At 39.5% G+C, this 72089-nt stretch overlaps 1 long non-coding RNA gene and 1 other non-coding gene across 2 annotated transcripts; both read right to left on the bottom strand.

The window, feature by feature from the left end:
• Positions 1–8205: 8205 nt before the first annotated feature.
• LOC122688144 lies at positions 8206–8312 on the bottom strand. Its single transcript, XR_006339362.1, has one exon. It is a non-coding gene; the product is annotated as a U6 spliceosomal RNA (small nuclear RNA).
• Positions 8313–25413: 17101 nt separating this feature from the next.
• Positions 25414–46134, bottom strand: LOC122687875. The gene is made up of 3 exons (XR_006339249.1): positions 45892–46134; positions 31475–31478; positions 25414–25429 (listed from the first exon to the last, which is right to left on the bottom strand). It is a non-coding gene; the product is annotated as an uncharacterized LOC122687875 (long non-coding RNA).
• Positions 46135–72089: the final 25955 nt, after the last annotated feature.

Genomic DNA, 72089 nt, shown 5'->3' with positions numbered 1-72089 from the left:
GGGAAAGTAGATTTACGGAGGCTTCTGCATCAGATGTGCAAGTCTCCTACATTATCTTCAGGGTTATTTAATACCAAATCAAATACCTAAAGAAGGCCCACTTTTAAAGGTTGACAGTGTAGGTGTAGGTTACACTCTTGATGTTTGGGCAAAGTCTTAGATTCATATACTCTCTTTGGTAAGAACAAACCACAAAACTCATGATAAGATTTACTGTCTTATAAAGTAAAAATGTAGGAAATTTGGTTCACTCATGAGAACTCATGAGAAATGAAAGAAGGATATTGTAAACAAATCAATGCCTTTGACAAGAGAGATGCTGCAAGATTATAATTAGCTGTGTAGAAAATATTTCTTTCTTTTATTCAAGTTAGAGCTCACTTCATTATTTTCCATGGCATGTGTTAGGAAAACAAACAAACAAACTGTAATTCAGGGAAGTTGGTAGTTGACATTCTAACATTGTCACCTACTCTTTGTGCAATGCATATAAACCAGAATTAAAACATTGAATCTAACATTTTCTTACACTATAGGGCCTTATATGTTCTTTGTTCCTCATTTAAGTGCTATTTCTAGCATTTATAAATTCATGTGCAGTTTAATAAGCCTAGCTTCATTCTCACTTTTAACTCTCTATTTTTGTCTTTCCTTTTAACATGTACTCTCACTTAGGAAATAAAAGAGAAAAAGAAAAAACTAGAGGATGTGAACCATTATGCCTAAATACTGAAGTGCCTAAAACTTAGCTCATATTTCTAATTATTCCTTAAATTCTTTGACTCTTCTGTATCTCTCTCAGGTCTTGGTGTTAGTTCTTTTCCCACACCAGTCACTCAGAGGGTATCCCTTTGGTCTCCCCCTACATTATTGCTACCTGAAAACCTCAGTGACTGATTTAATAGAAATTTCATAATAATATTTATCTCAAAGATAAATTCAGAGTCTCATTCTGAGATAGAAAAATGACCCTTAAGAAGGCAAAGTGACTTACTAATTTATAAAGAAAATTAAGAGGAGAATGGATATTAGAATTCTACTGTTCTGTACCTTTCTACCATTCAGGAAAAAAAAACAAACTTAAAATCCTGACATCCTCCTCTCTGCTCACTTACCATCACCAACTTTATGATATATCTAAATTTGAGTACTTATACCTAATGTTTAGTTTAGAAGGCATTTGAAAATAAGTTTTGTATTTGGAATAAAGTGCAAATATTGGTAGAGCCTTCCCTTAGTTAAAAGGATATATGTATACCTATGGCTGATTCATATTGAGGTTTGACAGAAAATCGAAAAATTCTATAAATCAATTATCCTTCAATAAAAATAAATTAATAAAAAATTGAAAAAGAAAAAAATGCTAAATTTTAAAAATAAAGTGTAGTTGGGCTACTTCAAAAAAAAAAATCAACCAGTAGAAACCATTAATACACTTTCCTCACATGGGAAATTGTTTAATATCTTTTGCCATTATATTTCCAGGATCTGGCACACTGCATTGTGCAGTAGGTACTTATTAAATATCTGTTGAATAAATTAAATAATTATTTATATCAGCTCGAGTTCCCCGGAAATAGACTCTGAGTTAGAAGGACTGATGCTGAAGCTCCATACTTTGACCGCCTGATGTGAAGAGCTGACTCACTGGAAAAGACCCTGATGCTGGGAAAGATTGAAGGCGGAAGGAGAAGGAGATGATAGAGGATGAGATGATTAGATGGCATCTTTGACTTAATGGACACGAGTTTGAGTAAACTCCAGGGGATAATGCAGGACAGGGAAGCCAGGTGTGCCGCAGTCCATGGGGTTGCAAAGAGTCAGACATGACTTAGCGACTGAACAGCGGCAACAAACAGTGAGCGAAAGGTCTATTGGGGAATATTCTTCGAAGAAACATCTGGAAGGTTGAGATGAAGGCAGGAGTGTGAGGAGAGCCCTGGTTGGCCATGGGGGAAGTTACTGAAGGCAGTTTCCGGGGAGAGGGAGCTGCGAGCCAGCAGCAGCTAGTACTCTCGGTGTCTGCGAGTGTGAGTCAGCCAGCCCTGGACAGAGAATCTGGGAGCGATACCACAGCACAAGTTCTTTCTTGTTATCACCAAACTCCACTTTTTATTTGAATTATAGTTAATTTGCAATATTGTGTTAGCTTCAAGTGTACAACAAAGTGATTCAATTATGCATAAACATATGTATATATATATTCATTTTCAGATTCCTTTCCATTAAAAGTTATTACAAGATATTGAGTAGAGCTCCCTGTACTATGCAATAAATCCTTTTTGTTTACCTATTTTGTATGTGGTGTGTGTATCTGTTAATCCCAAAGTCCTAATTTACCTCTGCGCTCCAGACCCACTATCCACTTTGGTAACCATGTTTATTTTTCTATTTCTGTGAATCTACTTTGCACAGTGTGCATTCTTATTTAACTTTGTTTCTTCCACACTTGGGAACTTTTTACTAGAGTAAACACAGAACAAACTACACCCCTTACATCTGTTCCCTTCTTGTTCAGTCACTCAGTCCTGTCCAAGTCTTTGCGATCCATGGACTGCAGGATGCCAGGCTTCGCTGTTCTTCACCACTCACAGAATCTGCTCAAACTCACGCCCATTGAGTCAATGATGCCATCCAACCATCTCATCCTCTGTCACCCACTTCTCCTCCTGCCCTCAATCTTTCCCAGCTGCAGTGTCTTTTCCCATGAGTTGGCTCTTTACATCAGATAACCAAAGTTGTGGAGCTTCAGCTTCAGCATCAGTCCTTTCAATGAATATTCAGGATTGATTTCCATTAGGATTGACTTATTTGATCTCCATGAGGTCCAAGCAACTCTCAAAAGTCTTCTCCAACACCACAATTTGAAAGCATCAGCTCTTCAGCACGCAACCTTCTTTACGGTCCAACTCTCACATCCATACATGGCTACTGGAAAACCATAGCTTTGACTATATGGACCTTTGCCTGCAAAGTCTCTGCTTTTTAATATGCTGTCCAGATTGGTCATAGCTTTCTTTGCAAGGGGCAAGTGTCTTTTAATTTCATGGCTGCAGTCACCATCTGCACTGATTTTAGAGCACAAGAAAATAAAGTCGGTCACTGTTTCCTCATCTATTTGGCATGAAGTGATGGGACCAGTGATAGAATTCCAGCTGAGGCATTTCAAATCCTAAAAGATGATGCTGTGAAAATGCTGCACTCAATATGCCAGCAAATTTAGAAAACTCAGCAGTGGCCACAGGACTGGAAAAGGTCAGTTTTCAGTCCAATCCCAAAGAAAGGCAATGCCAAAGGATGCTCAAACTACTGCACAATTGCAGTCACCTCACACGTTAGTAAGGTAATGCTCAAAATTCTCCAAGCCAGGCTTCAGCAATATGTGAACCATGAACTTCTAGATGTTCAAGCTGGTTTTAGAAAAAGCAGAGGAACCAACATCTGCTGGATCATCAAAAATGCAAGAGAGTTCTAGAAAAACGTCTATTTCTGCTTTATTGCCTATGACAAAGTCTTTGACTGTGTGGATCACAGTAAACTGTGGAAAATTCTGAAACAGATGGGAATATCTGACCACCTGACCTGCCTCTTGAGAAATCTGTATGCAAATCAGGAAGCAACAGTTTGAATTGAACATAGAACAACAGACGGGTTCCAAATAGGAAAAGGAGTCTGTCAAAGCTGTATATTGTCACCCTGCTTATGTAACTTATATGCAGAGTACTTCATGAGAAACTCTGGGATGGATGAAGCACAAGCTAGAATCAAGAATCCCGGGAGAAATATCAATAACCTCAGATATGCAGATGACACCACCCTTATGGCAGAAAGTGAAGAAGAACTAAAGAGCTTCTTGATGAGAGTGAAAGAAGAGAGTGAAAAAGTTGGCTTAAAGCTCAACATTCAGAAAACTAAGATCATGGCATCTGGTCCTATCACTTCATGGCATATAGATGGGAAAACAGTAGAAACAGTGGCAGACTTTATTTTGGGGGGCTTCAAAATCACTGCAGATGGTGACTGCAGCCATGAAATTAAAAGATGCTTACTCCTTGGAAGAAAAGTTATGATCAACCTAGACAGCATATTAAAAAGCAGAGACATTACTTTGCCAACAAAGGTCTGTCTAGTCAAGGCTATGGTTTTTCCAGTGGTCATGTATGGATGTGAAAGTTGGACTATAAAGAAAGCTGAGTGCCAAAGAATTGATGCTTTTGAACTGTGGTGTTGGAGAAGACTCTTGAGAGTCCCTTGCACTGCAAGGAGACCCAACCAGTCCATCCTAAAGGAGATCAATCCTGGGTGTTCATTGGAAGGACTGATGCTGAAGCTGAAACTCCAGTACTTTGGCCTCCTGACGCAAAGAGCTGACTCATTGGAAAAGACCCTGATGCAGGGAAAGATTGAAGGAGGGAGGAGAAGGGGACGGCAGAGGATGAGATGGTTGGATGGCATCACCAACTCAATGGACATGAGTTTGAGTAAGCTTCGGGAGTTGGTGATGGACAGGGAGGCCTGTTGTGATGCAGTTTATGCAGTCGCAAGGAGTCAGATGCAGCTGAGTGACAACTGAACTAAACTGAACTGATGGGACCAGATACGATGATCTTGAATATTCAATTTTAAGCCACCCTTTTCACTCTCCTTTTTCATCTTCAAGAGGCTCTTTAGTTCTTCTTCACTTTCTGTCATTAGGGTGGTACCATCTGCATGTCTGAGTTTGTTGATATTTCTCCCAGCATTCTTGATTCCAGCTTGTGATTCATCCAGCCTGGCATTTCACCTGATGAATTCTAAATAGAATTTAAGTAAGCAGGGTGACAATATACATCCTTGATTGGTTTGATCTCCTTGCAGTCCAAGGGACTCTCAAGAATCTTCTCCAACACCATAGTTAAAAATCATCAATTCTTGGGCACTCAGCCTTCTTCATGGTCCGATTTCATATCCATACATGACTACTGGAAAAACCATACTTTTGACTATACTGTTGTTTTAATCCTAAATAACCACCCCTATTCACTTAAGAGTGCTAATGTTTCCAAAGCAGAAATGATTCTTCTTTGCTAGAACACACGGGGTTTGGAGCAGAGTACAGAATAGTAAGTTCTTCCAGACATACCTTCCAGAATGCACAGCAACAGGGATGAGAGTACAGGATTCTTCTCCAGGTTGACTCATTGAGTTGTCAACAACTTTATTTGCAATCCCCCACTTATTTATATGTGAAGATATGTATTAAATGCTACATCAAAGCATTGACGTGGACCAGTGTTGGGTACAGTGTGTACTGTGGACATAGTGCCTGCATTATTGCCTCAGCCACAGTCAACTTCTGTTGTTTAAAGGCACCTCTGCAGATCCTGGCTTCAGATTTGAGCTTCTGCTGCTATGCCTTTAGCAGAGGACTCTGACCTTTTAGTGTTAGCTGCACAGTTGTGTTCAACTCCTTGAGACCCCATGGATCCTTTACTGTACTGTAGCCTGGCAGGCTACAGGAAAGGAGCCACCAGCAATGCAGGAGACCTGGGTTCAATTCCTGGATCAAGAAGATCCCCTGGAGAATGGAATGGCAACCCACTAAAATATTCTTGCTTGGAGAATTCCATAGACAGAGGAGCCTGGCAGGCTACAGTCCATGGGGTCACAAAGAGTCAGACATGACTGAGCAGCTAACACTTTCAGTATATACTTCATATAAAACTCTAATAACCCCTCCCCAAAATGTCTGGATGACTCAGAGGTAAAAAATTCACCTGCCAATGCAGGAAACATTTGTTCACTCCCTGAGTCATGAATATACCCCTGGAGAAGGTAGTGGCAGCCCACTCCAGTATTCTTGTTCGGGAAATCCCGTGGACAAAGGAGCCTGGTTGGCTACAGTCCATGGGGTCACAAAGGTCAGACTTGACTGAGCATGCTCAAACCCTCCATGTCTGAGGCAGTACTCTTGTATCATATGTATTGTTATTTCCAAAATGAAAGGCAGACATGCTCACATCACATTGGATAAACAAAGGCAGATATCCTCAGAGTAAACCAGACCCAGGCAACTGATAATGAAATGATTTCTGTTTTCAGAATGTTTTGGATTTTATAATTTTGAACAGGAAATTTTGGCTGAACTTATGTGGATTTCCACTGTCTGGGAGAAAGATGACTTTTACTTCTACCAGACCTTTGTCGTAAGCCAGGGTTCAATATGTTCTCAACCCGGGAACTGTGGACCTTTTGGCCTGAAGTGCCTTTGTTGTTGGGGTCTGTCCTTTGCATCTTGAGATACTGAGCAGCATCTCTTGTCCCCACCCACTAAATGTCAGTTGCACACCTGCCTTGTGACTAATGAGAATACCTCTAGACACTCTCAGTCTCCCTGTGGGAGGAGGGGAGGAAAAACTGCCCCTGGTGGCAAACAAGACATAAAAACATGTTTAATTTTAAAATTCCTTCTGTTCCTTTTTTTGAAAATGGTTTTCTATTACTTGGAATTTTTGTGTTCCTTTTCTGATATGAAAAGTCATACCCTCAAATTGAAATGTCTCATTTTACTTTTTTTTTGAATGAAGAAATACATGCTCTGTGTTACATATGATGTTTTGTAATTTGTGTTCCATGAGCATTTCAATAGAGTTAAAATGTCAGTGTGACAGACAACAAATGAATTAAATGGAGTGGAAAAAACTCAAAGGCTAGCTTCCTGTGGGAATGCAAACCATGTTCCCTACATACTGGATTGCGTATTATTACTATTATGCATTAACTCATTTAATCCTGAATATGTGTGATAACCTCATGTTTTAGTTGCTATTACTTATCTCATTTTGCACATGGAGTCATGTCTGAGGAAATTTAAACATGTTTTTCAGTGTTACACACAGTTTTTTTTTTTAATTTCTATGTTTTAAATCAGAGTATCATTGATGGCAATGCCCTTGTATTAATTGATTAAGTGTACAGCTTATTTTTACACACGGGTATAGCCTTTTATGGACTTCCCTGATGACTCAGACAGTAAAGAATCTGCCTGCAATGCGGGAGATCTGGGTTTGATCCCTGGGTCAGGAAGATACCCCAAAGAAGGATATGGCAACCCACTCCAGTATTCATGAACCCACTCTTGTCCGTGGAGAATCCCCATGGACAGAGGAGACTGTGGACTATAATCCATGGGTTCACAAAGAGTTGGACACGACTGAGCGACTAAGCACAGCGCATAGACTTTTATAGGGCTTCCGAGGCAGTGCGTGTATGCTAAGTTGCTTCAGGCCTGTCTGACTACTTTCAGCCCTGTAGACTGCAGCCCCCTCCCAGGCTCCTCTGTCCATGTGGTACTGGTGTAAAGAACCCACCTGCCGGTGCAGACATAGGTTGGGAAGATCTCTTGGAGGAGGGCATGGCAACCTACTTGCTGGAGAATCCCATGGCAGAGGAGCCTGTGGGCTACAGTCCATGGGTTAGCGAAGAGTCAGACATGACTGAAGCTACTTAGCAGGCATGTATGCATAGACTTTTATCACCACCAGTCAGATCGTGTACGGGGCAATTCCACCCCCAGGAAAGTTCCCTCATACATCCATCTTCTCAGTACAAACTCCCTGTGGGCGTTGTGGGGCATCACCCTTACTTCTCTTACCCTTTGTCAGTTCTTCCTGTCCTTGGGCTATATACAAATAAAAACACATGGTGTCCCCTCTACATCTTACTTATTTGCCTCGTTGGTACACCTACCTGGTATACCCATGTTGTTCTGTGCGTTAGTATTGTATATTACTCTGCTATCCATTGTATGATGTCTCTGGATCTGCCATTCTACCACTGATGGTAGTTTGGATTATTTCCAGTTTGGCGCTATTACGAAGTTAATTAAGCATTCTTGTACTTTGCTCTTCTTGTATTTTCATGGATGTAATCAGTTTGCTGTGTATCACATAGCCAGGAGTGAAATGACTGGTCTGTAGGTTATGCTAAGGTTTCGTTTTTTAGTAGACGTTACCCACATTTTTCCAAGTGCTTCTAACTGCTCATCTCACATCAGAAATGTCTGAGAGTTACCACTGCTCTACATTCTTGATTCTTCCAGCCTTATAAACTTCAGTGCTTATGGTAGGATTCATGGGTATCTCACTGTTATTTTTAATTTCCATTTGCCTGATGAAAAATGATGTTTAACAGTGAGTGGATATTTTTCTCTTTTTTTTTTTTTTTTTAAATATGGAACGCTTCACGAATTTGCGTGTCATCCTTGCGCAGGGGCCATGCTAATCTTCTCTGTATCGTTCCAATTTTAGCATATGCGCTGCCGAAGCGAGCACTGAATGGATATTTTTATATTCTCCTTCGTAAAGCATTTTGCCCAATTTTAATTAGTTTCTCTTTTTATAATCAATTTGAAATCATTCTATATTTTGATAGATGTGAATCTATTAAATAAATATATTACAGATAAATTATCCCATCTGAGGTCTGACTTTTCCTAACTATATGACATTTTTATGAGTGAAAGTTTTTATTTTTAAAGTCAAATTACCCAATTTTTCTTTTATGCAAAGTGCCTTCTGAATTCCATTTAATAAATCTGTCTTAATCATAAGGTGATTCTCTTAGGTTTTCTTCTAGAAGCTTTAAAACACTAGCTCTGACTTTTACATACATGATTCCATCTCAAGGTAAATTTTGTTAATTTGCTAAATAATTATGCAAGTGATTCAATACCATTAATTGAGAAGACTCTGCTTTCTTAACTAAAGTGAGGTTACACCTTCTTGAAATCATGTTAACTTACATGAGTGAATCTCTTTCTAGACTCTCTTCTTTTCCCTGGTCTATTTGTCAATAGCAAATGCTCTCTCATTCTGGGTCTTTACAGAAAGCCTCATTATCTTATCATATTTGATAGTATGTTTGCTAGAGTAAGACCTCTAGCTTCCAACTTAAGGATTTCCCTGGCTACCCTATATGAAGTTTACAATAAGAAAATTAATTTACTCAAACAATTGTGATTTGAATGACATTGCACTGAGTCTGTCAGTATGTTTGGAAGAATTGATGGATATCAGGTTTTCTGATTTATAAAGAGTACATGATGATATCCACTGGTTTAGGTGTTCCTTAATCTCTCTCAAGTACACTTTGAAAATTATAGAGTAGGAGTTTTACACATGCTGATTTATTTCTACGTTTGATTTTTTTCTCTTCCAGTTTTATTAAGGTATCATTGGATGTACAGCACTGCATAAATTTAAGGTGTACAACATACAGTGACATACATATACTCTTTTCTGTTTACTTATGCTAGTGGTTTATTAAATTCATTAATATTTTCATTTAGAAGAAAAAGCTATATGTATTGAGTTTTGCTGCTAGTCTATGTTTGTTTTCTCTTTTCTTTTTTCTTCCTTTATTTGGATTATTTTTTATCTATCTAGTTTCTGTGTATTCAATTTGCTGTTATTTTTCTCTCTCCTTAGCTGGAAGACAAGATTCCATATTTTAAGCACTTACAAGTTTCCTTTACTAGCATACGCATTTTACCCATTGCATTTTCTTCTTCTTTTTTTTTTTTTTTTTATTTTTTTATTTTTTATTTTATTTTTTTGCATTTTCTTCTAAGCTATTATTTGGTTCTGTGTCATCTACTCATTTATCATATGGTTGAATCATAATCAACTCTGATTTTCTACTTAACTTCTTATTCTTGATTTTAATTCTATGGAGTTTCAAAAAATTATGGATCGATTTAAATCATTTAAATATATGGGCCTTAGCTCTGTTGTCATATACCTAGTCTATTCTGGTAAATATGTTACTTGAAATATTAAAAGAATTTGTATGCTGCAGTTGCTGGTTATGGACTTTCATACACAACAATTCAAGTTAGCTAATCTTTATGTTTAAATCTTCTGTATTATAAATGATTTTTTTTGTCTACTCTTCTATCATTGACTGAGAAATACATGTTAAAAATTCCAAATATGATCCTGGGATTGTATATTTCCTCTTTAATTTCTTTCAGTTTTCTATATATTGAAGTTATGTTATCAGGAGTTTATATTTATAATTTACATATATATATATATATATATATACATGTATATATTTATTTGAGCCATTTATCATTATAAAAATTTTTATTGTCTACGTTAATGCTTTTTACATTATATATTTTTTCTGTCTGATACTAGTAGGTCTGGGCTTCTCTGGTACTCAGCTGCTAAAGAATCTGCCTGCAATGCAGGAGGCCCTGGTTAGATTTCTGGATAGGGAAGATCCCCTGGAGAAGGGGTAAACTACTCACAACAGTATTCTTGGGCTTTCCTGGTAGCTGAGATGGTTAAGAATCCACCTGCAATGCAGGAGACCTGGGTCCTATCCCAGGGTCAGGAAGATGCCCTGAAGGAAGGTATGGCAACCCACTCCAGTACTCTTGCCTGGAGGATCACCCTGGACCGAGGAGCCTGCAGGCTATGGGGTCACAAGAAGTCAGACATGACTGACCAACTAAGCACAGTTCAGTTCAGTTCAGTCGCTCAGTCATGTCCAACTCTTTGTGACCCCATGAACCACAGCACACCAGGCCTCCTTGTTCATCATCAACTCCCAGAGCCCACCAAAACCGATGTACATTGAGTCGGTAATGCCATCCAACTATCTCATCCTCTGTCTTTCCCTTCTCCTCCTGCCCCCCGTCTTTCCCAGCATCAGGGTCTTTTCAAATGAATCAGCTCTTCGCATCCGGTGGCCAAAGTATTGGAGTTTCAGCTTCATCAGTCCTTCTATTGAACACCCAGGACTGATCTCCTTCAGGATGGACTGGTTGGATCTCCTTGCAGTCCAAGGGACTCTCAAGAGTCTTCTCCAACACCACAGCTCAAAAGCATCAATTCTTCTGCACTCAGCTTTCTTCACAGTCCAACTCTCACATCCATACATGATGACTGGAAAAATCATAGCCTTGACTAGGTGAACCTTTGTTGACAAAGTAATGTCTCTGCTTTTTAATATGCTGTCTAGGTTAGTCATAACTTTCCTTCCAAGGAGTAAGTGTCTTTTAATTTCATGGTTGCAATAGGCATCTGCAGTAATTTTGGACCCCCCAAAAATAAAGTCAGACACTGTTTCCACTGTTTCCCCATCTATTTGCCATGAAGTGATGGGCCCAGATGCCATGATCTTAGTTTTCTGAATGTTGAGCTTTAAGCCAACTTTTTCACTCTCTTCTTTCACTCTCATCAAGAAGCTCTTTAGTTCTTCTTCACTTTCTGCCATAAGGGTGGTGTCATCTGCATATCTGAGGTTATTGATATTTCTCCCAGCAATCTTGATTCCAGCTTGTGCTTCCTCCATCCCAGCGTTTCTCATGATGTACTCTGCATCTAAGTTAAATAAGCAGGTGACAATATACAGCCTTGATGTACTCCTTTTCCTATTTGGAACCAGTCTGTTGTTCCATGTCCAGTTCTAACTGTTGCTTCCTGACCTGCATACAGATTTCTCAAGAGGCAGGTCAGGTCAGGTATTCCCATCTCTTTCAGAATTTTCCACAGTTTATTGTGATCCACATAGTCAAAGGCTTTGGCATAGTCAATCAAGCAGAAATAAATGTTTTTCTAGAACTTTCTTGCTTTTTTGATGATCCAGCAGATATTGGCAATTTGATCTCTGTTTCCTCTGCCTTTTCTAAAACCAGCTTGAACGTCTGGAAGTTCATGGTTCATGTATTGCTGAAGCCTGGCTTGGAGAATTTTGAGCATTACTTTACTAGCATGTGAGATGAGTGCAATTGTGCAGTAGTTTGAGCATTCTTTGGCATTGCCTTTCTTTGGGATTGGAATGAAAACTGACCTTTTTCAGTCCTGTGGCCACTGCTGAGTTTTCCAAATTTGCTGGCATATTGAGTGCAACACTTTCACAGCATCATCTTTCAGGATTTGAAACAGCTCAACTGGAATTCTATCACCTCCACTAGCTTTGTCCTTAGTGATGCTTCCTAAGGCCCACTTGACTTAACATTCCAGGATGTCTGTCTCTAGGTGAGTGATCACACCATCGTGATTATCTGTGTTGTGAAGATCTTTTTTGTACAGTTCTTTTGTGTATTCTTGCCATCTCTTCTTAATATCTTCTGCTTCTCTTAGGTCCCTACCATTTCTGTCCTTTATTGAGCCCATCTTTGCATGAAATGTTCCCTTGGTATCTCTAATTTTCTTGAAATGATCTCTAGCCTTTCCCAACTAAGCACAACACAGCACTAATAGGTCCACATCACATATCTCGATCTGGTTAGACATTGCAAGGACACACTCTTTCCTATTTAAAATTTAAAAATAAATAAATAAATAAATAAAATAAAAATTTTTATCTTTATATTTAAATTATACCTAATGAATATTATACAATTGGATTTTGTTGATTATATAGACTGATGATCTTTTTAATAGTTTTGCTGATGTATAATTCACATATATTAAACTACACATACTTAAGCTATGCAGTTGGTAAATTTTACCATAATTTATGGTAGTGGATATGCAGATATAACACCTCAGGTATGCAGATGGCACCACTCTTATGGCAGAAAGTGAAGAGAAACTCAAGAACCCCTTGATAAAGGTGAAAGAGGAGAGTGAAAAGTCTGGCTTAAAATTCAACATTCAAAAAACTAAGATCATGGCATCTGGTCCCATCACTTCATGGCAAATAGATGGGAGAAAACAGAAACAGTGACAGACTTTATTTTCTTGGGGTCCACATTACTGCAGATGGTGACTGCAGCCATGAAATAAAAAGATGCTTGCTCTTTGGAAGTAAAGCTATGACAAACCTAGACAGTGTACTAAAAAGCAGAGGCATTACTTTGCCAACAAGGTCTGTCTAGTGAAAGCTATTATTTTTCCAGTAGTCATGTATGGATTGTGAGAGTTGGACCATAAAGAAGGCTGAGTGTGAAGAATTGATGATTTTGAACTGTGGTGATGTGAAACTCTCATGAGTCTCTTGTGCTGCCAGGAGATCAAACGGGTCAATCCTAAAGGAACTCAATCCTGGATATTCATGGAAAGACTGATGTTGAAGATGAAACTCCAATACTTTGGGCACCTGATGAGAAGAGCTGACTCATTAGAAAAGACCGTGACGCTTGCAAAGATTGAAGGCAGGAGGAGAAGGGGACGAGAGAGGACAGATGGTTGGATGGCATCACTGACTCAATGGACATGAGTTTAAGCAAGGTCCAGAGGATGGTGAAGGACAAGGAAGCCTGGTGTGCTGTAGTCCATGGGGTCTCAAAGAGTCAGACATGACTGAGCGACTGAACAAAATAGTAGTGGTAAATAGACTAATAGCAATCTTTATTGACTTATTTCTCCTTTCATCTCCTTATTTTTGATTAGTGAAATATTGATTATTATTACTAATGTTATTATTATTATAAAATCCTTTTTTTCCAGTTGTGGTTGCTCCACATAACTGAATAAGCCCCACTCCTCAAATTTTATTTGGATATCGGGACCAATAATGTCACTTGTATGCCAAGACATTTATTATTTGCACATTAAAGCTTTTCTTGAGAGAACACAGTGAGCTCTTAACCTGGTCTGAAATGGCTTGAGAAAGCAGGGGCAAGGGGCTGGCTGGGGCTTTGATGGTGGTCAGAAGGTGGGGCTGAGATGAGGGTTTCCACGTGGGGGCTGGGGCTTGCGTCCTTGAGTGTCCTGCCAGTGGCAAAGGAAGAACCGCCAGGGATTTCCTATTAGCTCTAGAGATCTGGGTGGGTGGCAAGAAGCAGAAATATGAGGGTGACACTTGAAAGTTATCATCAAACAGTAAAAACAGAGTCATATACTTTATTACAGCAGTATTATCTTTTCAGTCGAACATACGTTGACAATGTTAGAATTTTTTTTTTTTTTTGGTGTGCTGCATTGTCATTTAACTTTTCTCTTTTCTGTAATAACACAAGAATCTCTTGAAAATGATTCTGATGTTCAGAGCAAAACACTTATGCCCAGGATAGGATCTTTCTGGGGTCTTAAGTGAAAACCTGTGGTCTCCACTATGGGAATCCATCCTGCTCACAGCTGAACTCCAGCATCGCCCCTTTGCCGTGCAGCTGCTGAAGTCTCTACTCGACTCTCTGTTCACGCCTAGCTTGAGGGTCAGCCACTTTTCACCTCTTTTAGGGTTCCTTCTTTGCAACTCTCTTCCTTACCTTGGAAATCACCCTAATGTGAACTGCAATGGATATGATACTCATTTTTACGCCCTGGGATGGGTCCTGTCCAGTTGGTTTTCTAAAGCCAGCTGTTTTATATAAGTTGTCGAGTTTTTGTAGTTGTTTACTGTGAGAAGTTAACTGTGGCTAGATTATGAAGTCAGGATTTTAAATTAAAATGTGGCTGAGTCCTGATCCAACATGATACCACAAAAAATTTGAAGTTAATTGTCCACATTGGATTCAATACATCCGAAATCTAAACTCACTTTCCAAAATTGAGGAAAGTGAAATGGTGGAGGTAAATCAAATGCTTCTTCTCTTCTCATGAAAAGCTACAGAAGGAGGGGAGCGGTTTCAGTGAGGCCTCATTTCATGCCTCTCTGAGGATACTCCTGGATTTCTCTTGGCAAGCATTTCCTCTGCATCTTTTGCTGGTTGGATGTAGTCACTGACTCAGGTGGACTAAATCCTGACAAAGACTACATCCTTACAAGGACTGTGAGAAGAATATACTTTTAGTATTTCCATTTTGCAGATGAAGAATCTAAGCCTCAGTTTATCTGAGGTCTCAAATAAGCAGTAAATAGGGCTAAATGTGCAATCAGGGTGTCAGGTTCTAAAACTCTTACCTTCCTCCTGAATAACTATCGTTTTAAGATTCTTCTCATATTATTGACCAAAACAAAACAAAACAAAAAATCCCTAAATTTAGGGGCATATTCCAAATCCGCTGATATTTTAAAGACAGTCTGTAAGTAAATGAAGTAAATGAGGTTGCTGTTTTAATGTCAGGATCCCCGTTTTCATGACTTATGCCCAGTCAAGTTGTTAGTCGTTATCACCATGTTATTCAAGGTTGAATTAATTTTTAAATTCGGGCTGTATAGTTTTCAAAAAAAAAAAAAATCATTTGTTTAAATCAAGATAATTTTAACACTTGATTTGAACCAGATCTAGCCCATGGTTCTCCCTAATATGTTTCCTGTTTTTAATCTTTTCTAGTTAAAGTAGATAATACTACAATGAAAATTATTTTGAGAAAGGAATAGAAGATTAGGTTAGAGTGGATATGATGTTTTATTTTTTAACATGATAGATTACTGTCAAGACCCTTCAATAAAACTAAATACACATCATAACTCCCTCTGTCTTTCTCATTTTTCATTTCTTTATTCTAAGAGTCTAAATCAATGAGAAGAATAGGATGACTGAAAGCTAAAGAAATTCATATCCTAGAAATCCAGTAAGATCTTCCTTCCACAGACTTCTCAGGGTGAATTTTAATGAATTTTTTGTCACTAACATAAGGAGAATGGAACTGTCACTGAGACACACATTTCTCAAAGATATTTTATGTTTAATTCATCCATGAATTAAAACCAGCATTCGATTAATTTATCAGCCCTTTATTGGACACCTGGAGAGTGAATCTTTGGTTCTCTAAACTGAATCATGGGTAAAGTTAGTTACAGAGTTTTTATTCATTTAACTGTGGTACAGCACCGTGTTGAATAGAATATAAATAAATAGGAAGTTCTGGGCTCATTTCCAACTGAATCTTTGGCAACAGTGGCCGGTCACCATGAGCACCCATCTCCTCTGTTCCCAGGAAACCTACTTCCACCAAAGGCTGATACATCTATATCGCCATTTTTGAAATTGTAGTTCCTCACAAATTTCCAAAGAGGAGGGGAGATTAGACCAACACACACTGACAGACACAATCATGGTATTGTGCTTGTGGATGTGATATATCTGAGGTTATTTTTCCCACAGTTTCACATGGGCAGTGATACCGACATATCATGCATGCTCTATTGAACCCACTTTTGAATCACACTGCATGGAATCAAGGGGTAAATGAGCCTTGGCTGTGGCAGGAAGTGGTAAATAATCCAGTCCCCCAAATGTTTCACGAGGCGCTCCACTGGGATTTGCCTTACAAATCAGTGCATGAGCAAGTCGTGTCAGAAGCCCAGGCAGACGTGAATGACAGAGAAAGCCCTTGCTTGGGAATGCCTTTCAGAAAACTCTCACACTGGCCTGCTACAGAGCTGTATTTATCAGTCAGCAGGGGAGAGAATTTACATGGGAAGCGAGACAGATGACAGTGGCCAGAACAATGGCCAGCCGTTGTGCAGCATAGTCTTCAGGCAGGCTTTCCAAATCTTGGCCGTGGATGTGGTTGGCAACAAGTGCTACTTGGTCTGCTGTTACCAAAGTCTGATTGATACTCCTAAGCTAATGGCCATTTCTTCAAATCATGGGTAAATTAATGCTAATCAGGCACTGAAATTTGGCTGAAAATATTCTTCTAATCCAGTATCAGAAGCCACTGCTAGATTGAAATGCTTGCTTTCTATATCTTTTTAAGGTATGTCCCGCCCACAGGATTTCTTTATTCATCTGGTTTCAGCTCCTAACATGTAAAGAGCTTGGACACTGTCAGTCACATCGTTAGAACAGGAATACCAAGCAAACTGAAAGTAGATGACCTTCCTGAACATATCAGAGAACCGTAGGTGCAGGTAAACCGCCATTCTGCTGACATCTGCTCTCCTGGAGCAAGAGTGTTGGGATCCAGGAACTATATGAACACAGAAAGAGGCTGAGTGTGGGAGAAACTCCTGGGGCCATGTTCTCAGGAGGTGGTTCATACTGTTGTAGATTTTACCTCTGGGCACTATACTGCGTTTTCAGGACTAAAAGCCATGAGAAATCTCCAACTGGCTCTGGAAGGAGGAGAGAAACAGTTACAATTGTGAAACACACCAACTGTGTTCTCCATAAAAGACTCTGTCTTTAAGGAACGAGACTTAATGGAGCATTATCCCAGCTGGAGGGAGGGCATTGATTCAGACCCACTCACCTCAAGCTTTCTTCATTCTCTGCAGAAGGCTGAGGGAAAAGGTAGGACACTTGTGAAGTGGAGAAACACTCACAAAATTCAGAGCTCACAGGCACCTACCCATTAAAAGACTTGTCTAATCCTAAGATTATAGAACCCTTCTCCTCCACCCATTTCACCAACCTCCAATAGAGACCCAGTGTAAGATGGTGGGTTAGAGATGAAAGAGATGTAAAACAGAGATTCTCTAAGAAAGAGGAGACCCCAAGGTCAACAGTGTGGATGAAAGGAAGTTGAAGGAAGTTGGTTGATGTCTTTGGTATCCACAGCCATAGCAAGTGTTGAACAAATATCATAAAGGCATAAAACCACATGCTGTTGGTCTGTTCACTTGAGTTCCTATCACCTGATGCATCATGTGCAGGTTTCCACAGTGAATCACAAGGCATAATAAAGTAACAGAAAAAAGAAACAAACAAAGAGGCAAAGCAGCATCAGAAGCAGACTCAGACTACACACGTGTTGGGAATATAAGACCAGATATTTAAATAACTGTGATTCATATGTTATGGGATTTAATAGGGAAGCAGGTAGACTACATGAAAGAACAGATGCATTTAAGTAAGTGGAGAAATTAACACTTTATTAAAGAATCACTACTAATGCTGAAGAAGCTGAAATTGAATGGTTCTATGATGATATTACAAGACCTTATAGAACTAATACCACCCCCCCAAAAAAAAAATCCTTTTCATCATAGAGGATTGTAATGCAAAAGTAGGAATTCATGAGATAGTTGAAGTAATAGGCAAGCTTAGCCTTTCAGTACAAAATGAAACAGAGCAAAGGTTAACAGAGTTTTGCCAAGAGAACACACTGGTCATAGTAAACATCCTCTTCCAACAACACATGAAATGACTCTACACGTGGACATCACCAGCTGGTCAATACAAAATCAGATTGAGTCTATGATTTGAAGGTGAAAATGGAGAAGCTATACAGTTAACAAAAACAAGACCTGTAGCTGACTCTGGCTCAGATCATGAGCTCCTTATTGCAAAATTCAAGCTTAAACTGAAGCAAGTAGTGAGAACCACATGCCATTCAGGTATGAGCTAGAACAAATCCCTTATGATTATATAGTAGAGGCAACAAATAGACTCAAGGGATTAGATCTGGCAGACAGAGTGTCTGAAGAACTATGAACAAAGGTTCATAGCACTGTACAGGAGGTGATAACCAAAATCATCTGAAGGAAAAATAAATGCAAGAAAGCAAATTGTTTTCTAAGGAGGCCTTCCAAATAGCTGAGAAAAGAAGAGAAGTGAAAGGCAAAGGAGACAGGGAAATATATACACAACTGAATGCAGAGTTCCAGAGAATACCTAGGAGAGATAAGAAAGGCTTCCTAAGTGAACAAGGCAAAGAAACAGAGGAAAACAAGAGAATGGGAAAGAGTAGAGATCTATTCAAGAAAATATCTCTTGGATATCCAAAATGTCACTTGGAGATACCATGAGAACATTTCATACAAAATGGGTACAATAAAGGATAGAAATAGTATGGACCTAAGAGAAGCAGAAGGGATTAAGAAGAGGTGTCAAGAATACAGAGAGGACCTATACAAAAAACGTCTTAATGACCTGGATAACCATGATGGTGTGGTCACTAACCTAGAGCCAGACATCCTGGAGTGTATAGTCAAGTGGGTCTTAGGAAGCATTACTACAGACAAAGCTAGTGCAGGTGATGGAATTCCAGTTGAGTTATTTAAAATCCTCAAATATGATACTGTTAAAGTGTTGCATTCAATCTGCCAGCAAATTTGGAAAACTCAGCAGTGGCCACAGGACTGGAAATGGTCAGTTTTCATTACAATGCAAAAGAAAGGAAATTCCAAAGAATGTTCAATTACAGTTGATTACAGTTGTGCTCATCTCAGGTGCTAGCAAGGTAATGGTCAAAATCCTTCAAACTAGGCTTCAACAGTATGTCAACCAAGACGCTCCAGGTTTACAAGCTGGATTTAGAAAGGGCAGAGGAACCAGAGATCAAATTGCCAATATCCACTGGATCATAGAAAAAGCAATAGCATTCCAGAGAAACATCTACTTCTACTTCATGGACTATGCTAAAGCCTTTGACTGTGTGGATCACAATAATCTGTTGAAAATTCCCTAAGAAATGGGAATACCAGACCACCTTTCCTGTCTCCTGAGAAACCTGTTTGCAGGTCAGGAAGCAAGAAAACAGGACATGGAAAAACAGAGTGGTTCAAAATTGGGGAAAGAGTGTTCTTGCCTGGGAAATCCCATGGATGGAGGAGCCTGGTGGGCTATAGTCTGTGGGGCCAAAAAGAGTTAGACACAACTGAGCATGCACACAGAGCTTTAAGCATGAAATTTAAATCAAGGGACAGAATTGTAAACTCAGCTCTCCATTTGCCTAATTAACTCTGTGAGTTTGGAGAAGCAACTTAAATTCTTTCCGTCTTGGTTTCTTAATCTACAAATAGAGATAATAACAACTTAATAACGATTATTAAGTTGTCTTAATGATTACATAAGTCAACATACATAATGCTCACGACCATACTTTACACACACTCAAGGATTAATTTTCATTATTGATGCTTTTAGGGACACAGCTGTATAGTTCAGAAAGTGTTCCCCCAGAAGTAATTGTGGGATATCAAACTGTCTAATTCACATAGTTTTTAAACTGCCAAAATAGTATGGCTATCTTGGTTCAATCCTTCACTTTGAAATTCTGTATTATAATCAGAAAAACTTAATTTGATACAACAAGTACCAAAGATTGCATTTGAAGACTGTATGGAATAGTGGTTATGAGTTCTACTGAATTCTGCACAGAGACTCAGGACTTCATTTAGAGTTAAAAGAAACTTGAAAATGGGTAGACTGGCTGTGTTTTTTTTTTTTTTCCCTCTCTCATTGAATGTTGAAAAGTTGACCTCAGGTTATTGGAAGGATCTTCTTTGCTGACCTGGAACTCTCCTGTCAGTCAAGAATAAAAGAACATTTGCCTTCACCTCTAATCTCTATATTATGTTACTTTAGAATCATGTGGAGTGCTTCAGAATTCCAAAATGGGTCTAAAATTGAATTTTGTCCATTTACATAAGCTTTTATTTAGAGAATGTAATTTTTCACACAATCAAGCCAAATTAATTATTTTCTTTGTGACATAGCAATTTTTAGGGGAGAAAATCATGAGCTTGGCTGATTTAGTAGGTTTTGCCATAGTCGTAAAGAAAGATAGAGACTACTTATTCAAATGTGAGTAATTTGTATGTAGGCAGGATATCACCACCTTGGTTAAGGTCTAAACGTGCAGTTTCATAATAACACATCAGTGTATAACTACTAGAGGAAAGAGATGATTTTTGTATCTCTCACATTACCTAGCAGTGTCATTTAAGTAGGTGGGAAATAAATTCCTATTTGGTGAATGAATTGGTGCCTAGTCAAAACAGTAGTTTTTGATGAAACTGTGGTCTTTTCTTTCTTTTTTTTTTTTTTTCATTTATTTCTATTAGTTGGAGGCTAACTACTTTACAATATTGTAGTGGTTTTTGTCATACATTGACTTGAATTAGCCATGGATTTACATGTATTCCCCATCCCGATCCCCCCTCCCACCTCCCTCTCCACCCGCTCCCTCTGGGTCTTCCCAGTGCACCAGGCCCAAGGGTGGGATGTTTCAAGAGAACAGCATTGAAACTGTGGTCTTTTCTTTCAGTAACCTTGGAGAAATTTTCTAACTTAACTTCTACCCTTCACCTTTAGCCACCAGCCCAGGGACTCAACTGTATTTTCCACTAGTATTTTCCTTCTTTTTAAATTTTATTTATCATATTAATTTAAAATTAATTATAATATTAACTTTAAAATATTTAGCTCAAATTTAGAAAACTTTCATTTCATCAATGTAGTAATTATTTTTGCCCCCAGATTCTGATAATGTACTGCATTTGGGGGTTTTATATTAGCCTTATATTTTATTTAATACTTTCATATTAGCCTTATATTTTATTTAGCCTTATATTTACTAAATAGATTAAAAACATTTTTACAAAAACTGTTTATTGAAACTCTGCTTTCTATGGAGAATACTGAATTCTTTTCTGAAGGTAGCTGGTACAACACAGTTTGTTGTGAACTTTATTTAGGGATTTAGGGCTGTTAAAAGAGTTCAAATGAATTAACTTTATTCAAGTATGTTTTGAGTTACCTTTAAATACGACAATGTATTTTGAAATGTATTGCTCAGAAGAAAATTCATTTAACTTAATTTTTGATGATTCAATAAAAGCATTCCTTGTTCTGTGGCGACCAAAATGGGAAGGGAATCCAAAAAAGAGGGGTTTTATGTAAATATTTACAAAGATTCACTTTGCTGTCCAGCAGAAACTAATACAACATTATAAAGGGACTATACTCCAATAAACATTAATAAAATAAATAAATCAATGCATTCTTCTGAAAACTCAGTCCCCAGCCTGCTCCCAACCTAGAGCAGGGCTTTGGGTTTCTCATTCTGACAACATGTAAACAACAGATTATTTTGTTTAATTCACTTTATAATTGTGATATAATCTATATACTCTGTATAGACTTTGCAATATTTTCATTCAACATTCTGTATCTGATATTCAGTATTTCTCAGGCAATGATACTATTCATTTGTGAATGATGCAATTTATTTTTTCAATTTTTATTTTATGCTTGAGTATAGTTGGTTAACAATAGTATGTTATTTTCAGGCAATCAGCAACATGATTCAGTTATACTTGTACATGCATCTATTCTTTTTCAAATCCTTTTCCCATTTATGTTATGATATAATATTCAGTAGAGTTCCCTGTGCTATACATTAGGTCCTTGTTGGTTATCCATTTTAAATACAGCAGTGTGTACACTTTTCTGTTGAACATGGACTAATTTTCCACAAACATCTACTTGGAGAATTGGTTGTTCATTTACCTAATAGTGCCTTTTGAAGAGCAGAGGTTTTTGTTGTAATGTAATTGAATTTTGTCTAAGATGGGTGATATGAAAATTTTCACTTCCCTAAGTTCAGGGAAAAAAATCCTATATTTTCTTTAAAAACCTTTACATATTTTCTTTTTATATTTAAGTCTTTAATATACCTAAGTCAATATTAAGCCATGGCCTAATGTAAAAATCTAGTTTAATTTGTTTTCCAAGATATTGATATTTAAAAGCCAATTATTCTAGGATCATTGTTAAGTAATCAGTTGATTTGCCACTGATCCATTATGCTGTGACTTTTATTTATTCATATATCTGTGGATCTGCTTCTACAGTGCCTCCTCTCTTCCATCATCTTTGTTGTTTTACAAATTCATTGAATTGTTCCCATGAGTGAATTTGCTTTTGTTTTTCCTGATATATTCATTACCTTTCCTGTATTTTTGGATTCATGCCTTAAGTTGTAAACATTGTTCCGTAACATCTTAAATATTTTTCCTTCATTTACTCAGCTCTCTATGGACCTTAATCAGCCATTCAGTAATCCTAATTTTGTCACTCATGTTTCTCAGATTTCATGTTTCTTTCTTCATTTTTCTGTATGTCTATTTCTGCATAATTTTTTCCAGATGCACCTTTGAGCTTGCATTTTCCATTCAGCTCTATCTAATTTATTTAATTCATCCACTGAGTTTTAAATTAAAAATAGTACACTATTGCCATATAAATATTTGTTTCTCTTCATAGTTTATGGTCACTTGAGAAACCCCTGTTGCTTGCTCATTATTTTTAGTTCTTTTTTTAATTTCTTTAAGCATTGTCTTCATTTTTATTTTATTACTGTAACTAGTATACATTAAGATAATATCTTTAGAGTTTGTTGTCTCTGATTCTCATTCATGGAGACTTTTTCATTGTGTGTTAGTAATTTTGGACTGTGAAATCATGATTACTCGATTTTTATCTTTAGGAATCCTGGTGATCTAGTTCCTTTCAAAAGTCAGATCTTAGCTCAGTAATTTCAAGTCAAGTTCTGCAGACCTGTGATGGGCTCTGAATACCATCTCTGGTCAGTCAAACCACTGGATTTGGTCCCCACCCTCAGACATCCCCCAGTTTGTTCATGGTTCCCCACTCCTTTTACTGACCATTATTGGAGAAGGGATTTCTACTTTATTGACTATGCCAAAGCCTTTGACTGTGTGGATCTTAATAAACTGTGGAAAATTCTGAGAGAGATGGGAATACCTGACCACCTGACCTGCCTCTTGAGAAATCTGTATGCAGGTCAGGAAGCAACAGTTAGAACTGGACATGGAACAACAGACTGGTTCCAAATAGGAAAAGGAGTACGTCAAGGTGGTATATTGTCATCCTGCTTATTTAACTTATATGCAGAGTACATCATGAGAAATGCTGGGGTGGAGGAAGCACAAGCTGGAATCAAGATTGCCGGAAGAAATATCAATAACCTCAGATATGCAGATGACGCCATCCTTATGGCAAAAAGTGAAGAAGAACTAAAGAGCCTCTTGATGAAAGGGAAAGAGGAGAGGGAAAGTTGGCTTAAAGCTTAACATTCAGAAAACTAAGATTATGACATCTAGTCCCATCACTTCATGGCAAATAGATGGGGAAACAGTGGCTGACTTTATTTTTGGGGGGCTCCAAAATCACTGCAGATGGTGACTGCAGCCATGAAATTTTAAAAGACGCTTACTCCTTGGAAGGAAAGTTATGACCAATCTAGACAGCATATTAAAAAGCAGAGGAATTACTTTGCCAACAAAGGTCCATCTAGTCAAGGCTATGGTTTTTCCAGTGGCCATGTATGGATGTGAGAGTTGGACTGTGAAGAAAGCTGAGTGCTGAAAAATTGATGCTTTTGAAATGTGGTGTTGAAGAAGACTCTTCAGAGTCCCTTGGACTGCAAGGAGATCCAACCAGTCCATCCTAAAGGAGATCAGTCCTGGGTGTTCATTGGAAGGACTGATGCTGAAGCTGAAACTCCAGTACTTTGGCCACCTGATGTGAAGATTGACTCATTGGAAAAGACCCTAATGCTGGGAGGGATTGGGGGCAGGAGGAGAAGTGGACAACAGAGGGTAAGATGGTTGGATGGCATCATCGACTCAACGGACATGGGTTTGGGTGGACTCTGGGAGTTGGTGATGGACTGGGAGGCCTGGCCTGCTGCGGTTCATGGGGTCACAAAGAGTTGGACACGACTGAGCAACTGAACTGAAGTGATTGAAGAAGAGAATGGCAGTTCACTCTGGTATCCTTGCCTGGAGAATCCCATGTACAGAGGAGCCTGGCAGGGTACAGTTCATGGGGTCACAAAGAGTCAGACACAACTGAATGACTCACACACACACACACACACACACACACACATTGGCTCTCTAATGCTTTACTTCATGATTATAGCTTCCTATTACTTCCAGTTGTGTTGGGTTTTCAGTCTTGGAGGTTGTGTTAGTTTCCTGTGGCTGCCATAATAAAATTACCATAAACTGAACACCTGTGGACAACAGGCACTTATTCTTTACGAAAGTCCACCATCATAGCTTCAGCAGGACTTGCACCTCTCAGAAGACTATTGGGGGAAATTCTTCCATGCCTTTTCCACATTCCACGGCTTTCTTTCTTCTCTGTGACTGCATCTACCCAAACTTCCTTCTGTCTATAAATGGCCTTCTCTTCTGTCTCTTATGAGGACACTTGTCATTGGACTGAAGGCCCACCTGGGTGGTCCAGAATGATCTCAAGATCCCTAACTGAATCACATCTGCAAAGGACTTTCTGCTAATTAAGGTCACGTTCACCATTTTCAAAATGTACATATCTTTTGCAAGGGATACCATTCAAACTGCTACAGAAATTTCCCTTGTATTCTGTGAATTATATTGTCTTCTGGATATGATTTTGTAGTTTTAAGATTTTCCTTCAGAGTAGATTGATTACATAGATCCCCTTTCCTGAATTACTTTCAAGAGTATAGATTTTAAACTCTACATCATTTCATATTTCTAACTTTATGGTTTTTGGATAAGACTAGAAAATAGATATAGACATATATATATACATATATATATATATATATATGTATGCTTATATATGACACCTTATTCAGTCAGTAACATTTACCATTTATTGAATGCTCATCGTGAAGATACTGTAGTACCAAACTGAGGATGTGATAGTGGATACTGAATGTATCAAAATCTTATCGCTCAGTCATGTCTGACTCTGCGATCCCATGGACTGCAACACGTAGCCCTTCCCTGCCCTTGACTATCTCCCGGAGCTTGCTCAAACTCACGTCCGTTGAGTTGGTGATGCCATCCAGCCCTCTCATCCTCTGTCACCCTTTTGTCTGCCTGTCCTTAATCTTTCCCAGCATCAGAGTCTTTTTCCAATGAGTTGGCTTTTTGCATTAGGTGGCCAGAGTATTGAAGTTTCAGCTTTTGCATCAGTCCTTCCAATGCATATTCAGAGTTGATTCAGAGTTGATTCCTTTAGGACTGACTGGTTTGATCTTGCTGTCCAAAGGACTCTGAAGTGTGCCTTAAGTGCTATTATTGTTACTTCTATCACCATCATCATTATCATTACATTGAGTACTGAGATAATACTGAGTACCGAGCTCAACAGAACTTAGTCCTCTCAGCAAGCATGTCAGATTGGAACTGCTGATATAACTGCTATTGTTACTGAGCAATATAAAAAACGTCACTGAATACTCTTAAGCCTAATACTTCATAATGGCTTTGTTTTTTAACGTCTTTAGATTGATAGCCAAGAGATTTAAATTCTGATCTTGACTCTGTCGTAAGCAATCCTAGGTAGTTTTAAGCACTTCCTTTAACTTTACTCAGCCTAACATTTTACTTGCATAAAGTGGGAGATACCCGCTCAGTGATGAAGCAGGGCCTTTCCAGGTTTGAAATTTCAGTACAGTTTACAAAGCAAACACTCAAGAGGATATGACATTTGCCGATTAGATTAAATCCAGATACTATATAGTATGGAAATCATGCTCTCTGTTCCACTTGGGCGCATATGTGTGTTTATATTTAAACCTGTCAGTTATCTAATCTGTTTATTCTTAGTTCATAGCTGCTGAATGCTAAAATTTCAGGCCTGAGAAAAGAATGGCTCAAATATCACAGAGTGTACAGATCACACAGATAGAATTTTATTACAATAAACTTATCGGGACCTCAGAATATCTTCAGTGATCTTTAATGGAATTTAAAGAGATCCACCTTCCAATGAGCTTCAGGCTTACCCCATTCAGGAGACAGACAAACGGAGGGACAGTAGGTAGAAGACAAGTTTGTGCAGTGGTGCTCGTCACCGTGCGCCTTCAGAGACCTCAGCTGGCCTGTCAGCTGTGTACCATCCAGGATGGATCGCCCCATGCTGGGGACTCTTAGTCTAATTAATTAAACTTAATTTAGCTCACCTCATGCTCTTCCACTCCTTAGAATACTTTATAAATATGCCACACGGCTGTCATCGGGACATCGCAATGCGACAACTTACTGGCAGTTCTTGCATTGCCCAGCTCTCTACAAGTTGAACCATCTCTAAGTAACCCTTTGGCCCCATAAAACCATCACATGGCCCCATAAAACCAGCAAACCTGGGGTGGAAATCACATGGCAGGGCTTAGTTACACTGTAACTGCCTTGGTCAGTTTGGGCTGCCAGAGCAAATGCCACCAACTGCAGGGCTTAAACAGGAAACATTTATGTTTCACAATTCTGAAGTCTGGAAGTCAGAGATCAGGGTACCAGCGTGGTCAGGTTCTGGAAAGAGCCCCATTCCTGGCTTCTTCGAATGGAAGAGAAAGAGAAAGAGAAAAGCAAGCTGTCTCCTGTCTCATTATAAGGGCACTAATCCCTTTGTGGGGCTTGTCAAGGGGTTTAGTAGTAAAGAGCCTGCCTGCCAATGCAGAAGATGTGAGTCAGTCCCTGGGAAGGGAGGATTTCCTGGAGAAGGAAATGGCAACCCACTCCAGTATTCTTGCCTGGAAAATCCCATGGACAGAGGAGCCTGAGTGAACTACAGTCCCTGGGGTGGCCAAGAGTCAGACAGGACTGAGCGACTGAGCACGCATATCCCATTATGAGGCTCCACCGTTCTGACCTAAGACCTCTCAAAAGCCCTGGCTCCACACATCCTCACACTGGGGATTAGGCATTTGATATAGGAATTTGGCGAGGAGATACAACATTCAGTCCATAAGGACAATCCTCTGGGTAAACTGTAATTATGGTTTAAGGGCTTTATTTAAAAAAAAATACAAATATTCAAATTATTATATAAGACCCTAGTTTGGTAAACACTGTCTGATAGAAAGACATGTAAATATAATTCCTACCTTAGGTCACCAAATGTAATTAGCTCACATAAAAAGTTTAATAAAAGTTTACCTTGCTTTACCAGAGAATATTTCTTTCTTTTTATTGAATCATAGTTGGTTTACAAAGTTGTGTTAATTTCTTCTCTACAGCAAAGTGATTCAGTTACAGACACACACACACACACATTTCCACACATTATATTTTATATATTCTTTTCCATTATGGTTCATCACAGGATATTGAATATAGCTCTGTGGTATAGAGTAGGACCCTGTTATTTATCCATCCTATATACAATAGCTTGCATTTGCTAACCCCAAACTCCCACTTCATTCTACCCCCAAGCTCCCCTCCCTGGCAACCACCAGTCTGTTCCTCTAGAACAACTTCTCACATATAATAATATGAAGGCTCTTTTAATGTGCTCGTGTTTTAGCATCACTCATATTTAGAGTCAATATTTGATTAAGATTAATTGGCAACTGTATAGATTTTCCCACTGTGTTTTTTATCTTTTTAGCTTTAAATTAGACAGGGGCTCAGTTTCCATCTTTAAAATTATGTTTCTGAAACTCTGCTGTATGTGCTTTTCACCTGATGGCTATAAACAGTTTTGAATTTCTACTAAAATCTCATGTTTCTTAAATAAAATTTAATAAGTGTCTTTAATTTCACACTTAATAGTTTAATAATACTGAAAACAAATGGAAAAATATATATTTAAATTTCAATGGAAAATGTATTTTATTGGGGGGGGGCAATTATGCCCTTTTCCAAGAAAGTAGTTTCTTTACTAATAGAAAAACATTGGTATGAAAAATATTAGTTTCTTATTTGTATAATTTCAGAAAATGGAACTCTGAAAGCTCAGCCCCTATTGAAGTGATGTTGCATAATCTATATTCACAGGGCAACAAATTTATAATTTTATACCCATTTTCACACAAAAGTGTTATATTCCCTCCTGAGCAGTGCTGCAAATAAACACATTTTTGTCACTTCAACATGGCCACATTTGTTTGTCATCAGTTAAAATTCAAATAATGTGAGAGGAAATTACTTTTCAAATCATAAAAGTTTATGTCCTTGAACATTTTTAGCTGTACTTTCTCTGAAATCAGCTACTTTTGAATCTTGTGATTGAAGTTGGATTGTTATTTGGTTTTATCGTCCAAGGAGTTAATTGGCCTGCATTTAGCTTCTTTATTTTCTTTTACTAAAATTGCTTCTGGTTTATCTCTCTTATTTATATCAGTTTTTCTCTGAAACAGGGACAGAGAAATAAATTTCTGCCCATTTAAGGGTAGCTGCCCATATACAATGGTATTTACATCCTGAGACATCTCTGTGAACAGACAAACACAATGGAAGCAGAGAGTCTTCAGTTTAAGAAGAAAGAAAAAAATCTTTAGTAAAGACTGATGGTCATCAAATAAATAAGACTTGATTTAAGAGAGTTTTCTTACTAAAGAAACCAAAATGTTAGTCTTAGGACATGTTTGTGACTCTTCAGTGTATAAACTGAAGCTGAGATTTGCCCTCTTCCATTGACAGGAGGCAGCCTGGATCACCTGCTCAGAGCTGAGGACAGCGTTTTATCTGTCGTCTTCTGCAGGGGCAGCCAAGGAGGAAGCTGGAAGAGTGAGGACTCTCCCGAGGGTGGAGCCTGAGCCCCTGAAGGTAAGCATCCGGGGTAACTGGGGATCATTCTCCACCCGTGCGATGTCTCCCCCATGGTGTTTAGAACTGCCCTGGACTGTTAGTAATTGTGTGCCTCACATCTCTCCTCTTTCTGAAAGCAAGCATTTATTGGGGGTGATCTTGTTATTTTCTGTTACTGTGGCTTGTGTGAGTGCGAGGGAGGTTTCTTTTCATTTTGACTTGGTGTCTTTCTCCGTGGAATATCGTATGAGAACAGAGCACATGGCTCAGGTCCCGGACGATGACCTTGACACGCCAGCCTGAAGGGAGTGATGATGGCCCTCAGGACAAGGATGAGCGTGTCTTATGTAAAGAAGTGTTCTGAACTATCGTTGGGTTCAGAAGCCACACACTGCTTCTTATTACAATTGCTCATACAAAGCCCATCTCTCTTTCTTCTGAGTAGATGATAGAATTGTACCTCTCAACCTTTTGTGAAATTAAGCAAGGTAATGTCATATGTCAGCCAATGAAATATGAACAAAAGTAACTGGGTCTTTTCTGGGCAGAAACTTTAATAGGCAGTGCACAATTCACCTTAATAAGTGAATGCATTGAATGAGATGGATCCCCTGTCAACATGAGCCCTGAGAACCGGGAGGAAGACAATTTGCCATCACCCTACATTAGCTGTGCAGGCTGAGTGAAGGTCAGCAAGACCTCGCCTGTCATGATCAGTAAACTTGGGTTACATATAAATCACATGCAAAGAAGACCTAATGCAATCATGATGATCATAGATGGAAACGCAGTTACAGCAAAGGCTTAAGACAGAGATTTTTATTTTAATGAATTGTTTCCTGTGGTTGGTGTGGGGGCTGGGTTCACATCCAAATTCTGCAGGGCAGGCCAGAAGGCTGGAGACAAAGGGAGCGGTGACTGTTGAACCCGAGTCTGGACGCAGAATTTCCTTTTCCTCTGGAGGAGTTCAGCCTTTTGCTCTTAAGGCTCACCCACATTTTAAAGGATGATGTGTACTCTCAGTGTGTCTGGATTAAAATGTTAATCACATCTAACGAAATGCCTTCACCATAACATCTTGACTGGCATCTGACCAAATCCCTGGACCTGCTGGTCTACCTGAGTTGACACATGCATGGATCATCACTCACTATTTTCTTCCCTTTCCTGTGTTTTCACAAATATGTAAGGTGGAGCAGTGGGCAGCTCTGGGAGGTAAACGTTTCTAGGTAGAGGCAGAGCATTTTACAGATATAATTTCTAGCAAGCACAACGTGGGAGCTCACAGGGGAGAAGTCAGGAGGCTTCCTTCTCTGCCTGCAGGTGTAGACCATGTCCAGGGTGAGCGTGACTTAGTATCTAGGATTACAGTACAGTTTCACGTTCCCCCTGTGGTAATACTGAATGCCACAAGTCTGACCACGTCCTCATCTTCTCATGAGTGTGTGTCTTTTAGAAGATAGTGTGGCCTCATGGCTCTTATCTGTTAGACTCAAGAACTTCCCAAGTAGCTCTTCTTGCAGTCCAAATGGTAATCCTGCAGGAAGAAATACAAGCAAGCGAGGAAAAAAAAGGAGAACCACCTTGTGGTTTGCAATTGTGTTTTCTCTTCTGGTCTAAAAAGATGCAAAGATGTGATCTTTTCCATGCTGTCCATTTTATTCAGTGAAGGGTCATTTTCACTGGAATCTACTGTAAGTGTGAGATTGACTTTCTATATTATTCTGTAAAATATGACTTTGCTTATAATTTTCTTAGTTTGAATCCAGGAAGGATTTGAGTTATCGTTTTCTTAGTTCAAAATCCTGATTTTTTTTTTATTTTAAAAATAATTTACAGGAAAGCATATCCTATTGGTGAAAATAAGTGAATATGTTTATAATTATAATCAGGTTGATCATCGCTAAATAGATACAACATTTTAAATCCAAGTGATAAATGCATGTAACAATGTGTATACACACACATATATAATTCTACTCTGGTTGTGGCTATTTCTTAGCCTAGGTGCATCGATTTTGAGATAATAACTCAAGCTGTATACTTGTAATTTTTATTCTATACCTCAGCACTAAAAAACCTAATTCATAGGACTGATTACCATGACAACAACAGTCTCTCACTATACCACTTTTCACTCAATTCCATCTGTATTTATTCAGTCACATTTCCTGTTTCTATGTGGACAATACCATCTTGAATGTCTGTGAGCATCTTTGCTCAGTGTCTCTTCTCTTGTCGCCTTACTTCTCTCAATCTGTAAGTGTTGGGTCCTCCCACTCTCCTTGTCCATGTTCGCCTGTGTTCTGTGCAACGTTGAATTCTCTCATGTGACTGCACATCTCTGGTTGTTCTACTGAACATCACTGAGATGGAGGGATGCTGTGGGCTTCCAGACACAGACATAGATTCATGTCATCTCTGAGGTCTGGGCACTCATGCATGTAACTTAAGTATTGATGTTGGGATGTCTGCTGCAAGAATACAGTCACAAGTGATGGGCTTCAGCAAGAGTGAAGATGGAGTAGGAGAGTAACAGAGTGACTGTCCTTCTCACAGTGTTGGGATGATGGAGCCAGATTTCAATTTACTTGGAGTGGGCTGAGGGCTGGGCTGTTCTGAACTCTCATCGCCTCTAACAAAGGCTAAGATAATACAGGGCAGCTCTATTAGTCCATCTGGGCTGCTGTCACTGAGTTCCAGAGACTTTCTGGATTATCAACACCAGCGATCACTGCTTATAGCTCTGGGGACTGAGGTGTCCAGGATCCATGTGCCACCACTTCTGTGTCTGATGAGAACCCGCCTCCTCTTCATGAACGTCATCTTCTCACTCTCTCCGCAGATGGCAGAATAAACACTGAAGTTCTGTGGGATCTCTTTAATCAGGGCACTAGCCCCATTCACAGTTTTCCTGCCCTAAATATCCATTCACCTCTCAAAGGCCTTGCCTCCTCAGAACACCGCATTAAGGATTAAATTTCAAGGTATAGATGTTGAGAGGACACAGATATTCAGTCTTTGGCACTAACATTTTTGTCCTCAACTTTTTTCATTATTCCTTATTTATTGTTGTGAGCATATTTGTTGTTGTTGTTCAGTCACTAAGTCATGTTCCAACTCTTTGAGACCCCATGAACAGCAGCACACCAGCCTTCCCTGTCCTTCACCATCTCCCGGAGTTTGCTCAAATGCATGTCCACTGAGTCAGTGATCCGTCCAACCATTTCATCCTCTGTCGTCCCCTTCTCCTCCTGCCCTCAATCTTTCCCAGCAACAGAATCTTTTCCAAAGAGTCAGCTCTTCACATCAGGTGGCCAAAGTATTGGAGTGTCAGCTTCAGCATCAGTCCTTCCAATGAATATTCAGGCTTGATTTCCTTTCAGAGTGACTGGTTTTTTCTCCTTGCTGTCCTAGGGATCCTCAAGGGTCTTTTCGAGCACAACAATTCAAATGCATCAGTTCTTCAGTGCTCAGTCTTCTTTATGGTCCAATTCTCACATCCATAAGCATATTCAGTTCAGTTCAGTCACTCAGTCATGTCCAACTCTTTGCAACCCCAAGGACTGCAGCACGCCAGGCCTCCCTGTCTATCACCAACTCCTGGAGCTTACTCAAACTCATGTCCATTGAATTGGTGATGCCATCCAACCACCTCATCCTCTGCCATCCACTTCTCCTCCTGCCTTCAATCTTTCCCAGCATCAGGGTCTTTTCCGATGAGTCAGTTCTTCACATCAGGTGGCCAAAGTATTGAAATTTCAACTTCAGTCCTTCCAATGAATATTCAGGACTGATTTCCTTTAGGATTGACTGGTTGGGTTTCCTTGTGGTCCAAGGGACTCTCAAGAGTCTTCTCTAACACCACAGTTCAAAAGCATCAATTCTTTGGCGTTCAGCTTTCTTTATAGTCCAACTCTCATATCCATACATGACTACAGGAAAAACCATAGCTTTGACTAGATGGACCTTTGTTGGCAAAGTAATGTTTCTGCTTTTTAATATGCTGTTTAGGTTTGTCATAACTTTTCTTCCAAGGAGCAAGTATCTTTTAATATCATGGCCGCAGTCACCATCTACAATGATTTGGAGCCCCAAAATATAAAGTCTCTCACTGTTTCCATTGTTTCCCCATCTATTTGACATGAAGTGATGGGACCAGACGCTGTGATCTTAGTTTTCTGGATGTTGGGTTTTAAGCCCACTTTTTCACTCTCCTCTTTCACTTTCATCAAGAGGCTGTTTAGTTCTTCCTTGCTTTCTGCCTTAAGGTTGAGGTGTCATCTTATGGTGACATCTGCATATCTGAGGTTATTGATATTTCTGGCAATCTTGATTCCAGTTTGTGCTTCATCCAGTCCGGCATTTCTCATGATTTAATAAGCATATTAGGTAAGTTTTATTATTATGTAGATTGAGGGACTTATATTTAGAGAGATTAAAAAATTTCTCCCAAGGACATGGAGAAAAGTAGTCATCATTTTGGTTTGGATCTGTGTGGTACAAGAGTCTTCAGTTAACCACTGAGCTACACTGCATATGCCCCTGAAGTTCTGTAATGATGGCATCAGCTCTTGTGTCTCCAGTACTCAATAATCCATTTCTGCTGAGGAACTAAAACTTGCTCTGAGCTCAGTCCTTGAGCATTTCTCCTAAACTTTCTCATTACCCACCCCTATGCTCATCCAATGGAAATAGTGACAGACTTTATTTCCTTGGGCTCCAAAATCATTGAAAATGGTGACTGCAGCCATGAAATTAAAAGATGCTTACTCCTTGGAAGAAAAGCTATGGCAAACCTAGACAGCATATTAAAAAGCAGAGATGTTACTTTGCCAACAAAGGTCCATCTAGTCAAAGCTATGGTTTTTCCAGTAGTCAAGTATGCATGTGAGAATTGGACCATAAAGAAAGCTGAGTGCTGAAGAACTGATACTTTTGAACTGTGGTGTTGGAGAAGACTCTTGAAAGTCCCTTGGACTGCAAGGAGTCCAAATCAGTCTCCTAAAGGAGATCAGTCCTGGGTGTTCATTGGAAGGACTGATGCTGAAGCTGAAACTCCAATACTTTGGCCACCTGAGGTGAAGAGCTGACTCATCGGAAAAGACCCTGATGCTGGGAAAGATTGAAGGCAGGAGGAGAAGGGGACGACAGAAGATGAGATGGCTGGATGGCATCACCGACTCAATGGACATGAGTTTGAGTAAGCTCCAGGAGTTGGGAGGTCTGGTGTACTTTAGTCAATGGGGTCACAAAGAGTTGGACACAACTGAGCAACTGAACTGAACTGAATGCTCATTCATCATTTTGGTACTTTTATATCAATCACAAGGTTCCAGTTTTTGCTGACTTTTTATATTCCCTTTCCTCCTGGCTATGCTGTCATTTTATTTTCCCTGATACTGTGAATACATGCCACTTGGGAGCTGGCCCCATCCTCAAAATATTGATTCCTTATTTTATTCTATGAACATTCCTCGCCTGGTCTGTTAGGGTGTCCCTGGTGTGATGTGGATATAAGGAATCTTGCAGGACACTGAAATTGGTGTGACATATTAAATCCTGTACCTTTCATGGTCCTCAGTTTTTGGACAAGTACAACAAAACTTGACACATACAAAGATTTGAAAAGGAATATTATGGATAACACATTTTATTAATGTCTGAAAATTTTGCAATGAAAGAATTCTGGAAGACTGTTAGGTATTCATTTCTGTAGACAGAGGAACTTTTGAATATGGAGTAATAAATGGTAATGTACCAAGTTGGCCAGTATGACATGCATGGTTGGATGTTTAATTGGGTGAAAATGTGCCCCAAATTCATTTGGGGTTGTATTAAATGGTTATGGACAATTTTGAATGATCTTTCTCTTAGAATCAGTGGTGAAAGTGGTCCCATCTATAGTGTATGGGTGAGCAGGTAGAGAGATTGTTCGAAGAGCTTGGTATGGATAGAGAATCCATGGCATTGGGAAAGCATTACAGTTCCTTTTAAATAAAATAAATAATGTTCAGTAATATAGTTTGAAAGAAATAGAAATGGGCCAAAAGCTCAAATGGGCTTTCCCAGTGGCTCAGATGGCAAAGAATCCACCCACAATGTGGGAGACCAGGGTTCAATCCTTGGGTTGGGAAGATCCCCTGGAGGAGAGCATGGCAACTCACTCCAGGCAAGTATTCTTGCCTGGAGAATCCCCAGGGACAGAGGAGCCTGGTGGGATACAGTCCATGGGGTTGCAAAGAGTCAGACATGACTGAGAGACTAAGCAGAAAAGTTCAAATTTTAGCACAGCAGAAAATCATGAGGAAAGACCTATGAGTCTCACTGAGTGACCTCTTATACTTTGTATTTTATTTATTACATTTTCATGATATTTAATTCTAACTGTTGTTGTAAAAGATATCAGGGACAGGTAGACAGTAGCTGGTCAGCCAAGAGGCTCTACCCTTTTTCTTAGTCTCCTAGAACTTGGATCTAGCAAGGGTGTATTTTGGTCACAGCAATTGCATAAAAAAGGCAGGCCAGCAGAACTATGTTTGGTCCATGAAGGCCCAGGATTGGCACATTGCTATTTCTACTTCATTTCTTTGGCCCTAGTGAGTTGCATGGGAGATCGAGGAGTTGATGATCAAGCAAGAGTGATTTCCCCCTAATGAAAACTTAGCAAAATGTGGTTGGATAGAGACATGAGGAAATAAGGCTAGTGGTTCAATCCACCATCTGTGTTAATAATTTATATGTTGTTGTCATTCAGTTGCTCAGTCATATCCAACTCTTTGTGACCCCATGGACTGCTGCACTCCAGGCTTCCCTGTCCTTCACTCACTATGTCCCAGAGTTTGCTCAAACTCATCAAGTTGGTGATGCCATCTCACCCTCTGTCACTGCTTTCTCCTCCTGCCCTCAATCTTTCCCAGCATCAGGGTCTTTTCCAGTGAGTTAGCTCTTTGCACAGGTGGCTGAAGTATTAGAGCTTCAGCTTCAACATCAGTCCTTCCAGTGAGTATCCAGGGTTGATTTCCTTTAGGATGGACTGGTTTGATCTTCTTGCAGTCCAAGGGACTCTCAAGAGTCTTCCACAGGACCAAAGTTCAAAAGCATCTATTCTTCAGCACTCAGCCTTTTTTATGCTCCAACTCACATCTGTACAAGACTATGGGAGAAACTATGTACTAGATTACTAAGTGTACTCCTTCTAGGAGCTACCTTCTCTTTTGACTAGAACTGAGTCTTCTGTGTCTTTTACACATCTGATGATGTACAAGTCTAACTGTTGGAAGCGCATGTTTCAAACTTTCTTTTTTTTTCTCTACTACTCACATATTTACAGTGCCAGGTTATGCTCATACTGTGACTCAGCTCCTGGTCCTGAAAATTTGTCAGAATTCTGTGTAGGTTGGCACCATAGGCTAAAGTAGTGTTACTGAAAACCATTTATGTATGTACTGAAATAGTTGTTCATGGAAGAGGCTGCAAACCACATAATCAGGTTAAATGTGGTCTTGGCTCAATTTCCCTTTTACTGGATATTGAAAGTATCTGTAACCACTGCAGTGCCATCCAATACAAGGGCAAGTTGGAGAGGAAGTAGAAGTCTTTTTCATAAACTGTGATTTTGCAGATTTTAGAAAAATATATAATTGTGTGAGAAATGTAATTCATTCATTCCAGGTCTTTAGAAATGGCTGAGCAAGCCAGGGCCTCTTAAACTCGTGCCTGGTTAGATTAGCAACAAATCAGTCTTTGTGTTAATTCCTATCTTGCCTGTTTAAGCTACATGCATGCTGAGCTCATTTAGTAGTTCAGTAAAAAGTCTACGTAAACTGTTCCACAATCGTTAGAAACTTTACAACAATGAGTCGGTTACAAGTAGAAAGGTGTCAGTTACACGATCCCTTATTGAATGAAATGTCAGGTACTCCTTGTCATCAGTTTGAGGGTGGATTTTGTCAACCATGCGATAATGTGTTCAAGAGCTGGTTTGGTGTGACCCTTGGGCTCAGAGGAAAACAGAAGAGGTCACTTCCTACTCATTTCATTTTTCTGTTTCAAGGTTGCAATCCTGTTTTAACTTGGTTCACTGGAAGACATAATTTTATCTAAGTTTTACAAAAATAATAAAGCAAAAGTCATAGCTGAAAAAGTTGTTTGAGCAGAAGATTTGGAAATGTTGCCTGTCTTTCTTCCTTATCATGTCTGTAACAAGGGAGACAGACAGGGGACAGGGTTCTCAAAGTCACTTAGGGACACTGTACAGTCATAATACATTGGCCTCACCTGCTCACAGTGAAAAGTGAGTCATAGCAAGATGGGGCCAGAGATCTTCAGGCATCTTGTCCAGAGTTTCTGAGGGACTCCCTGATTTTTACATAAAGACTCAAGTATTCTGGAGACTAGGTAACTCATCCAAAGTCACACAGGATGCAGGTGACAGACTTAGAATCCAGCCCAGGCCAAACTATCCCAAACCATTAAAAATAATAAAGTACTTATACCTGGGGTATTTGGGAGGTGATTTTGAGATGTGTTTAAGTGGAACCTTAAAGAATAAATAGATGATTTTAAGAGGGAAAGCTGAGAGGAGAGAATTCTTTATAAGCAGAGGTAAGGAATCATAGAATCTCTTTCAAGAGAAAAAAGGAGTCCAGGCTTCAAGAACCAGTTTTGGAAGGGTGAGATTATGTAGTAAAATAAGTGAAATTGCTTCATAGCAGGACCATGGTGGGGGGGGTGGTCTCATGCACCAGCATAACAGTATGGATTTGATACTCCATGCACTGAGAAGAGAATGCAGAATTTTGCCAGGATTTCAACTTGAATTTACCTGGTAGAATAGAGACTTCTGACAAGATGTGACAAGATAACGTCCAGATTCGAAAATGTCAGAGATACAACAGTTAGCCAACCTTCACAAAAATTAAGCAAGAAGCAGGGAATTAGGACAAACTGATACAGCTGAGACAGACATGAAGGGTAAAAAAAAAAAAGGTCATAACAGAGAAGAAAATTACAAACTGATTTCACCAGAGACAGAAAATGAGTGTGGTAAGCCACCCCTGGAAACTGAAAGGGCAGAGAGTGTAGATATGAAAAACACGGTCATTGGGACTTCCCTGGCCATCTAGTGGCTAGGACTCTGTGCTTTCACTGACAAGGGCCCAGGTTTGATCCCTGGTCGGGGAACTAAGATCCCACATGCCACACAAATGAATCGTGTTCTTCTGCCCTGTAGCTTGGGAATCTGATATATTTTCTACTTCGCCTCTATGTCATTTTTCCGGTGAAAGGGCACAGTAAATACTGCATACCTCTCGGGTTGTTACAGCAATTCAAGTAAAATATTTAACATTCTGAGGACAGTACCTGACTCAAAGGATTTTTAAAAGCTTGTTGGAAAAAGGAGCCTACCCATAGTATGTACTCAAAAGTTTTTTGAAAGAATGAACCCCTTTATTATCCTTCAGCCCAAACCATTTACTTTCCAGAATGTGTTGGTCCAGCGACCCTAATATTCTGTGCAGCATCAGCTAAAATCTTGTGTGAGAGCTGATATCCAAGCAGTCCCAGTTCCCTTCGCTTTCCATCCAAGTTATCACAGTATTTTTACATAATATGGAAATGATAAGGGCTTAGTGACAGGATAGAAGTTATTTATTCAGCATATAATACGTCCAGAAAATTTGACTATTCATTTAATTCTCACATTGGAGTATAAGAATGATGATTTTGTGGGACTTAACAAATGAGAGAACAGACGTGTGGAAAAGTTCAGTTACATATCCATAGTCATCTATTTAGTAAATGTTGGAGTTTTGGAAGGACATTTGAACCCAGGTCTGTCTGACTGCAATGTCCCTGTTCCTTTCAGCTGATCCATACTGCCCACAAGGCCAGCTGGGCCTGGGGCTGGCATTCATGGTCTTTCAGTGGCCATTCAGTTTGTTTTCCATTAAGCTGCTTACCCTAGAAGAAACTTACCATGTTGATTTTCTTATATTTTTATCTCAATGGAGAGTTGTTTGCCAAATTAAGCAGTCTGATTTGATAGTGGAAGCAGGAACAGGCTGTCCAAACTTGGAATAAAGGCAAAAAACTTAAAAAAAAAAAATCTCTTCATAGGGAGACATATAGTTTGAAGATAAACAAATGACAGATAACTTTTCCAGAATGTAACAACACTTTATGTTCAACCATACTTTGTAAAATAATGGACAAGAACTGTCCTCATTCTCCTAGTTTAATCATTGAAGGCTTTGGCTCGCGGATCTGTCACACAGAAAGAGAAGTATTCACCAACTCATTGGTGAAAGTATTGGTCAAAGTATTCACCAACACAACAGCCTTGAGGAACTCAGGAATTTTGTCAAACGTCAGAGTTGCCTCTGAGCCCATTTCAGAGACAAAAGAGAAAGCTGGCCTGAGTCCTCCATGTCAGCACGCCAGCTGGCCCGCCCCCTGCCTGCCCCAGAATCCAAACTTTACAGCCTGAAACTTCATGGAATTTTGTCTAAAATGAGATGAATAGGGCTTCCTAGAGAGTCCAATCTTCACCTTGGCATTTTAGTTGGATGTTAGGCACTGCTCTTGTACAAACTGAAAAGTCCTATCAGTCACTCCTGGAAAAAAATGTCCCTTTGAGTAATTAAGTTTATGAGCAGAAACCGTGAATGGAGAACTAAATCTTACTTTCTGAACCATGAACTTCAAACACTGGCATGATGTCTTACCATTTACAGAAACTGTGGGAAAATATTTGGAGACCTGAAGGTTAGTCTGCCTCTAAGTTGACACTAATTATAGAAGATGCTTCCCTCCATAAGCCATGAAAGTGAGGAAGAAGAGGAAATTGCAAACACAGCCACTCGCTGAGCAAACAACCTGCGTTCCTTTAAGTGCAAGAGCTGTTTTTGAAACTTAAGGTCTTGCCTTTACATTTTCCCAGTGTATCTTCATTTTTAAATAAACATTTTCAGTCAATTGTAAGGATATTTTATTGGTCTTAATTCAGGGCTCTTTTTCAAATGCCTATGTTTGCCCTTAGTACTAGGACACTGACAAAATTGGTAAAGACTTGGAGTTTTCCTGGAGATAAGTAGGGGTAACACCTAAGTGTGAATTCCTTTAGTTCTCCTACTGATATTCTTGGGATTCTGTTAAATGTCTTAGGACATGGATAAAAGGCAGATGAGCCTCGGAGAAAAGATGGAACACATCTTGTTATTTAGTTGCTCAGTCGTGTCCGACTCTTTGCCACCCCATATACTGTGGTCACCAGGCTCCTCTGTCCATGGGGTTTCCCAGGCTAGAATACTAGAGTGAGTTGCCATTTCCTCCTCCAGGGGATCTTCCTGACTTAGCGATCGAACCGCGTCTCCTGCGCTGCAGGGAGGCTCTTTACCACTGAGCCACCAGGAAGGCCCATGAGGTTGTCTAGTGATCAGTAAAGGCTACAAGCACTGGCGGGCTGGGGGAAGGAGTCCCTGTCCAGGGGGTGCCTCCCAGGGAGGGTGGACACACAGGGGGTGAGCTGCTGATTCCAGCAATGGGCCACCGTGGGCTTTACCATGGAGACATGCGTATTGCAAAGTCATTTCCAGAAGAAGCCTTGTAAGTTCTTTCCCAGGAATGCCTGCCAAGGGAAAGACTCGCGCGGGTCCCCTTTCTGGGAGTCTGTGATTAGGCTTTAGGCCAAGTGTGACAAGTGTGTGAAACTCATCACAGAAAGTGCTGTGGCCCTTCACTCCCCTAGCAGACCTGCACACAAGAGAGGTGTGAAAACGGCTCCAACTGCCATCATTCTGAAAATTGAGACCACGGAGAATTTGATTTACTCTCCCCCTTTTAGACTTCTAGACTCTCTTTTAAACTGCAGATGACTACTGCAAGGCAAAGTGGCATCACCTGAAATGTTGGAGCTGTTGTCCACACTCCACTGTTCTTGCACCTACAGACAGGCCAGCAGGGTTTTGTTGAGGCTGACACAGTGACCCAGACTCAGGGCTCTGGTTTCCTCACCTGCCCTCCTCCAAACTGCAAGGAGACACATTTCCCATTCTGCAGGAGCAAAATTAAAGCTATGGTAGGCTCCCCTTAAAAAATAAAATAAAATCTTGAAATCTGGGGCAGCAGGGAAATGAAATTTGCATTTATTCATAGGTCATGATCAAATAAAAATGTTATTTCACAGAGCATGCATTTGAAATCCGAGTATGAAATATTTAAAAGATAATTTTTCAGACTTTATTATTAAACATTCCACACTGTCTTGAGGCTGTCGCTATCATATCCAAGCTTCCTTTGTAATCATGACTGAGAACTGTTTACTTTGTGTATCATCAGTTAAGTTTTCCTTTTGTCTGTGCTAATTTGTTACTGTTTTTCATACTATTACCATGAATGATATCTTCTTTTCAGGTTGTCTTTTAATTGTTCTTGGTGATCATCTCATACGAATTTGCCTAAATCTACCTTGTTTTTCCCGTTAATCTGTGCGTCTATTGTGCTTTCTTTAACAATGAGCATATCGTGTACACGTAATGGCAGTTGTTGACTGCTGTGTTGGCCTGGGATCCCCAGAAAGCAGCAGCCGATGCAGCAGCTTAGGTGCTAATCACGTTAGGACAATTCCAGGAACAACGCTGAGGGCTGGGGAGAGGGAAGCTGAGAACAGTCATGTAGCTGCCTCTCAAGTGGACCCAGGGCTGGCCTTCATCTCGTCCACCAAGAAGGCATTTGATTGCACTTTAGGGCAATGCATTCAAAGGAAGAAGGGGGAAACTGAGTCCATTGGCCCGAACCTTTGCATGGCCAAAGATTTACAGCAGTGTGCTTTAACTCCCTTGGACTTATAAATTTCACCTCCTTGGGCGCCAACCAAGTCTCATGCACCATCATAACCTGTGAAGGGAGAGGACTACAGGGACATTCAGGAGGGCCCTCCCCAGTGTGTTTGAGGGGAAATCGGTTAGATCCCAGGCAAGTCTGTCTCTGGCAGTGGCTGGAGCATAAGGAAGGCCAGGAACATTCCGTGCGGCTCGTGGGATGTGCTCCAGAGCGCCCCCTCGGGGCTCCGCTCAGATCCACATGCTCTCCATCGGAGCTGGCCTCGTGTTCCAGCGTGGAATCTCCACCGCGGGGAGAACGGGTGCTGTCCCTTGTTCTCTGAGAAGACAGTGACAAGTCCAGCATGTCATGGAGGCTCCTCTACGATGGCAGCTGGAAATGGGCTCTACAGAGATTCCAGGCCAAATGGAGAGAGGAACAAGCTACAGGCTGTTCCTGATGCTCGTCCTCTAACTTCCACGTTCAATTCAGTTCTCTCTCACCACTGGCTGGTATTTTGGCAGATCTGGGTTACTTAAATGGTGGAGTAGTCCAACCTTCACCCCCAAGAGAACTGTTCTTTGTTTTCTGTTTTTTATTATTTTTTTGGCAGGGTGATGGTTGTGCACATATATCCCATGGCCAGAGGAGCCTGGCAGGCTTTAATCCATAGCGTGGCAAAGAGTTGGCCATAAGTGAAGCAACTTAGCACACATTCCTATTACACACTGGAAAAAAAAAGCACAAGAATAACCTCACGGTGGGTCTTCAGATCCCTTAGTCCTACTATGAGACAGCCCTTAGCTAAAACTCCATTTATCACATAACCTCCCGATACCCCGACTCTATCCAGAGGATGATGATGGTCGCTCGTCTCCTGGTTCCAGTGGCACCTCAGGCTTCGTCTCTGTTAATCCTGAGATTATCTGTGGATCCTCATCTCCATCTCCAGAACACAATTACCGTGGAAAATAGTCATAGATCTCTTTGAGAAAAGCTGAAGAAGTGTTTGAGCATACCCTTGTGACATTACAGAGAGGGTTTAGCCTGTGGACTGATTTTGATCTGAAAACTTGGTGAAGAATCACGATTTTCCACTTGTTAGCTGATAGTAGCCTTCATTCCACCAGCCTGTGTAGGACATATCAGCATAGAAAAGTTGCATCTATCGATCTGTTTCATCTCTCTCTCTGTCTTCCTATCTATCTGTGTATTTTCTATCTTACCCGGACTGGTTATCCATCTTTTTTAACCATGAAAACACTAGGATCTAGTATCCACTGCTGGCCCCACCAGCCTCACTCCCTATCACAGCGACTGTGCCTGCCTTGTCTCAGAGGCCGTTGTACGCTACCATACCATTCTGGAATCCTGACTCCTTTGTTGCTATTAGGGAACTCGGTCTGTGGCAACACATCTTAGACAGTCACCTTAGCCTCCAGAAAAATAGCCTCCATTGCCTCGAATATTGTATTACTTCTCTCAAAATTATTTTCCTTATTTCCTTAGTTAAGGGAGTGTCCTTGGACCATCTCGAGGAATGTGGTTGGCTGTAGTTTCTCAGTTCCTACACAGTCAGAACTGGTTTAGCATCCTCACCTGTCTGAGACAGCTGACAGTTCCTTCGAAACCATGCCAAGAAATTCCCTGCATGTTTTCCTTACTGACTGGTCAAGTCTTTGAATGATGGCGGTGGTTCAAGGAGCCACCTCATTAAACCATTAGGATCACATTTTGCTATATTTGCCAGAATGCCAGACTCTTGAACATGTATCCCATATCAAGAAATGCCCTCATTTATATGCCCCTTACCTTTAGTTCAATACCCTTGACACCTGGCCTTCGGATCCATATACGTTCTTCTATTGTCACTGGTATCAGTTAGCCAGTTGCTTCCATTTCTTTGACCACATACCTGTTTCCTTCCCAAGCAGAAACTATAATTCCTGCCTCTCTTTCTCTCTGCTGTGTGTCTTGCCCCACAGTTTCCTGTTGATGCCAAACCATGGACGTGATGAGACCCTACTTGGCACCATGGCTGTAAAACTCAGAACTGTGGGTTATTTCATGTCTCATGGGCTAACCCTTGACTAATGAGTTGTAGGAGCCGGAAGATAAATTCTCCCCTTTTCTCCTCCAGACAGTCTCTCCAGAGATGCAGTTTATTCCACTTCTTGGAGAATGTTGCACTAAATCAAGCAAACAGTTGCAATTAGCATGAGCTAATTCATTGCTTCTCTGTATTTTTCCTCAACATTATCCTTGTCGATTACTCCTTCTCCTTGAGATTATATTCCCTAGTGAAGGACCAGTATGGAAGCCCTTCCCGAGAGTCTTTCTGAGAAACTAAAGCTAAGACAGGAGTTAACGTTTGATCCTAGAATACAGTCTATCATGTCAGGGTTTTGTAACTGTGTTGTGTAGTAGTCTCAGCATTACACAAAAACCAAACCCTGTTGCAAATGCGGCAGTGATGACTACTGGGTGCAGTGGTGTTGCAATTATGAAGGCTTTTATCTGTGGTTGGCATGGTGAGAAACAGGTGGGAGGTGAGACATTAGTGCATGATGGTAGCCACGGCATCTACACATCATGGAGACAGATTAAGAGTGGGGCTCATAGAGCAAGTTGATTTATTTAGATTAACTCCATTTGGAATCTTAGACAAAAGAAAATTTTAAGTGTAGGGCAGTCGACTTCTAACTGAAGGTACACCTTGAAATCCACCCAAGCGACTTTACGTAACTAATTCAAAGAGACGTCGATCTCTGTACAGCAGAGCAGACCATGATGAGCTTCATGCCCAGAATCCCACTGTAAACATGATGCCGAGGCTTCAGGGGGACTCAGGCATCATGCCCACACTCCCCCAGTGAGAAATGGAGCCCTGAGTTGAAGGCTGGGTCCTGAATGCTGTGGAAGGGGGATCTGGGTGGAGGAGCCTGGGGGTCTCGAGTCTTGAGATTCTCTTGACACTTCTGATTGGTAGAGGCCTTCTCTACCAAAGAGAAGTTGCCTCAGTTTACCAAGAGACAAGGCAGTGAGTTGTGCGCCAAAGATGCAGCCTTTCCTCAGGACTTGTTCCTGGCCCCTGTGCCCAGAGGCAGGTCACAACTCGTTCAGAGAGTGGATTTGTATTTTCTGATTTGGGAGGAAATGGCTGCCCAGCCAAAGAAACTGAGGAAACTGGCTAACGGACACCAATGGGCAAGGGTGAGGTTGCCTCCGAGAGAAACGGGCTGGAGTTCACACAGAGTTGGTCGCTGACAGTGGTGGAACTTGAGACAGAAGAGCCTGGGGAGACAGGAAGGGTGTGTACTGGTGTTGGGTACACCTGCCTGTTTTACACTCATTGGTTTTCTTGCACTGCTTTTCCAGTCTAGCCTTTAGTGTTCTGTTGGATGATCACAGTAAGACTATGTGCTTGTTCCGAGTATTAAAGGAAGTGAAACCAAATTGTCTCTATTGTATGTGAGGTTTTCTGTAAGATTTTGTTTCTATGATTTTTTTAATTGAAGTATAGTTAAATTACAATGTTGTGTTAATTTTACATGTAAAGAAAAGTGATTCCATCATGCATATATATATACACACACGCACATATATATATATATGTAGCTGTTTTTTTTTTTTTTTTTCAGATTCTTTTCCGTTATGCAACATACTGAGTCTAGTTCCCTGTGCTCTGCAATAGGACTATCTTGTTTATTTCACATGCAGTCATGTGTATCTGTAAGTCTCATATTCCTAGTTTATCTCTCCCCCAACCCCTAACTATAGGGTTATTTTCTCTGTCTGTTAGACTGTTTCTGTTTTCTAAATACGCTTATTTGTATCATTCTTTTCAGTTCAGTTCAGTTCAGTGGTTCAGTTGTGTCCAGCTCTTTGCAACCTCATGGATGGCAGCACGCCAGGCTTCTCTGTCCATCACCAACTCCTGGAGCTTGCTCAAACTCATGTCCATTGAGTCAGTGATGCCATCCAACCATCTCATCCTCTCTTGTCCCCTTCTCCTGCTGTCTTCAATCTTTCCCACCATCACAGTCCTTCCCAATGAATCAGTACTTCGCATCAGGCAGCCCAACTATTGGAGTTTCAGTCCATCCAATGGATATCCAGGACTGACTTCCTTCAGGATTGACTGGTTGGTTGTCCTTGCTGTCCAGGGGTCTCTCAAGAGTCTTCTCCAACACCACAGTTCAAAAGCATCAATTCTTTGGTGCTCAGCCTTCTTTATGGTCCAACTCTCATATCCATACATGACTACTGGAAAAACCATAGCTTTGACTAGACGGACCTTTGTCAGTAGTGTCTCTGCTTTTTAATATGCTATGTAGGTTGGTCATAGCTTTTCTTCCAAGGAGCAAGTGTCTTTTAATTACATGGCTGCAGTCACCATCTGCAGTGATTTTGGTGCCCCAAAATATAAAGTCTGTCACTGTTTCCATTGTTTCCCCATCTTTTTGCCATGAAGTGATGGGACCAGAAGCCATGATCTTAGTTTTCTGAATGTTGAGTTTTAAGCCAACTTTTTCACTCTCCTCTTTGACTTTCAAGAGGCTTTTCAGTCCCTCTTCACTTTCTGCCATAAGGGTGGTATTATCTGCATATCTGAGGTTATTGATATTTCCCCCTGACATCTTGATTCCAGCTTTTGTTTCATCCAGCCTGGCATTTTGCATGATGTACTCTGCATATAAGTTAAATAAGCAGGGTGACAATATAGAGCGTTGGCATACTCCTTACCCAAGTGGAACCAGTCTGTTGTTCCATGTCCGGTTCTAACTGTTGCTTCTTGAACTGTATACAGATTTCCCAGGAGGCAGGTATGGTGGTCTGGTATTCCCATCTCTTGAAGAATTTTCCAGTTTGTTGTGATCCACACAGTCAAAAGGTTTGGCATAGTCAGTAAAGCAGAAATAGATGTTTTCTGGAACTCTCTTGCTTTTCCTATGATCCAACAAATATTGGAAATTTTTAAATTAACTTATTTCAATTGATGAATAATTGCTTTACAGAATTTTGCTGTTTTCTGTCAAACCTCAACATGAATAGGCCATAGGTACACGTATGTTCCCTGCCTCTTGAGTCTCCCTCCCGTCTCCCTCCCCACCCCACCCCTCTAGTTTCATACAGGGCCATGTTTGGGTTTCCTGAGCCTCACAGGGAACACTCTTGCCCTGGTGGTGGGAATGTAAATTGATACAGCCACTATGGAAGACAGTATGGAGATTCCTTAAAAAACTAGGCATAAAACCACCATATGACCCAGCAATCCCACTCCTAGGCATATACCCTGAGGAAACCAAAATTGAAAGAGACAGAGGTATCCCATTGTTCATTACAGCACTATTTACAATAGCTAGACCATGGAAGCAACCTAGATATCCATCAACAAATGAATGGATAAAGGAGTTGTGATATATATACACAATGGAATACTACTCAGCCATAAAAAGGAACACATTTGAAACAGTTCTAATGAGGTGGATGAACCTAGAACCTATTATACAGAGTGAAGTGAGTCAGAAGAGAAAGATAAATACCGTATTCTAACGCATATATACGCAATCTAGAAAAATGCTACTGAAGAATTTATTTACAGGGCAACAATGGAGAAACAGACACAGAGAACAGACTTGTGGACAGGAGGAGAGGGGAGGAGAGGGTGAGACATATGGAAAGAGCAACATGGAAACTTACATCACCATGTGTAGGATGTTGGCCATTTGACCTCTGTTTCCTCTGCCTTTTCTAAATCCAGCTCGAACACCTGGAAGTTCACAGTTCACATACTGTTGAAGCCTGGAGTAGAGAATTTTGAGCATGACTTTGCTAGTGTGTGAGATGAGTACAGTTGTGCATAGTTTGAGCATTCTTTGGCATTGCCTTATTTTGCGATTGGAATGAAAACTGACCTTTTCTAATCATTCTTTTAGATTCCACATATAAGTAGTATCACATGATATTTGTCTTTCTCTCTCTGAGTTACTTCACTTAGTATGATGATCTCTAGGTCCACCCATGATGCTGCAAATGGCATTGTTTTATTATTTTTATGGCTGAGTAGTATTCCATTTTATATATACTGCATCTTTATCTGTTCCTCTGTCAATGGACATTTAGGGTGCTTCCAAGTTTTGGCTATTGTTAATAGTGCTGCAGTGAATATTGGGGTGCATGGGTCTTCTTAAATTATTATTTTCTCTGGATATATGCCAAGGAGTGGGATCACAGTCAGATTTTTTTCATGCTTTTTTTCCCAAGGAAGGCAGTTCCTGTTTTTTTTTTTCAGTTTGCATATATTTTGTATATTAATTTCAATTTTAAAATTTACCAACAATTTTATGCATCTATTCAGACAATTATGTGATTTTATGTAGTTGATTGAAGTGATGAATTCAATTGTTGGATTTTTTTCAGAAGTTATAAAAGTCTTGCATTTCTGGAACAGACTCATGCTGATCATGATGGTTTATTACTTTTTAATGCACTGCTGGATGTGGTTAGATACTATTATGCTTTGAATTTTCACAACTATGCTCTGAATTTCCATTCTTTATCTGGCTTTATAATCAAGGTTGTATAAAACCTACAAACTCAGCTGGGTGAATGATTTCAGTCTATTATGAGGAAGTGAACCTTTTACAATCAAAGGGTTCTCCCTGCCTGAGGTGTTTTTGAGCACTCTCACAGAAAGCCTTGCAGGAGTGGGGCTTTCGGTGGAGTGGGGCTGTGCTTCAATGCAGGTTTAACATTTTTATCTGCAACTGATCCTTTGAAGGTTTTTACTTTCATTCACTAATTTTGACCTTTTTTTATTTATTCTTTTTTCAAAACCTATTTGACTTAGCTGTGACCGCCTGCCCCTTACCGTGTCTGGGAGGGCTCGGCAGACATCCTCACCTGTTACCTCACCACCCATTCTGCAATGACCCCTTGACCTTTATGGGCTCCCCCTCTTTCCAGTGAACCCTTTCAGCACTGATAAGAAAACAGCAAACTGAACGAGGGTTAAACTGAAAAAATAAAGTAATGATTTTGTTATTGAAGAAGAGTCCTGACAAGCATGGAGCTTGCAGGAAAGATTGGTCGACATTTATCATCTGCTGTGGGTCTTCTGATGCTGGGAAAGATTGAAGGCAGGAGGAGAAGGGGACGACAGAGGATGAGATAGATGGTTGGATGGCATCACCGACTCAATGGACATGAGTCTGAGTAAACTCTGTGATTTGGTGATGGACAGGGAAGCCTGGCGTGCTGCAGTCCATGGGGTCGCAAAGAGTCGGACACGACTGAGTGACTGAACTGAACTGAACTGTGGGGCTTCTGATTGCTACTGATGCTTCACCTAAAATCCAGAAGCTACAGGATATCTTTCAAAACCGTGAGGTTATTTTTAAAAGTCTGTGCCCAAAGTGATGGTTTATCCTGTTGAACAGAAGAGATATGTAATGACCTCTCTGTGCATCATCGGTTTTCATTTAGATCAAATGACTCTTGTCAATTGATTCATCTCATTTCCAATTTAAAGTATTTGGGGCAGTGCATATATGAAAGGTCAAGAAATAGATGTTAATGGATTTGCTTCATTAGCAGAATTTCACAGATGTTTAAAATGGTGCCCCTTTAACAGCAGTGTTCATCAAAAAAAAAAAAAAAAAAAAAAAAACTCAGGCTAATTCAAGTAGTTTATTTTTTAATACAAATTTATGGAAGTAAAGCAAAGCTTTTGAAAATTCATTTGGTTAAAAGTGAAAGAGCAAAGATTGTTGTGAAGACTACCGTGAATTCTGCAGTTTAACCTTGAAAAAGAACATTGGTTGTTTTTTGAAACACAGTAAATGTACAAAGGCTTTTTTGGGAGGTAGACATCATAGTGAAACAGTTGTCTTATTAAATTAGGAAAGTTATGTAACATGAATGTCTTTGAGATAAATCATGGTTAAAATAGTTCATAATGTCATCTAAAAAGCATCTAAAAGAGACTAAAAGAAACCATGGTTTTCAAACATCATAAATAGTGCTTATATATTTTTTTCTGAGTAGCTAAAGAAAAAAATATATGCTTGATTCTGTTTTGGATACAAAATCAGCTTATTTATATGTATTTTCTTCTTTGCTATTCATGATCAACTATATTTTAGAAATAATTGAGCTTTTAAAACATACCTTATAAATCAAGTCTGTATGCTAGAAAAATATTAAACATTTCTATAATAAGTTCTTCTAAATTTTGGTTGCAATTCATTAAAAATAAGTTGAAAGTATACAAACAAGGGAAACATTCAAACTTCAGCTTCATACTGTCAAAAAATTGCATGTATTCAAAACAAAGTTAGCAAACAGCATGAAGGTCCAAACCAACTCGAATATTTGATTTTCAGATCCTATAATTACTCTATGGGATATCTTGATTTGTTGAAAATGATTCTAATTTTAGTTGTATACATTTATATCCTGTACTGCAATAAAATGAAGATGCAAAAGTCTATGATTATGAAGTATCTAAATTTGGTCCAACATTTCAAAGAATTATAAACAGAGAAAACCTATCAGACATGTTTTATCTTATAAAAAATTACCTGTCAGTGGGAGGTGTCGTGAATACATGTAAAAGAGGAAACACTGGCAAACTAATTGTTTCTTAAATATTTACAAATTTCTCTATTTACCTCCGTAGAGCTAGGAATACTCCATTTAGAATAATTTGCTTAAGCTGAACGTGTACCTACTGCATTATAAAAACAGTATTTTCTCATTTAAAATATAAAAAGATCAATTGAAGATGTCAAAAGTTTCAAATTTGTTAACCATAAAATACAACTTTAAAGAAGAGTGAAGACAATTTTATTAAAAAACCACATATTTTTAAAAATCCTCAGAACAATTCCAGTGTCAGATAGCACTGAGGAACTAATGGAATACTTAAATAGGTATCACAATAAATTCCTTATTAGAATCAAAGGGATATGTGCACACACGTATGTACACACATATCCTCCAGATCACATAAAATGTTGAAAGTAGAGGTTGTCAAGCTTCCTGTTATTAATTAATGCGATCTTTATTTTACTAAGGAATTTTCTTTTCTTCATTATTTTATTTCTAGTGCTCTTTACTCCTTCTAGAAGGTTCCACCTGCCATCTGTTTTCATTTCTTTCTGCTTAAAGACTTCTTTTACATTAAAAAATGCAGTGGAGTAGCCAACACTTTTGCGATGGATTCTGTCTGTCTTCCATTGCTTGGCAATGTATTATTTTCATTCTTTAAGGCTGTTTTTGCTGCATAAATGAGTCTGAGTTGACATTCTCTTTCTTTGAACAGCTTAAATAGGCTGTCTCCATTGTTTTGGAGGGGAGCCAGCAACCATTCATACAGTATTTTCCTACATGAGTTTAATTGGTTTTATTCTGGGAAAAAATATATGCAGTGAAATGCACAGATGTTAAACATGGATGAGGTTTTACTAACTTATAGTCACCCTATCGAGACCTAGAATATTCTAATTCAGTTAAGAAAGCTTATTTATTCTCTTCTTAAGAATATACTCACTGCCATAAGCCAGTATTCTGATCTCTGTCACTTTTTGTTTCAATTGTTACTCCATTGATGTTATGCTTTCTATTTCATTAATTATTTCTCTTTATATTTCCATCATCCTGCCCACCCTTTGTTTAATTTTCTCTTTTTGTTTTTGCTGTTATGTTACATTGAAGGTTAAGTTCTTGATTAAAAATCATACCCATTAGAGTGACTATCATTAAAAAAAATATATAAAATATTGACAAAGATGTGGAAAAAAGGATATTTATCTTGATTTACTGTTGGTGGGAATGTAATTGGTTCGTCCACTATGGAAAACTGGGCAGGTTCATCAAAAATTAAAAATTGAACCATCAGCTGATCTAGAAATTCCATTTTTGGTTGTATATCCAAAGAAGATAAAATCACTCTTTCGAAATGATATCTACATGTCCATGTTCATTGCAACATAGTTTATTATTATTATTACCTAGTGAAGTGAAGTGTTAGTCACTTAGTCATGTCCAACTCTTTGCAATCCCATGGACTAAGCCCACCAGACTCCTCTGTCCATGGAATTCTCCAGGTAAGAATATTGGAGTGGGTTGCTGTGCCCTTCTCCAGGGGGTCTTCCTGACCTAGGGATCGAAGTCAGGTCTCCTGCATTGCAGGCTCATTCTTTACTGTCTGTGTCACCAGGAAAGCAAGTAATTGCAGTTTCGGACCATGAGTTTTAAATCATTATAACTAGGCTCAAACACATCTTTATTAACCAAAATAGGAACTGTTGTAATCAACACATTTTTGTCAATGAGAAATAATTTATTTATTCCTTTAGCATAAAAATCTATGCTTTGGGATTCAGCACACTCTTGGAAAGCATGTTCTGCATCCTGCTGGTTGTAGAAGTGTTTTTCCTGCATAAAGCTGAGATGCTTGTAGAAATGGTAGTCAGTTGGAGAGAGGTCAAGTGGATGTAGCAGATGAGGCAAAACTTTGTAGCCCAATTCATTCCACTTTCCATGCATTGGTTGTGCAATTGGTGTTGTGCCATTGGGCATTGTCATGAAGAAGAATTGGACCCTTTCTGTTGACCTATGCTGGCTGCAGGCATTGCAATTTTCAGTGCATCTCATCGGTTTGCTGAGCATATGTCTCAGATTTGTGTCAGCTCATGAGGCACCTACTTATTGAGCTTTTTCACCCTTCCAGTTTGCTTCAAATGCTTCATAACCATAGAATGGTCAATGTTGAGTTCATGGGTAACTTCTCATGTAGTTGTAAGTAGGCCAGCTTTGATGGTGGCTCTCAGCTGGTCATTGTCAACTTCTGACGGCCTGCCACTATGCTCACCATCTTCAAGGCTCTCTTCCCCTTTGCAAAGCTTCTTCAACCACCACTGCACTGTACATTCGTTAGCAATGGGCCAAATGCACTGTTGATGTTGTGAGCTGCCTCTGCTACTTTACGACCCATTTCGAACTCAAATAAGAAAATCACTCCAACTGTTTCTTTGTCTAACGTCATTTCCCTAATTTAAATAAATACAAAATATACAGCAAGTAAGAAGTCATTAACAAAAAAAGAAAAAATGAAGCAAGAAATGTCCTTTAAAGTGATGTATAACATAACCTCATTCATTTAAAAATGCATTCCTATATCAAGCAGTGACGTTCAACAACACAAAACCACAATTACTTTTATACCAATCTAAATAAAGCAGTCGAGATATGGAAACAGCCTAAGTGTCCATTGATAAATGACTAGAAAAGAAAATGTATCAACATATATGTATTTTTTCCATGCATTAATTTTAACTAACTCTTTAATTTTAATTAGCTCTGTTCATTTTAATTCACTCTTTTCTTTCTCTCTGTTTTATTTTTGAGATTTCCTATTGCTATTTCCTCAAGTTCACTAATATTTTATTTTTGGGTTTCTAATCCTTTGTTCATCATACCCAGTGCAGTTTCTATTTTCAATGTTAAATTTTCATCTCAAGAAGTTTTACTTAGAGTTTTAAAGTTTATTTTCCAATATTTCTCCTCAACATGCTTATGTTTTTTTCTGCATTCTTGATCACATGGATTATATTTATAGTAGCTATACTAAGTACCTTGTCTCTAATTTTATCCTCTCTGTCATATCTGTGTCTATTTTTATTGATGATTTATCTCCTGGTGATGGAGCATATATTTCTGTCTCTTCATATGCTGGTAATATTTTATTGGATAGACATTATGATTTTGCATTGTTGGATGCTGAGTTTTCTTCTGATCGTTCAATGGTGTTGATCTTTGTTCAGGAATACCAGTAACTTACTCAGAGTCAGCTTTACCCACGTAATGTGTATTTCAAGCTTCCTCAGGGCCAAGCCAGCGTGCTCTTCAGCCTGGAGCTAATGTTGCCCACTATCTTTGGAAAGATTTCATCAGATCCTGTGTGCGTTTCATGGTCTCTACCTTCTGCTGGTTGGATACAGGCTTTTTCCAGCTCTTTATGAGCTCTGGGAGTTTTTCAGCTTACTTCTTTCTGTGTTTTTTTTTTTTTTTTTCTAGTATTTTTTTATATTCACCTAGTACATACTGAGTTAAGAAGCAAGACAAAAATTAATTTTTTTTTTTTGCATATCTCTAAAGTTCTTGTTCGGCCCACCTCACCCCCCTCTGATGTTCTCAACCCTAAAATCTGGTAATCTCAGCCTCAATGATTTTCTGATCTCTGTCTCTTAAACTCAGAGAACTCTGGGCTCTAATAGTTTAGGTTTATTTTTGACCACACCTTGCAGTATGCAGGATCTTAGTTCCCTGACCAGGGATCGAACTCATGTCCCCTGCAGTGGAAGTGTGGAGTCCTAACCACTGGGCCCGCAGGGTATTCCAGTTTTATCATTTGTTTGTTTTATCATTTGTTTATTTCCCTCATGTACTCAGGCTTGGAAATTTCCTCAGAACCTTAAGGGGCTGGCATAGGACTTACTTCATCAGTTTCCTTTTTCTGAAGAACCACAACCCTGTCTTTTTTCTTGCCCAAACTATGAAAAAAAATCAATTTAATTTATCCGATGTAGCTTACTAGTTCTTACTCTAAGGTAGTACTTTCTACCACAATGATTTTTCATGAAAGGAGAAGCCTATGATTATATACTTTGACTTGACATATATTGTAAGCCCCAGTTAGATGTTATGGTTATATAATTGAACATGCAGTTACTTAGAGTTTAGATGGCATTTTTAGAGACTGTATTTTTTAAAAGTAGTTGACAAAATTGAGAAATGTATATACTTCAATAGACTTTATTTTTCAGAGTAGTTTTAGGGTCACAGCAAAACTGAGTAGAAGGTACAGAGATTTTCCATCCACCCTTTGACTCCACTCGTACATAGTCTCACCATTGTCAGCAACTCCCAACCAGATGATAGATTTTACTTTTACAATCGCTGAATCTGTTTTGACACAACATCACCCAAAGTCCATAGTTTACATTCGTTTACAACATCTTGGTGGTGTATATTCTATGAGTTTCAACAAATATATAATGACATGTGGAGCTTCCCAAGTAGCTCCAATGGTAAAGAACCCACCTGCCAATGCAGAAGACATATGAGATGTTGGTTCTATCCCTAGGTTGGGAAGATCCCCTGGAGATGGACATGGCAACCTACTCCAGTATTCTTGCCTGGAGAATCCCATGGACAGAGGGGCCTGGCAGGTTACAGTCCATAGGGTTGCAGAGTGGGCATGGCTGAAGCGACTTAACACACACACATAAGGACATGTGTCCACCATTATAGTGTCTTACATAATAGTTTTACTGCCCTGAAAATCCTCTGTGCTCCAACTATTCATCCTCCTGGCCTCATGTCCTGATAACCATTTTTTTTTAACTGTGTCCATAATTTTGCCTATTGCAGAATGTCATACAGTTGGAATCATACAGTACACAGCCTTTCAGGCTAGTGACATGCAATTACACTTTCTCCGTATTTTTTTCCTGGCTTGATAGTTCATTTATTTTTAGTGCTGAGTATGGTCCATTGTCTAAATGTTTCACAGTTTATTTATCCATTCACTTACTGAAGCATGTCTCAATTGCCTCCAGGTTTTGGCAACTATGAATGAAGCTGCTATAAACAGCTATGTGCAGGTTTTCTTATGGTCATAAGTTTTCAACACCTTTGAGTGAATACTAAGGAGCATAATGTATTATATGATATATTATATGATACCATATGATAAGAGTATGTTTAGTTTTGAAAGAAGTGGCCAAACCGTCATCCAAGGTGGCTGTAGATTTTGCATCCACCTCCCACCCCAGCAGTGAGCAAGAATTTTTGTTGCCCTGTGTCTTCCCTGGCATTTTGTGTGGTCAGTGCTCTGCATTTTGACAGTGGTAATGGGTGTGTGGTGGTGTCTCGTTGTTTCAATTTTTAAATTTCCTAATGATATATGATATGGAACATCTTCTCTTGTGCTTCTTTGTCATCTGTATATTGTCTTTGGTGAGGTGTCTGTAAGGCTACTAGCCCATTTTTAATCAATGTGTTTCCTTATTGCTGAGAGTTCTTTGTATATTTTGGATAACAGTCCTTTATCAGATATGTCTTTGGCAAGTACTTTTTCCCATGCTGGCTTGACTTCTCAAGAGAAATTTTTTTTTATGAAAATAAATATATTACTGGACAGTTCATGTGTTATTTATGTACTAAAGTTGTTCTAAAATGTCACTCATGGGCAATAATTTATCTGCATTTTTATGTGTTTTTGCAGTTTGGTGCCCATTGAATTTAAAAGAAAGATGATAATGTCACATCTTCATTCCAAATTCTTGGTTCTACAAGCTTAAGATTGTTTAGATTTGAGCATCCTATTACAAGTAGCATCTTGAACATAATTAATAGAAGATTAATTGACATAGGTTTTCTTAGAAAGCTATGGCATAATTATGACTTGTGAGGCTGAAAAAACACCAAAAAATGTAGTAGAGAAGACAATGTTTGGAAGATCCCCTTCCTGCTATAGGAAATGTGCATTAAACACTGCATTAGACATGAAGCCCAGGCAGCTTTCCTGTACATATTTTCCATCCTACCCACCACAAGCCCCTCACCACAGAGAGATAGTCTCACAAATGCCATGCTTACCTTTCCTAGGAGCAAAGTGCTTAGAACAAGCTGGGCACATAATGCTCAGCCAGTGTTCAGTATATTTTTTGTTGTTGTTCAGTTGCTAAGTTTTGTCTGACTCTTTGCAACCATGTGGAGTGCAGCACACCAGGCTTCCATTCACCAATTCCTGGAACTTGCTCAAATTCATATCTATTGAGTCAATGATGCCATCCAACCATCTCATCTTCTGTCACCCCCTTCTCCTCCTGCCTTCAATTTTTCCAGCATCAGAGTCTTTTCCAGTGAGTCAGCTCTTCACATCAGGTGGCCAAAGTATTGGAATTTCAGCTTCAACATCAGTCCTTCTAATGAATATTCAAGACTGATTTCCTTTAGGATGGACTGGTTGCATCTCCTTGTTGTCCAAGGGACTCTCAAGGGTCTTCTCCAACACCACAGTTCAAAAGCATCAATTCCTTAGTGCTCAGCTTTCTTTATAGCCCAATTCTCACATCCATACATGACTACTGGAAAAACCATAGCTTTGACTAGATGGACCTTTTTTGGCAAAGTAGTATCTCTGCTTTTTAATATGCTATCTAGGTTGGTCATAACTTTTCTTCCAAGGAGCAGGCGTCTGTTAATTTCATGGCTGCAGTCACCATCTGCAGTGATCTTTGGAGCCCAGAAAAATAAAGCCTGTCACTGTTTCCACTGTTTCTCCATCTATTTGCCATGAAGTGACAGGACCAGATGCCATGATCTTAGTTTTCTGAATGTTGAGTTATAAGCCAACTTTCTCACTCCCCTCTTTCACTTTCATCAAGAGGATTTTTAGTTCCTCTTCACTTTCTGCCATAACGGTGGTGGCATCTGCATATCTGAGGTTATTGATATTTCTCCCGACAATCTTGATTCCAGCTTGTGCTTCATCCAGCCCAGCATTTCTCATGATGTACTCTGCATATAAGTTAAATAAGCAGGGTGACAATATACAACCTTGCTGTACTCCATTCTTAATTTGGAACCAGTCTGTTGTTCTATGTCCAGTTCTAACTGTTGCTTCTTGACCTGCATACAGATTTCTCATGAGGCAGGTCAGGTGGTCTGGCATTCCCGTCTCTTGGAAAATTTTCCTAGTTTGTTGTGATCCATACAGTCAAAGGTTTTGGCCTAGTCAATAAAGCAGAAGTAAATATTTTTCTGGAACTCTCTTACTTTTTCTATGATCCAGTGGGTATTGGCAATTTAATCTCTTGTTCTTCTGCCTTTTCTAAATCCAGCTTGAACATCTGGAAGTTCATGGTTCACGTACTGTTGAAGCCTGGCTTGGAGAATTTTGAGCATTACTTTGCTAGCATGTGAGATGAATGCAATTGTGCAGTAGTTTGAACATGCTTTGGCATTGCCTTTCTTTGGGATTGGAATGAAAACTGACGTTTTCCAGTCCTGTTGCCACTACTGAGTTTTCCAAATTTGCTGGCTTATTGAGTGCAGCACTGTCACAGAATCATCTTTTAGGATTTGAAATAGTCAACTAGAATTCCATCATCTCTACTAGCTTTGTCTGTAGTGATGCTTCCTAAGGCCCACTTGACTTCACATTCCAGGATGTCTGGCTCTTGGTGAGTGATCACACCACCATGATTATCTGGGTCGTGAAGATCTCTTTTGTACAGTTCTTCTGTGCATTCTTGCCACCTTTTCTTCTGTTAGGTCCATACCAGTTCTGTCCTTTATTGAGCCCATCTTTGCATGAAATGTTCCCTTGGTATCTCTAATTTTCTTGAGGAGATCTCTAGTCTTTCCCACTCTATTGTTTTCCTATATTTCTTTGCGTTGATCTGAACCAAAAGTTGCTGCTAAAAATGGAAAGAATAAAAATGTAGTGACTTTAAAAGGGTGAAGATATAAGGGGTGGTCATCAAATCATGCGACAAGGAGTGTGGGGTCACCAGTTTGCATGAAGGAGAGAGCAATAGTGGCTGATGTCCTGTGCTCAGTGTGGAAGTTGTTTGTAGAATAAATGAATATTATGCATGGAAGTCTTGATACCAGGCACGTGTAAGTGTCTTAGGTGCTATGGGTTTCTTTTCATCCTTCACAATATAGCTTTAGTGTCCTGGGCACCTCCCCACTTCTAGAATTCATTCATGCACTTAGATCTCCCCTCAGTTTGACCTGGGAGACTATTTCAGAATATTCTCTGGACATAGGGAGTGGATCATGTTCTATTTATTTAGATGCCATCTAAGCTACTGATAACAGTTGTAACTTTAAACCTACCCTTCAAGAGTTTCCCCTCCAAAGGACATGATTCATTTGAGAAATAAATAGAACAGGGATCCTGCTACACTAATTATGTGAGTTCTCACTCTAATTGCCATCAAATTACAAGCTACAGTAATGTTCCATCCTCCACCTGGGAAAATGAAGTTCCTTTGAATTATAATGGCAAATTAGGTGGTATCTTATAAAACCAGGAGACAGCATAAGTAATTTAGGTCACTGTCATGTGCATTATGCCCAAATACATCCTTTTCATTTCCTGATTAAATAAATACCATACATCCCTGCTTGTGTTCAGCCTTTCTCCCACCCAAACTATAGTGGACAAGGAGACTCAAGGAATCACAGGAATTATAACTCAAGAAGATTCTACCCACCCTTTGGAAACGGATAAATCCCGTCAATGGGAAAGACCGAGCAAGAGTTGAGTTTTTCTGCCTGTAGTGTAGACGCGTAAGCTTCAGAAGCAGGTGAAGTGGGTGAGTGTGTGACAAATAGCCCGGTCTCCACCCATGGCAGCTGACGTAATTCTTAAAGTCTGGTCCAGCAATACATCACCATTTACCCACTAGAGCCTATGGAGCAGAGATCTGTGGCCTACTAAAGAGACAATAAGGCTTTTATTTAGAGAAGCCTAAATTAGAATTTTGGTTATACCTGATTCTCTGGAGTTTTAAATTCTTTATTGGTAACATGGGTCTAGCATTCCCATTCCACCAAACTACTGGGATAATTAAGTTATAATGCATCAAGTGCCAAGAAGCAAGCCTATTTTTGCACAGTGTTTTTAATAAGAATCATCACTTTTCACAATCCCCCAAATTTCAATCCAAAAGGGGCTACATTACATAGTATTTTTCTAAGTAACAAAATCTCAGGCAGGATTGGGCTGATCACTAGTATTTTTATAAAACACTTTCTCATTAACCACTCCTGCTGATGTTGAGTGGAGCATGTCAGCTGGTCATGGAAACCACTGTGTGCATTACACCATGAGTGATTACCAAACATGATGCCCATCCCCTGCCCCTGTTAACTTCCACGCCAAACAATTCTTTACTCGGATGCAAACGGAAGTCCAAACATTAATGATGTGTCCATGGTGACACAACTCTTAGACTAGATTTTGAACCCTGGTCCTCTGAAAGTTTTGTTGTGTTCTACCCTTCTCATCAACAATTTTAGTGGAGCAAAGAATAGTCTTACCTGTGCAAAGACGGACATGGTTTTTATTTCTCTCCATGAAATAGGGTTTTGGGAATTTGGGGATGATTGGTTTATCTGATCAAATGTGATGAAACATTAACACAGCAGATAAGCACAGGTGTTCCAAGAAGTAGATGCCCCCCCCCCTTTCAGAGAATAGCATTATTGCCAGAAAATATGTGGGACTTTGTTTCTCAGGCCCCTTGTGTCTAGCTATAGTTATGTGACTAATTCTCACTACAAGAGGGTGAGAGAGGCCACAATTTGTTTCTCTTCTGGATCAGGGCTTGTAAGAAAGCCTTTTTCTTCTGTTCTTTCCCATCTTCTTCCACAGTCAGCAAACAGATGATAGCAAGGACCATGTACATGGGTGTGGGAGTCAAAACGGAAAGACCCAAAACACTAGGATGAAAGCCACTTGTACATGGAGTCTTTAGAATATTGACGTTGCACCATTACTTGACTAAAAAATAAGTTTATAACCAACTTCCAAGTTATGAGATGAAAAAAACTTCCAGTTATTAGACAAACAAATCTTGGGGATGTAATATACAACATAATAACTGTAATTAACACTGCTGTGTGGTGAACTTGAAAGTTGCCAAGAGATTAGATCCTAAGAGTTTTCATCACTAGGAAAAAAATCATTTTTTTTTTCTTCTTCTGTATCTATATGAGATGATGCTGCTAAATCACTCAGTCATGTCTGACTCTTTGTGACCCCATGGACTGTAGCCTGCCAGGCTTCTCTGTGCATGGCATTTTCCAGGCAAGAATACTGGAGTGGGTTGTCATTTCCTACTCCCGGTATGCAGTGATAGATGTTAACTAACCTTTTTGAAATAATCATTTTGCAGTATGTGAAAGTCAAGTCAGTATGCTGTACATCTTCGACACAATGGTTTATGTTAATTATATCTCAGTAAAACTGGATAAAATAATAGGAAAAATTTTGGTTTTAGGTTTTTAATTTATTTTTTTAAATATTTTTATGTGGATGTTTTTAAGTCATTATAGAATTTGTTACAACATTGCTTCTGTTTTATGTTTTGATTTTCTGTCCCAGAGAGATGGGATCTCAGCTCCCTCACCAGGGATCAAACTGACTCCCCCTGCATTGGAGGGGGACAAATCTTAATCACTGGACAACCAGGGAAGTCCTGTGTTTTTGTCTTTAAATTTGCTAGTGTTTCTTCTATAGCTGAGTTCCATATCCACCAAGAATCCTAAGTTGATCAATACAGTGATATGGGATGATGCTTCATTGTCTGTGAATTGCTAGTTCTTGGTGACTTATGATTTGGAAAAGATTATACATTATACATGATTATTTTAGATGGTATCTGAAGACGGCATCTGATGCTCAGTAACGTTATTCTAACAGACCGTATTAGTCGGAAGCTCAAACAGACCTCCATTTGTGTTAGGTTTTCTTGAAAGAGGAAATATGTAAAGAGCTCTGTCTCACACATGCACACGCATACACGTATACATGCACACATGCACACACATGCACACACACATGTACAAAGGACACACACATACACGCATGCACACACACACATGCACAAAGGACACACACGCACATGCACACACATGCACAAAGGACACACGCACACGCACACGCATACACACGCACATGCACAAAGGACACACACACACAAGAGGGGCAAAGAGACCTGAGTTCATGCCTGGCTTTGAAACTTTCCAACCATGGCGTCTTAAACTGTCAGTCCATTTCAACCTTATTTTCTTATTAATGAGAATCTAGAAATGAATATATGTCTTTGTCATGTACCAGCAGTAAAGATATGTAGAAATTAGTGCCTATGCTCTAACTCACATAGTTTTAAACTATATATATGTGTGTGTGTGTGCATGCACACATATATATAGTGCCAAAATATTATTATTCTAGTGGTCTGTTTTATAGTCATGTGATCATTACTCAATAGACTTTTAAAACACACACGAATTGTGATGTTATAAAAACTACAGAACCTGTGAACTCAAATTATAATAACTTTGTGAAGCATGTCCTGTCATTATATTGTACTAATATTTTAGTTCCACGACGCTGCTGCTGCTACTAAGTCACTTCAGTCATATCCGACTCTGCGACCCCATAGACGGCAGCCCACCAGCCTCCTCCGCCCCTGGGATTCTCCAGGCAAGAATGCAGGAGTGGGGTGCCATTTCCTTCTCCAATGCATGAAAGTGGTTTGACAATAGTTGTTTGGTATTAGTAAGGCTCATAAAGAATCTTCTACCTCCTCATTCTTCATTAGTCTCCCTGAATTTCTTTGTAAACAAGGAGAATTTTTCATATATTTATTTATTTTGTTTGTTTCTTTGGAGTCATCATTAAGTTATACTTATGCAAGTGATTATAATATAGTGTAAAAAATTTTTAAAGCTGGTTTGTTTATAAATCACATTAATATCCACCATCAAGTGTTAAAATTAATGACCAGAACCAATAGACTGCTCTCCATTGTTATTGTTCAGTCACTAAGTCATGTCCAACTCATGTACCTCATGGACTGCAGCACGCCAGGCTGCCCTGTCCTTCACTATCTCCTGGAGTTTGCTCAAACTCAAGTGATGCCATTCAACCATCTCATCCTCTGTCGTCCCCTTCTTCTCCTGCCCTCAATCTTTCCCAGCATCAAGGTCTTTTCCAGTGAGTCGGCTCTTTGCATCAGGTGGCCACAGTATTGAAGCTTCAGCTTCAGCATAATTCTTTCCAATGAATATTCAGGACTGATTTCCTTTAGGATGGACTGGTTGGATCTCCTTGCAGTCCAAGGGACTCTCAAGAGTCTTCTCCAGCACCACAGTTCGAAAGCATCTATTCTTTGGTGCTCAGCTTTCTTTATCGTCCAACTCTCACATCCGTACATGACCACTGGAAAGACCGTAGCTTTGACTGTTTGTCCTTTGTCAGTAAAGTGATGTCTCTGCTTTTTAATATGCTGTCTAGATTTATCATAGTTTTCCTTCCAAGGAGCTATCACCTTCTAATTGCATGGCTGCAGTTACCATCTGCAGTGACCTTGGAGCCCAAGAATAAAAAATCAGTCACCGCTTCCACTTTCCCCCCTTCCATTTGCCAGGAAGTGATGGGACCACGTGCCATTATCTTAGTTTTTTGAGCCTTGAGTTTTAAGCCAGCTTTTTCACTCTCCATGCTGGACAGCTATTCTTCAGATTCTATAATCATGGATCATTCATCAATAAGACTAAGAACCTGTCTGTGATAGCCTCCAAATGGTTTTGCGAGGTGTTTAGTCCACAAAATGGCCATATGCTATCAATTAGACTAGGCAAAGATATTTCACAAGCTGTATGTGTGTCTGTTATTTGCTCAGTCATGTCTGACTCTTTGCAATCCCATGGACTATAGCCTGCCAGCCTCCTCTACCCATGGAATTCTCCAGGCAAGAATACTGGAGTGGGTTGCCATTCCATTCTCCAGGGGATCTTCCTGACCTGGGAATCAAACTTGGATCTCCTGCATTGCAGATGGATTCTTTACCACTGAGCCACCGGGGAAGCCCAATTCACAAGCTACACTTGGTCATTTCTGCTGATTGATGCTTGTAAGGTCTGGGGATCAAAATTATGCCTTCAGAAAGTTTGTCCTTCGAAGCTATGACTCTATTAGCAATAAAGACTCCCAAAACATCACCTCATCTCCTACTATCTTTCACCACAGCTGTAGTGAATTAGCAATATATTTTGCAAACTATATATTTTATGTAAGTTAGCCAATAAATTCATTTGGGTTTTTTAATAATATGTAATGGGAAAAAAAAACTTGATGGCACTTTTTGACTAACGCAATATATACACATATATGCATCATATACATAACCATAGACCTTAAATTGACTAATACCCTGCTATACTATGCATTTTCTTTCACCCATAATGTATAGTCAAGTGACCATGAAGACTGGTGACCTATAGGCTTCGTTTCTTTGCATATATGCCATCCTAAAGATAATGTATGTATACTGGATTACTCTAGAATATTTTAGGGGGAAGGCAAATCTCTGTTGAGGTTGTAAAGGCAATCCTGCAATTTTGAATTCAGTTTCTGTTTCTTTTTATTTTTAACCTACTAAAGACAATTATTTACAATCAGCCTGAAGGCAAGAGAGTAAAGTAGAATATAGGATTAGAAGGCATTTCCTCTGTAAAATGTCTGCCAGTTCTAGTAGTTTATGTTAATAAAGGGACTCATCAAATTTACTCAAGTACATAATTATTTAAAATTACATGGATGCATCCATGTATCTACTCCTGCAGTACTGGAGATTTTGACATTTATTCTTTAGAACTCAAATGTTCTCCTGTACATTGAACAGATCAAAGATAAGCCATACACTGAGTTTTCTAAGACAAACAGAATCTGACTGGCCTCAGTTCTCTCATCTGTAAAAATACACCCATGACAATTACTCTAAAGGATGTAGTTTAAGTTAGACTGTAACAGTGAAAACATTTTTAAGAAAAACAAGGGAAGAGGTTTAAATATCAATATGCATGCAAATCTAATTGTAGATAACATATAATAAAATGATATGTATATATATATTTGAAAATATCTTTGATTTTAATAGCTAAGCTATATATTTTCATTTACAATTACAGGAAGAAAAACTGTTTCTTCCCCAAAGGTAACAGGGATTCTGCAGGTAGCATCCCAGACTTCCAGTACACATTCAGAAGTTTTTACACTGCAGGTTATATCTTGCATTTTGAAATGACAGCTCTTCCCGTGTGGCAAAGCCCTCTCTGTGGAAATGGCTTTCTTGAAGACTCATCTCGGCAAATGCTATAATTTTCTCCCAGTTTGCCATTTCCCATCCCCTTCGTGTGCACTTTTCTTTGATGGAAAAGTTCCCCTCTGCGGCACAGCCTCAGAGTTTGAACAGTTCAGCTCCTGAACAATTGTTTCTCCAAAAATATTCAAAATGCATTTTAAGATGATGGAACGTCTGTCTCTTCCTTCCATCTCCAGATAGCAGACAGCGAGACAGCCAAGGGGTACCGAGGGCTCACCTGCTTTCATCATCAGAGTCGCTGCTGTTGGCAGTGAACTTGGGGCTGGCCCAGTGCAGAAGAGCTGCTCTGTCGGCATGGCCACCGGATGATGTGGTTAATGAGCACAGGCCTCCTTTCAAGTGCCTGCCTTGGGATAGCTCAAACCTGTTGGCATTTTAATTGAACTCCTTGGTGGCTGAGACTTCCTCCTGTTGCCTTTCTTCTACCAAGATTGCAAACTTGCCAGGCATGTGAGATCCTGGTACAAAACCTGTATTGAGATGCAGCTATTTCTTGGAGGCAGCTTGATGGGTAGGAAGGAGACTGTAGGGAAGATCTATGCTCTCCCTCTGATTCAGCTGCTTGGATGAGGCTTAGCATAGTACAAATTACTTTGCATCTGATCCTCTATTTCCTATCAGCAAAATAAAGATTTTGAATTGGGTGGTTCTGAGATCCTGTTTAGCTCTAAAATCAGAGTCACTTATATATTTTTATATAGCAAAGTCATTAGAGAATTAGAATCTGTGCATTCTCAACCCCACTATAAAGCTTTCCCTCCTGTGAAGAATTTTAAATATAGTCTATGACACTTCTGCAGAACTGGATAGCTCTAAGACCAAATCTATAACATTCTGCATTTCAGTAAGGTTACAATCTCCCTAGAATCAAACTACTGTAGTTTAGTCGTCTTTTCTAGATCAGCAGTTTTAACAAGACAAACATCTTTTAGATGGCTGTGACAAGAAAATGCAGGTGCTTAAGAAAATGTATGAAGGAAAAGACTGATTGATTCATCTAAAAGTATAAAAAGTACTATTGAGTTTGAGGAAATATGAGATCATTTTGAAGCTAAGTCAACTATAAACTCATCATAACTAAAACCTCTTATTGTCACACAAAAATGCTGACGGCCAGAACAGAAAAGACAGGCCAACAATAGACTTAGTATCGATGAGAATTTTGTAAATTCTAAAAACATTAAGACAAATAAGTAGAGAAAGAGAGACTCTAACGATACTCAGAGTCATAATTAATTATTTACCAAAACAGGAAATTGGAACTGTTTTTGGAACAGACTGTCCACCACACTTAAGTGCAAACATATTTGGAAATGTACAAAATGAAGCCATAAGAACTAGAAGCAATTAAGGGAATATTTATCGACCAGAGGGATGTGGAAGGACTTCTAAGGATAAGATCGATAGACCTGTAAATTTCAAATCCAGTCTGTTACAACATTACCATGGAAAAAAAAATGAAAGGATTCACAGTCCATCGCTCTCCACTCATGTTGTGATGCCGTGGGTGTCAGCAGTTTATTGTTTTCCTTTTGCTGATTTTTGTTATGCTGGGTGAACAGAATCAGGGTGCTTTTTCCTTCATTGAGGAAGACCTGGCTCATTTCCAGTATTTGTCCTTCCAGATAAAGTCCCTGTAAATATTGAGGAACATGTTGCGTGTGTCTGTGTTGCTGTATTTCCTTTCTTTTGTGTAAATACCAGGGACTTGATTCTATGGGCCGTATGTCAGGTCTAAGTTTGACTTATAAGAGGCTGTCAGGCCTTTCTCCTAAGTGGCATATATATCATTATAAACTCACACCAACAATGTTCCATTTGCCCTGTATTCTTGCTAAAATTTTGTGTTATATTCTTTTTTTCTTTGTGGATATTCTAATGATGTATATTCCACAGCGGTTTTAAAGTGGATTTCTCGGATTTCTAATGCTGAGGAGCAATGTGTGAAAAGTTGCTCCTTGTAAAGACTCCAGTCTTCTTCCCTGGAGAATTCCATGAACAGAGGAGCCTCGTGGGCTACAGTCCGTGGGGTATCAACGAGTCAGATAGGACTGAAGGGACTGAGCACAGATAGCAAGTCTAATTTAACATTTTAATTGTTATTAATTGCTGTGATCTGTCTAAGAAAACTTAGCCTATACTCAAGTCATGAATATTTTTTCTATCTTTTTCTCTAAAGCTTTATGATTTTATATTTTATGTTAGATCTTTTATCTACCTTGACTTAATCTGTGTGTAAGGTGTGACTTGGGGGTTAGGTTTCTTTTTTATTTATTTATTGTTTTAATGGATCTTCAGGTATCACAAATAGAAAAGAAAGAGACTTTTCTTTCTCTCTGGGGTTATCTTAGCACCTTGGTCAACAATTCCACGTGTGGGTCTATCTCTGAACTCTCTGTTCTGCTCCGTTGATCTGGCTGTTATCTTTTATGTCAACTCCAGTCTGACTTGGCTTCCCTGATAGCTCAGTCAGTAAAGAATCTGCCTGCAATGCCAGAGGTCCCGGTTTGATTCCTGGGTCAGGAAGATCCCCTGGAGAAGGGATAGGCTACCCACTCCAATATTCTTGGGCTTCCCTTGTGGCTCAGCTGGTAAAGAATCCGCCTGCAATGCAGGAGACCTGAGTTTGACCCCTGGGTTGGGAAGATCCCCTGGAGAAGGAAAAGGCTACCCACTCTAGTATTCTGGCCTGGAGAATTCCATGGACTGTATGGTCCATGGGGTTGCAGAGTCGGACACGCCTGACTTGGCCAGTCTGGAACCTCTGTGGCTCCAGAGTAAATCTTGAAATCAGACAGTGTAAGATTCTCATTCATTTGCCAAGCCTGCTTTGGTTTTTCTAAGTCTCTCTCTTTGTGTAGTGGTTTAAGTTCTACAATATCCTACTGGATTATTAACACATGTTACCTTTTTTCACATCTCCTGCCCCCACTCTCTTACTTTTGCATCTTCCAATCACATCAAAAACTAATTAAATGCATTCAGTTCCCTGTCTCAGGGACTGACTTGGGAGTGTGGACAAATGATATGTTCTGTGTCTGTTTACCCTCACTGATTTTATATCATTCTTAATATGTGCTTCTCTAAGTAATTTTATGTATTATAAACATACTTCTAAAAATGCATTTAAATCTCTACCAAGATTACAATTTAGATTAGAAGTCAGAAAGTCTTAGATGTAGAGCATTTCTACCTAGTGTCTGAATTTCCATGAAAAACTTATTTAATGATATATTTCTATATTTTAAAAATTAACATAATTGCATATGTTATGCCCAGTCACAAATGTTTTATACAAATTGTGTTTTGATATAAGACCATATATGTAAGATGACTTAAAATTGCATTTTGTGACACAAATATAGAGGAAGATTGATTTAATTAGCCTTTGAGAATAACTCATTTTCTACATATTTCCTACAACTAACAAGTGAAAAGTTTAGTAAGCAATTAGGTTTACTCATACATGCTTGCTTTTCACATGAAAAATGGGTATCCTGGAATACTGACAAGGTCTCTTTCCATTTCAGAAATATTTCCCATCCTTCTCCTACCAAATATCTTCATGTGCCATGTAGATCATTCTAAGACATGTCCATGAAACTGAGAGACATATTTTTTTTTCTTAATTACAACTTAAAACACTTCTGTGAAGATTCTGCAGAAGTGTAAAGTGCTACATGATTTGTAATAACTCATTCTCAATCCAGGGTCTAAGACTTCCTTTCCTATACAGAATACATATTGCTGTCTGTAAAGATGTATGTGATGTAAGTCTGGTGAGTTCTTTTGTTATCTCACTTAAATTTCTGCCTCAGATCCCATAGTTCTACTCTACTGCATACCTGGACAGCAAGCATCTCTTCCTTCTCCTTCAAAGCCTACAGAGGATCAAAGATGATTGTTATTTCACCTTTTCTTTGCTTCCACAATCCTTACCATTTTTACTTGCTTGCCTAAATGGCAAGAGACTTTCCAAGCTGAAGGGAATCCAAAAGAAGTCTTTCTATCCTAGTCTGAGAGGACGGAACACAGTAATATCCCAACTCGAACTCATTCTTCATACATTTGAGTGCCTACAAGGCTGATGCTATGCTCTGGTGCTTCTAGCTCTGATATGGTCCTGGCTTCCTGTCCAGGCAATTCTTTGAAGAAGTCAAACATATGCAGTTAATGACTATCATATTTTTATAGATGTTTTGGCGAGTTTGGGCAAGCCAGGTGAAGATGTTAGCCCATTAGTAAGTAAGTGGAGGTGGGTTTGTATGGCAGGCAGCATTTACACAAAAAGCAAGGTTAATCATTACTCATATTGGGGGAGAAGTAGGGAAGAGGATCTTTCTATAAAACATGCATCATCCTTTGCTGCCAAAAAACAGCTACCCGATTATCCAGAGGAGTGACTTTCCTAATGTCTGCTCCCCACTCTGCCACCAGCCAGTGGGACATGGATCTAAATGGCACCGAGATTTGAGTGAAGATGAGGCTTCAGGAATAATGCAGTGTGAGAGATTAAAGAAGTGTCTTGACTGGAGCGCAGTTGAAGTGCAGCGTTCTAATGAAATTCTCCTGCTCCTGATAAGATTATCAGCTTATGTTTAGCTTATTTTTAACTTTACTAATAGATAGGGATATTTTACTGTTAATCTAGCAATTAAAACAAATAGAAAAAATAGCTTTTTGTTGTATGCCATCTTATAAACACGGACTGTGTGTTCAGTCACTCAGTCATGTCTGACTCTTTTGTGACCCCATGGACTGTAGCCCACTCAGTTCCTCTTTCCATGGGGTTTTTCTGGCAAGAATACTGGAGTGGATTGCCATTTACTCCTCTGGGGATCTTCACAACCCAGGGATTGAACCTGCATCTCTGGCCCTGCAGAGAGATTCTTTACCAACTGAGTCATCAAGGAAGCTGAAGTGTTAGTGCCTCAGTGGTGTCCAACTCTTTGTGACTCCATGGACTGTAGCCCACCAGGCTACTCTGTCCTTGGGATTTGTCAAGCAAGAACACTGGAGTGGGTAGCCATTCATTTCTCCAGAGGTTCTTCCTGACCCAGGGATCAAACCCGGGTCTCCTGCATTAATCTGCCTGAGCCATCAGGGAAGCCCTATAGGAACTGAAGGTGAAGGCATGAGGACTCTCCACTTCCCTGTATAGCTTTATCATCAAAAGTAGTTCAGAACACAAAGACAGAGGCTAATGTTCAAGTTCCTTCTACTTTCCAAGCTTTAAGAAAACCTTCTATTTAAATTCTGTTATTTAATCTCATCATAATTTGAAGTGTCATTCATGGTCAGGTCTCAAAGAAATGAGCTCCAAATCTTAGTACTTGACCAATTCCTTCTCCTCCAGAGATTGCATTCACTTACTTTTTCTGTGGGTTAAAAATTGAATATCAATTATCTGTAAGATTAAAAATAACATATTCTAAAGGTTAACCAAAGTGGCATGAATATTACTTAAGCTTCTTTGACATCGCACCTTTTTCTTACTTTGCTAAACACCATCACTGATGGCTGCAGTGGACACTTTTCAGATCACAGCCACACAAAACAAGAATTCAGAGGCTGCCATCTTCCTTGAGTAGGTAAAGTGACAGAAGATGGATTCTTCTATCATCTCACCAAAGAATTGCTTATTCTATTCAGATTTATAGTGTCTGCAGAACAAGAATGCTGTCGCTCATAATGGCACTGGCCATTATTTATTTATCAGTCCAGGCAGGAGCTGTAATTCACAGCACCCTGGACAGCTGCCATTTCACCCTCCTCATCAGTCATTCCCTCCTCTTCTGTCAATGCGTAGGCTTTCCTTTGAACCTCACGTTCTCCCACTCTCAGTCTACATAGCTGGCTTGTGTTTGACCCCTTCTCTTCAATTCCAGAAGGGGACATCTGAGCCAGACTTCGGACCCAAAGGTTGACCATAGAATGTCATTCTTTAAAGATTGTGTCCTGCCTGCTTCCCTCCTGTCTCACCTGCATTTGGTGCAGGGCCACTTCATAGACTGCAGATCACAGGATGTGCCAAGGTTCAAAAGGCAGAGTAATAGCAGTAAGACACAGCAGAAGATCTTGTAGATCAGGGTTTGTGGTGGTGACCATGTCTGGAATATACAGGCTGCCAGAATGTGGCTTGAAAGGGAACAGAGGAAGCATTTCTTCAAATAACTCAAAAAAATAAGCATCCGTCTTACACACACACACACGTACACACACACACACACACATCCTGGAATTCAATCAAATGTGTTCCATTGTTTGCTTCAAATACTAGGCTAATAATCTTTACCACCTACTTATTATCTACACATATCTAGCCAGAGTTGAGGTCACTCACTGTGATAGAAATAGGAAAGAGGGGCTTCTCTGGTGGCTTAGTGGTGAGAAGTCTGCCTGCCAGTTCAGGGGACACAGGTTCAATCCCTGATCCCAGGAGAATCCCACATGCCATGGGGTGTCTAGCTCCATGTGCCACAACTACTGAGCCTGTGCTCTAGAGATCAGGAGCTGCAACTACTGAGTCCATGCGTCCTATGGCACATATGTCCATGTGCCCCGCTAGGCTCCTCTGTCCATGGGATTCTCCAGGCAATAATGCTGGAGTGAGTTGCTATGCCCTCCTCCAGGGGATCTTCTTGACCCAGGGATTGAACCCAAATCTCATGTCACCTGCATTAGCAGGTGAAAAAAAAAAAAGAAGTAGGAAGGAAACTGAAGTGGAAGAGTCCATGTGGGGCTTTCCTTTTACTAATCACAAGTGAAGAATAAGGTTTATCAATATAGATTTCCATTGTGTTGCTGTCTAATGATGCACAATATTCATTCCTTTCTCTTTTGTCCTAAGATAATTTTCTGGAAAAAAAAAGTTATACTGAAAATGTAGGATTGGACTGGATGATTTGGCTGCTGTTCTACTGTTTTGAACTGAAACTTTCCAAACTGGATAGAAGGTTGCCATCATTAATAAGTTGTGTATTAGAATTGATCATTAAAAGATCAATTCATTCTGTGTCTTTCTTAAATGTTAGGCCATTTTCTCCCCAGAAGGACAATTGTGTACAAAGTCTCCACCATAGTTTCCTCTTGACCATCAATTACATGAGGAATGATAATAAAATAATGATCCTCATTATTCCATCTGCATCTGAAAACATGGGAATATGG

The sequence above is a fragment of the Cervus elaphus genome, chromosome 32 (assembly GCF_910594005.1).
Source record: "Cervus elaphus chromosome 32, mCerEla1.1, whole genome shotgun sequence".
Lineage (NCBI taxonomy): Eukaryota > Metazoa > Chordata > Mammalia > Artiodactyla > Cervidae > Cervus > Cervus elaphus.
This window is presented reverse-complemented; position numbering and strand designations above follow the sequence as displayed.